The sequence below is a fragment of the Wolffia australiana genome, chromosome 3 (genome assembly GCF_029677425.1).
Source record: "Wolffia australiana isolate 7733 chromosome 3, ASM2967742v1".
Lineage (NCBI taxonomy): Eukaryota > Viridiplantae > Streptophyta > Magnoliopsida > Alismatales > Araceae > Wolffia > Wolffia australiana.
The window spans coordinates 3,210,251-3,261,675 of record NC_135837.1 but is presented as its reverse complement, the minus strand read 5'-3'; the positions used below and the strand labels follow the sequence as shown (position 1 = coordinate 3,261,675).

The 51,425-nt window shown below is 38.6% G+C and overlaps 2 protein-coding genes and 1 long non-coding RNA gene across 4 annotated transcripts; 2 read left to right on the top strand and 1 right to left on the bottom strand.

Moving 5' to 3' along the window:
• The first annotated feature begins 24,775 nt into the window (after window positions 1-24,775).
• On the top strand, window positions 24,776-27,066 carry LOC144700643 (uncharacterized). Of its 2 annotated transcripts, none has more exons than XM_078572091.1 (2): window positions 24,776-25,109; window positions 25,605-27,066. In XM_078572091.1, the coding sequence occupies exon 2, from the start codon at window positions 25,642-25,644 to the stop codon at window positions 26,992-26,994; it is 1,353 nt and encodes a 450-aa protein (XP_078428217.1). In that variant the 5' UTR covers window positions 24,776-25,109; window positions 25,605-25,641; the 3' UTR covers window positions 26,995-27,066. The 2 variants fall into 2 exon arrangements, with proteins under 2 accessions (XP_078428217.1, XP_078428216.1); XM_078572090.1 differs by having other exon boundaries at window positions 24,777-25,109; window positions 25,561-27,066.
• HVA22K (HVA22-like protein K) lies at window positions 26,992-29,156 on the bottom strand. Its single transcript, XM_078572092.1, has 8 exons — window positions 29,031-29,156; window positions 28,435-28,493; window positions 27,999-28,096; window positions 27,797-27,848; window positions 27,640-27,703; window positions 27,462-27,557; window positions 27,257-27,317; window positions 26,992-27,165 (listed from the first exon to the last, which is right to left on the bottom strand). Exons 1-8 carry the CDS (start codon window positions 29,061-29,063, stop codon window positions 27,074-27,076), a joined length of 555 nt encoding a protein of 184 aa, XP_078428218.1. The 5' UTR covers window positions 29,064-29,156; the 3' UTR covers window positions 26,992-27,073.
• A 1,058-nt stretch (window positions 29,157-30,214) lies between these two features.
• Window positions 30,215-33,161, top strand: LOC144700642 (uncharacterized). Its single transcript, XR_013580811.1, has 2 exons — window positions 30,215-31,412; window positions 31,822-33,161. It is a non-coding gene; the product is annotated as an uncharacterized LOC144700642 (long non-coding RNA).
• The last annotated feature ends 18,264 nt before the right edge of the window (window positions 33,162-51,425 follow it).

Genomic DNA, 51,425 nt, shown 5'->3' with positions numbered 1-51,425 from the left:
TCTAAGTCATGTGCAATATCTGGTCTCCTTACTGTTAAGGAGTGAGCACCCAGTGCGTCAACTGAATTATAGGGACTGGAGTGAGGAAAAGATCCAAGTATTCCATTTTCTTTGAAACTAGAATGCAAATGTGCAAAAGGAAAAGAGTTCTCAAAGAATACAACATGGCGAGAGACGAAAAGTTTACCTGTATGGAGAGATAGACATCTGTACCTGGTGTGCAGGGCGCTGTTACCAAGAAACACACACCGTTCTGCCGGGGTTCCAGCTTGTTTTTGGCATATGGACGAAGATAGGGGTAGCACAAACAGCCAAAGGTTTTAAGGACATTATAATCGGGTTTGCATTGAAACATAACCTCATAGGGAGATTTATTATTTAAGATAGGAGTGTTGAGCCTATTTATGAGATATGCTGCAGTTACAACTGCTTCATCCCAAAATTTTGGAGGCATGTTGGCTTGATGAAGCAGGGAAAGTGCAGTTTCGACTAAATGTCGGTGTTTGCGTTCTGCTGTGCCGTTTTGTTCAGGGGTGTGTGGGCATGACACCCTGTGAACAATCCCATGAGCTTGGAGATAAGAGTGGAGGGACTGATATTCCCCTCCCCAATCGGATTGAACATACTTTATGTTTGTAGAAAATTGATTTTCTACTTGTTTTTGAAAAGTTTCAAAAACGTTTAGAAGATCATTTTTCCGTTTTAAAGGATAAAGCCAAGTATATTTGCTGTAGTCATCAACAAAAATAACATAATACGAATGACCAGAATGGGATAACACAAAAGATGGTCCCCATAAATCTGAATGGACTAATTCAAGAGGATGATTGGATCGATGATACGTTGGCATGAAAGGTAATTTATGAGATTTAGAAATCTGACAAGAGTCACAAATAAAAGTTTGGTTGGAATGAAAGACAGGTAGAACATATTTGAGTATCAAAAACTTGAGAATTTTGAGCTGGGGATGTCCCAGACGCGAATGCCACATTTCTTCAAAAGCTCGTTCTCCAAGATAGGCTGATTTCTAGTGCAGACCGTCCAAGTAATATAGCCCATTTCTAGTTGTGCCTTGGAGAAGAATTCTGTTGGTGGTTTTGTCCTTCACAAGGCAAAAGGAGTCATGAAATTCAACAAATACGTTGTTGTCTGAAGAAAATTTTTGAATAGATGGTAAGTTTTTGGTTATAGATGGAACGTGTAAAATGCTATTTAGAGAAAGGAATGCATCAGATGTACTAATTTTAGAATCGCCAATGGCTAGGATGTTCAAACCTGTTCCATTATCGATTTGCAGTTGATCATTTCCTTGGTAGTGTTGAGGCTGTTGTATGTTATGTAGATCAGCAGTGATGTGATGAGTGGCTCCGCTGTCGGGATACCATCCTTATGCTTCAGCATTAAAGGCTTGTGGGTGTCCACTGGATCTAGTTGGCCTTGTTCTTGAGGATAGTTGGAGGAATTCTTGGCATTCTCTAGCTCGGTGCCCATACTGGGTGCAGAGTTGGCAACGAGGCTGATAATTTTGGTTTCTCCCTCGCCCTTTGTTGAATGTTTGTTGCCGCCCACGCCAGCTGAATGAATCCTGCTGTCGATGGTTCACGTCGGGTTCACCACGCCAGTTGTCTGATCTCAGGCTGCGCCCCTGTTCGGATGAGTGCCCTTATCGATTTGACCAATTATCCGAACGTGAGCTGCGTTGCTGGTCTGATGAGTATCTCTGAGAATATGCCCTGTTCTCATCCCTAGATCCTCTTCCATAATCACTGTTTCTATAAGGTTGTTTCTGAACTGAGTTGGCCATCAATGGAAATCCGTTTCCAGGGCCTCGGTGATGATGAGCCAAGTAATCTTCATGTGCTTTCAAATTCGTGATGATCTGCTCAAAGCTCATATGATTAAGATTGACATTGACATTGATCACAAAGGATGAATATTCAGGAGGTAGCCCTCTTAGGAAGGTATAGATTTTTGTGGGCTCATTAACAGGATGTCCCACGATCTCCAAATCATCAACAACTGACCTGAAATATTTGATGTATTCTTCAATGGTCATTGTAACTTTGCCGATGTTTGCGAATTGTCTGGTCAGCTCTATTATCTGAGACTGAATTCTTCCAGCGAACACATTTTCCAGAGTTTCCCAAGCCTCCCGTGCAGATTTAGTTTTGGCGACATTGGGAAGGATCGACTCGGAGATAGTTGATTGGAGGAAGCCGAGTGTTTGCTGGTCAATCCTCCACCAGCTTTCATATTCTGGATTCTCTATGGTATTCCTCTGTTGGTCTGTGACGAAGACAGGGGGAGATGCATTATTGACAATGAATCGGTTCAGACCATACCCGTTGAGGAGAGGCTGAACGACATTCCTCCACATTTGGTAGTTATGTGACTCGAGCTTGATCGGAATGGAGATTCCGGGAGGTATGACAATGGGCACCTGCCGGATTGTGGTTGCGCTTGACGAGACGGTGATGATGGTAGCATGTCCTTATTCTCCCGTTCTGAGGACGCCTTACTCTGATACCATGATAAAGACTCTTGACAAAGATTGATAAGAAGACAGAGGAATTGAAGAGAGAAGAAGAATGAAGAAGAGAGAAACAATTGAGGAGTTCGAGTAATTTTCATCTTACATGAGTTTGGTATATATAGTGCGTTGTTGTAGCCGTTAATCAAAAGGTTCCCGTACTAATGTAACCGTTGTATTTGCTACAACGGTTATATGTTTGAAGGATGGTTTATTCCCGGCCATCATAACTGATATGAGAGTATTGATTGCAGTCGTCGATCAGGACGACCGTTGGAGTGGGGCCTGACTAAATCTTGGCCGTTATAATGGAGAGGCGCATTGATCGGACGGTGTCGCTTGATGGAGTCGTGAGCGAGTTGACGCACTGGGTGCTCACTCCTTAACACCCCCCCTCAAGCGCAACGCCGAGAGACGGAGAGCCGGCCGAGATGTTGAGCTTGTTTCGAAGGAGAGTGAAGTGTGGAGAGGGAAGGGGCTTCGTCAGAATATCAGCAAGCTGCCCGTCACTGGCAACGAACCGAATAAGCAAAGACTTGGCTGTAACACGTTCTCTGACGAAGTGGAAGTCAATTTCAATGTGCTCTGTGGGAGATTTCAATGGATCGGAGAACAGTTCACTTGTGGGAGATTTCTTTGTTAGGCTGCACGAGGTTAAGGAAGGTTTGCAATGTTCCATGTTGAAAGTTCGGAGAACTGAATGTAAATACATAGATTGGGATAAGAGATAACCATCTTGATGTTTGATTAACTCAATTCCAAGGAAATATTGAGCTGGTCCGAGATCTTTAATGGCAAAATTTTGTTGTAGTTGCTGGAAAAGGGAGCGGATGGCAGAGGAGCTAGGAGAGAGGATCAGAATGTCATCGACATAGATAAGAATAAAAATGGGGTTTGGAAAGGAGAGTTGAAAAAAGAGGACGTGTTGCGGCCAAGTCTTTGCTTATTCGGTTCATTGCCAGTGAAGGGCAGCTTGCTGATATTCTGACAAAGCCCCTTCCCTCTCCACACTTCACTCTCCTTCGAAACAAGCTCAACGTCTCGGCCGGCTCTCCGTCTCTCGGCATTGCGCTTGAGGGGGGGTGTTAAGGAGTGAGCACCCAGTGCGTCAACTCGCTCACGACTCCATCAAGTGACACCGTCTGATCAATGCGCCTCTCCATTATAACGGCCAAGATTTAGTCAGGCGCGACTCCAACGGTCGTCCTGATCGATGGCTGCAATCAATACTCTCATATCAGTTATGACGGCCGAGATTAAACCGTCCTTCAAACATATAACCGTTGTAGCAAATACAACAGTTACATTAGTACGGGAACCTTTTGATTAACGGCTACAACAACTCACTATATATACCAAACTCATGTAAGATGAAAATTACTCGAACTCCTCAATTGTTTCTCTCTTCTTCATTCTTCTTCTCTCTTCGATTCCTTTGTCTTCTTCTCAATCTTTGTCAAGAGTCTTTATCACTTACTACGGTTCCTCCAATTTTTATTTTCACCTGTCAAGACTTCAAATGGACATACTTATTTTTATTGAAGAACGGCCGAGTGTACAAATATCTTAATGAAATGGGTTGATAAATTTAACCCTTAATTTCCTTCTCTTTGAGGACATTAATTGCATTTTCATATTATTAATGATCGACAGAGATTTTAATATCCTTTTACAAAACTTCTTTCTTGAAATTGCAAGACCAACCGGGGAAATATAATGTAACCATTTCTTGGGTCACTTCAATATGTAAGTTATTAAGAAACAAAGGGAAAGGTTTGATTGGGGGTTTATCTAAGTTTGATACTGGCTTCCTATGCATTTACCTAAAATAAATAACAATGCAAATTATGAGGAAGCTTAGGGACTTGCTCCATCTTTGCGACAAAGTATAAATACAAAGCATGCACATCCAATGCAAGGAAGAACACTACATGGGGCTATTTTTCAATCTAAAAATAAGATTTGGATGAGGACCCTAGTCCTGTCCATAGATTGGGAATAAATTCCTGATAATTTTTATGTCAACTTGCAAAACATACAAACTAATGAGAAAATAACAAACATCAACTCTCACAGCCTAGCGAACTCTCAGGGAGAATATGTGGCAATCTGAGATACATAAGATGTCTCCAATGGAGTTAGAGTGATTGACAGAAAAAAGAGTGGTAAAGATGTTGATTCTTTCACCAATGACTTGATAAGAATCTATCCCAGCTTCTGATTTCTTTTGTTTGATGTTTTTTATAATCACATACTTGTTGACTTGACCCTGCCCTTAACATGAAATTTAAATTTAGAGGATGCCCTTGACTCTAGTTTATGTGTCACATTAGAAAGGAATTATTTGGATGATGTCCGTGACTGTTGTTTACATATTACATTATGAAATAATTAATTGGATGATGCCCTTGACTCTAGTGTATGTATCACATCAGCAAGGAATTATTTGGATGATGCTCTGACTGTAGTTTACATATTACATCAGGAAAGAATTATTTGGATGATGCCCTTGACTCTAGTTTATGTTTCACATTATGAAGGAATGGTGTCATCTTATCATTAAAGCTAAAACTAGCCAAGAAATAGATTCTAATTGAGTTTATTTATTATATTATATCTATAAAAAAATAAAGTTATGAATAGGTCAAATTTTGAAAATAAAAACTGGAAAGAGCATTATATTGGAGCAACATTTGGGTTTGATTTCATAGGTATTATTCAAGAATAATTAATGTTCGATGATATAAAAGATATTAACTTCTACTCATCGAATGACAGTATTTTAAATAGAGAATGAGGTAACAATCCATGTAAGATCTCTTCAAAGATGTTCAGATGTGTTGTTAGGTCTGATGAGAAGGGTATCTAGAAATAGTACCCGGGCAATGCCATTTGAGCTAACTGTATTGTAACACGTGGCTTTCTATGATGAGGCTGTTTAGTATTTTGAGTACATTTTTCCTATATCACTAATGCAAAAAAATCTAATGTTTCCATTTTTTCATAGAGACCAACTCAATTATGGCACACTTTGGATGGCCCTAATTTTTGGGAACCACAAAATCTCAACTCGAAATAGATAAAAATCACAAATCACAAAGATAATATTTATCACTGATAAATAAATACACAGAGTGTATCCTCTTCATAACCGAATTCATCCATAAAAGTAATATAAGTGAATTCACACATCTATTGTTTTCCATAGTGTAAACAAACCTTTCAGGAATAATTTTAGTAGTTAATTATTATTTACTTAATAATAAGATAAATATTGAATAAATAACGATCTATCTCGGTTATCAAGATGGACACATATCTCCTCAAGAAATATTTTTGTACTGGGGAATAGCTCCTCAAGAAAGCACAAAAGACATATCTAGATCTTGACCTTCATGTATCTAAACATGTATCAGACTTCCTGATGATCTCATTGCCAATATGTAAGCTGCAAATCCTTGATTTCTAGTGATAAGTCCCAATTTGAGGTTTTAGTCATTGCTTTAATTTAGACTTAGCCTAGACTATTTATATGATTTATTGCTTTAATATATGAAAAACTAGATATTTTATTTTGTAATTTTTATAGGCTAAGAAATAGTAGAAGTGCTATATATTGATTTTTATAGAATTTTTTAGTTTTATAGATTTTTCTTGAATTTATTTTGCTTAAGAAATAGAATAATATTATTTACCATATTTGATAATTTTCTTCCAAAATTTATTTACCTCACAACCAGACCTCACAGGTGACACATGTGGTGGCATGTGTGAGGAGTTCAATGGTGGGGGGATAGGGCATCAAGTTAATACTATTAGTGGGCTGATCAGTCCCTTTGATCCAGTGCAGAACTTAAAAAAAATTTCCAAAGCTTTTGCTATATATGGAGAGCGGGGTCTATGTGGACCAGAGGGCCAACGACTGTATAGTGTATGGATGTGCTTGCAGTGTTTGGTTGTGTGAGATTGCATGCACACTGTTGGGGGGTGAAAGTAGCAGCCAGAAGTGAAAATTCAGTTTGTTAGGGAAAACATTGTAAATTTAATAATTTTTTAAGACCAAGTGGAGATTGAATGTAGGTGATATGAAAAGAGGGAACAATTCTTCTGAGAGAATGTGGTAGATTCTGGCGGATAGTGTTGAAGGATAATAGGGAAAACATGTGTAGATGAATTAGGGGGAGAAAATAATGATCATTTTTCATTAAATTTTATAAATATAATCTAGATATTGTGGCCAAAACCCATAGAGAGAAAGTGGCATGTTTTTGAGAGATAAATTTGTTAAATTGAGATAGAGTATAGGAATATTAGGGGAAAATGGTAAAAATAGTTGAGAAAAGAATGTGAAATGACCACATACCATTCATAAAGATGATGATAGAATCAAATCCATGGTATTTAACTCAAAGTTGTTTCATTATGCGTTTATTAAATTCATAAGATACTCTATATATTCTCAAGGTGATACAACCCAATAGAACACCGCTATTACCCTATAAAAACCATTTCCCCACATATTAGATGACATTTCCTCGTACTGGGGCCCAAAGATGTCAAATTTTAGGGATTTTTGGTTTCTGTTTGATATAGACCACAAAAAATATCTATAAATTTTAACATAAATAATACAACAGATATGGGGTAATAAATGGTCCCTCCATAGGGAGGCAGAAACTGATCTGATTATCATTAGAGGAGGGAAATGTATATAGGGATGAGTCAATCTAAATGAAAACAAAAAATCTGAAAATAAGATTAGGTTGGTCCTTAATAGATGAATTCTTAGAGTTTTTAATGTACATCCTCATATAATTGAAATAGATAAAATGGGTTTAGAGAATGACCACGATGGTAAGACTGGTGAATGGTATGCCATATGAGCATATATGGGTTGAGGAAAAAAGGGAGAAAGGAGAAATGAATGAGATGAATGCTGTTAGATGGGAATGCCTACATATTAAGTATAAATGGTTGTCCTCTTTTCTCTCCACATCTCCTGATCTCTTTAGGATTAGGTATGGATTCTTGTCTTTTATCCTCTCCTCCTGTCTTGGGTCTAAAGATTCCATCCAGATGAAGAATTTTTCAAGGCTGAATCAGAGTATGACAAGAATAAATCTAAAAAAAAAACTAAAAATCACTAGGAACCTGTATCCTGAAGAATGTTTTCCGTCTGGGTATCCTCTACTAGATATTTAATAGAAATATATAAGGAGAGAAATTGAGAGAGAGAGAGAGAGAGAAATAGAGAGCAAGAGATGCCCTTTTGTTTTATTAGCTAGAAAAGCCCAAAATACCCTCTATCATCAACACATATTCCCCATTGGTGGAGCGGCATCCATATTGACTCACGACTTAAATAAAGAATGTGAAAGGGGGCACCATAAGGGTTTAGCACCCATTTTAGATCTTCTATTTTTTGTAACCAGTTGATTGGCTCTTGGGATTATTATTGGGTTACCCATCTGACTAGGCTCGTGATGGAAATATATACGTGATTGTCAAGCCAATCACACAACCATATCTCGTTCCATGTTCATCGATAGAATGTATTCATTATGGTGCACATGTGATGGTTACACTGAACTCCATGAATACATGATTAGACTTAGTGAATTACAATGATATTGTAACATATAGATCACTAGTCCTTAAGCATTTGTTCTAATATTTCTATTTTAAAGATATTCAATAAGAACATCGAAGTATCCTGATAGAATAACACTATTTAGCCTCACTTATATGATGAGTATAGCTGGTCCCATATCCAATAGTGTGGATATAGTAAGAGTAGATTGTGGGTGCTCTTTACTAGAAAGAGTTCATTGAATTGCTCTGTACAAATTCCTGAATGGTATTATACCAAACTCTTAATCAGGTTGATTCATTTCACAAGTGTGTAAGTGGTCCTTAGATCTGATACACCAAACATGTCTTGTAGGCGGACGATTGTACTTTGACTATGATCTAAGAGTTTTGAATTATGGAATTTTAAGCAGTCTTAGTTTGGGTGCTTCAAGAAGTTCACGAAAATAATTAAGCGGTCAAGACATGATGATCCACCCTTGGAATAAGGGGAGATAACTCAAGGAAGATGATGTGATGAAGGCATTGGCCAAGTTGGTGAAATACTGGAAAAGAGTTTTTTAATAATTTTCAAATGTATCAGTACTAATTCGGATGCCCAACTAGGGTTTGATAGTTGACAGTACCCTAAGTCATCCTTGGAGTGTCAAGTGGATGAGGGATTATACGTAGATGGTAACCATTGGAGAACAGGCTCAATGAGTGAGTCAATACACACTATAAGTCATCGTAGGAGGGAGTTGATACACACTCCTTTTTATCTTGTAGAGCATGAGGTGTAACTTGGCACCATATAGGTTGGTGACTCAACCTATCAACTGGGTTGAATTGATCTTATATAAATTAATCTACATGATAATATAGTAATTAATTTGGAAGGCCAATAAAGGTTATTGGGCTGCTAGAGTCGTTAACTAGACCAATACATGGGCCTAAAGGGTCACACGCAATGATATTTTGAACATCGTAAAATATAATTTAGTTTGGCGGGCTCTTATGAAAAATATCAGCGTAGTATAAATAGAAGAAAGTCCAAAAATTTTGAGGGGCCTTCCTCTTCTTCTCCCTTCTCCCATATCTCCTCTCCATTAACAATGTGATTGGGACAGAGGGTGAACGGATGTCCTCACGAAGGAGTTTGACATGCCATGGACTGCGTGGATACATCTATATGCTGCACACATGAGCAACTTGACTCGTCTCGCTTGAGGATCAAAGAAATCAGAGATGTGATCCTTGCACATGTGATTCATCTCATGTTTTAACGATGTCATTATGAGTTCATTCAAGTCTTCCGCTGTGAATCATTTTGAGTTCTTCACCCAGATCCAGGCCTCTAGAACCCAAAAGCTCATTCATGGAATTCTTTTAATTGTATGAAATGAATTAGGGTTATTCAAATTATTTAAGTAAAATACAATATCATATTACTCACTTGATCTAATATTATATGGTTGCGACATGAATATTATTTAATTAATTTAATTGGAATCAGATTTACGTTAGTAAATGATAATGGCATGATAGCATATACATTATGTGAAATAATTGGAGAAATTGGCGCACTATTAACCCTAAAAGCATTCTAGGAGGATTTCAAATTCTTCTTAATATCTAAGCTAAATTATATGATAGCGTTTTTAAAGTTATAATGGGACCTCTTGCAAAATATACTCCAATATCAAATTCTTTACCAATGACTCACTTGAATTTCACTCATTTTATATCAATAACATTATAAAATTTGTTAAAGATAAACCCAATATTCACAAATTTTAATTAAATACCATCAAATTCAAAGTGAATACAAATTTATTCAATAAATAAAATCCAATACCCAAATAGGTCCATGATAAATTTTGAAATATAACATCCATTCAAGGATCACTTGTAAATGATTTAGAAGCCTAATATTGTACAAAATTCATTTAAATGACTAATATTAGAGTACATATATAATACTATAATATCATATAGACTTATTCAAACCAATGAATTCCATTTGTTTGTGTATATCTCTTATTTTAGGGATAACATTTTTCTCAAATCAATGTATACCAAATAAATTTATTACATCTTTTACCTATGTTCTTATTTTTATCTTACTCTATATATTTTCCCTTAAAATTTCAAAATTATATATATATATATTAAAAATTATATATATATATTGACATTGATAAATTATTGCTTTAATCTTAGTAAAATAATGTAACATTATAAATTCATTTAAATTTATATTAAATTTACCTTTTTCAGTATAAAATATTTTTATTTTACTTTTATTATTAGTAATCTAGCTACTATTTTGGTATGTTATTCTTTTTTCATTTTACAGATAGTAGCGCTTGAGTTCCTTTCTGAAAGCCTATTCTCAAAAACCAAGGTAAGAAAGGAGTAATCAGATTAATATTTTTATCAAATTTTCATAAAAATTTTTCAATTTTATCTTTCATTCATGATACAATTAAAATATTAATAGAGTCTTAATATTTAATAAGTATTTGAGTTATCAAATCATATTTTGATCTGTTTTATTTCTTAATTTTAAAAATGGTTTTGTAGATCCACATGGAATCTCTTTAAAGAAGTGTAACAAATATAATAAAATCTCTAATGAAAGGGATCCTGTTTTAATATAAAATTTTTCTCATATTTATGATGAATATTATAATTTTTAATAAAATAAATATTAGTATTTTATGTTGTTGCATGCCAAAAAAAGGTAAAATAAGGAAAGGAGTCAAATGATGAGTGAAGATGAGATATTTTAAGGGGAAGGATACCTCATCATAAGGGGAAAAGTCATGAGAAATGATGAGTGAAGATGCCATGACTTATCACCGGAAGTGCACGAACATGAGACAGAAAAGGAAATATCAAAGAGAAGGCAGGATGGAATATTAAAATAATAAATATTTTTAATATATTATTAACGAATAATTTAATTTTTTTAAAATAATAAAGATGTCTGGATATAGATAGCTGTAAATGAACTTTAAACATGTGTTTCATAAATTTCTTGGAAAGATTCTTTGGTTATATATGAAAATGATAATTTCAACAAATAGATACTACAAGTTGAGAGGAAAATTTACCATTAGTAATAGTTTTGAAAATAATAATTAGTTTTTATTTAAGTCATAATAGAAATATCAATATCATTTACTTGGTAAGAATTGATATAACACCCATATAACTATGTCTTAAATGATGAAAGGAGTTTTATAATTAAGTAAAAAACATATAAATGTAAAATGAATACAATATTAGAGATACAATTGGAAATAGTAGAGCTGTAAGGAATATGGAGGTGAGAGCACTGAGAAGCATAAATAGAAAAACATATGTGGATGTGTATGTGTAGCATGAACATGTATAGTATTTAACTAAATAATTATTTCTTAAGAGAGATTAAAGGGTGGAATAGATGTGGACGAGTAAGATGGATATGATAAGGCAAAAACACGGTGGCCGTACCCAGCACCGTATTTTTGCCAATCAAAAAAAAAAAAAAGGATATGAAAGTAAGTACATGGAGCTAGGTGATGAAAAAATGAGTTGTGTAAGGGGGAAATGAGTGAGATGACGAAGATAGGTCGACGTGAAAGGTGTAAGATATGATCAAATGATATAAAGACATAATGTGATGATAGAATGGGATGGTGAAATTAATCTAAGCTAATGATAATGGTTAGAAGAACCAAAGTAAGACAATGATACTGACCATAGATCCTCATGTTCTTCTAGGGTCAAGGCAATTTTTGTGAGCAGGTAAGCTCCCCCGCTCTTATTTTTCCTCTTCTCACATATCCAACACACCAAGAACAAGCTTGATGGTTCTTTGACAGACACTAGTTTTGTATGAATCCACAGATGTGGGAAGAAATTTAAGGATTAATTTGACAATAATCCATGCATCTATTTATATAAAAGGCGATCTGGTTAAAAGGTTCTATACATCTGTTGTTTCTCAACGCATTTCTTTAGACAAAGAGTCTGTTTTTTCCTCTTTCCTCGTGGTAAATATTTCTCAGACCATGGAGTGTGAAACAAACCCATGTTTGAATTTAAACTGAGATACTGATGCGTGTTCTCCCCTTCTGAATCAAATAGATTCATATATGTCTAGCCTATCCCAAAAGAGAAGCTAGAAACAGGCGCAATGGAAGGAAAAGCTAACCAGAATCGCTTAAAGAAAGAAGAGACTGGCCAACTCATTCTTCTTCCAAACAAGATTAAACAGCAAACTCCAAGATCATACCCGTACGAAGCCACCGTCAATCGCTTGCCTTAGCTTTTCCAAAAACCATCCTTTCTCAACAGGAATAGGAAAAAGTTGAGAAAATGTAGGGAACGTACCATAACCCCGTAGGGTTTGGGTGTCATCCTTTTACAAATCTCGATATCAGCCTTCTTGTATTGCTATTAGGTGCAATAAGGTAACCATATTTTTCATTCTCTTGTGAATCAAACCTCACTCAGAATAACTAAATTATAATCAACAATGAATCTAGCGTACTGGACAAGGGTGAGTTGACTAGACTCTGGAGCTCTAGATAACTGGACATGAAATTTCAAGCTCAGCTCAATTCCCCTAAACGTAGTGTTTGAAAACCATTAAACAGCAAGGTTCATTTATTACCTACATCAAATTGAAAAATTTTATTCGTGAATTCTGTTTCTTGGTTATAGTCTGTAGGACCATTAAAATTTCAGCTAATTCGGCCTTGTGGTTCATCAGATATGAAGCTTTGAAATTGGACCAATCTTGGCCATCCATTTTTCTCTCTCCTCATCATTGTTGATGTCACTTCCTCATTTCCCGTTGGCAGTTAGAATGATAAACATCCATTCATTTAATGATTGGTCAGATCCAACTTATCTTTGATGATCTGCCGCTCTAAGAATGATGTGTGTCCTTGTGTAGAAAAAGAAGGCACTTTTATTACTTGATTAATTATTGTAATGTGATGGAGTGTCGCTGCACACCATGTTACAACCATTTTTATTCTTGTATATTTATATTGAATAACTTACTGATGCATGACATTTACATCACAAATATCTAAGAGATTGCTAATGATTGTGTGATGTGGCAAAATGCTTCCTAGAGCCATGTTGATAAACTCAAAATTAGGGTTTAAAATTATGTGGTCATGAAATTGAGTTTAATCAACAAATTTATAAATTTTAGTAGTAAAATAATTTAATTAGTTAGTGATGAGTAAGGGTCGTCTCCACAAGGAATGAATATTAGGAAAAGAACTCTCTCTTTTGGGTGAATTTGAGAAGGTGAGAAGGATTATGTATAATGTTCAAGGTAGTGAATGGGTGAGGATAGTAATCACAATAGAGGTTGTAGTAATTTAAGAAGATGGGACAAGTAAAGTACTGGTGGTGGATTGTTATCAAGTGAGAAGGACTGGAGGGTAAAGGTAGACATCAACGGTGGCGTGAGACAATATTAGAATTAATGATATGAAAAAGTTGATTTAGTGTTGAATGATTTAGGGTTTACTATAAGAGAGTGGGAATACGAGCAGGGAATATGACAACAATAGTGGTACATGACGTGGACGGTAGGAAATGACAGGCTGGGATGATGATGGATGAGGATGGGTGTTGACAATGGATGGAAGAGCTAGATGTTGATGATAGATGACCTACCTAAATTTGTTGAAGAGAAATCAATATAAGGTAAGAGGTGAACCTAAGATACCTACATACTTCTAGGATTAAGGCACCTTCCTCGTGCATATCAACCACCCCACTTCACTATTGATCCTCTCCCAGTACTAGAGACACCAAGAACAACCTTATTGGACCTTCAAAACTTCACTTTCTTTCACTCAGCCTCTATAGGAGGAAGTGAGCTTAAAGATATTTTTTTACAAAGACTGAGAGCTCAATTTATATATCTAGCCATATGGATGGATGGAGGTGATAACTTGAAAATTATAATATTTAATTGATGAATATTTCAGTACATTTATTTTTTTTAATGGCCATATTTGCGTGTTATCATATATAAATGGAGATAAATGACTTACACTTTGATTTTATTATTACTTCTAATTTTTTAGTATTTTTTGACATGGTATTTGACCTCTTTTTATTGAACAAATAAATTTTACATGGTATTAAATACTTGGCCAGAGATTGGTAAGGGTTTTCCTGTTTTTCTAGAATTTTCCCCATATTTGTTTATAATTTTCTGACAATTATGTAGCCAAGAAATGATTTTAGAATTTTTCTATATTTAAATTTGATTACACATATATTAAAATTGGAGGCGACCATGCCCAAAAATTTGGGCGAATGATTAAAAGGAAAAAAATTAATCAATTATTGCCTCATTATGGCATCGCGCATAGCGATGCCATAATGAGCAAATCATGGTACAATGACAGTACAAGGTGCGGGCGACAAGAAAAAAAGGTATATTTTGTTTTTTTGTTTTTAAATTTTTGTGTATTAAATGCATGCGGAGAATCAAACTCCGTGTGCATTTATAACGTACGTTTATTTCTCGTACGTTTAGTTGGTTAGTCGCTTGCGTTTAATGCACGCGCTAACCAACGCATGTGCATTAATAAAAACAACATCATTGTGATTTTATTAATATACGCAGCAGTCGATTTGCCGCGTGCATTAAATGCACGCATAAATTGACTCTGCGTGCTATATATGCTAATGAAAAACTGTTTTGTCTTTTTCTGTTTTTTTTAATACAAGGGGACATGGCACTTTTCTAGCCATTTAAACACAGCAATCATGTCGCGATGATTGCGCCCTATTGAAGCGCACAAACACATGTTGGGATGCCATCGGAGGGTGGCAAAAACAAGGAAAAAGGGCGTCAGTCAATCAGAAAAAACCATTTTCTTTAAATAATCAAATGATCGAACGACCTAGATTAATCCTCAGTAAAATGATGATATCTTGAGATCTAGACGTTTGATCGAGCTGAAATTTTGAGGGCATGTTTGTCTTTTACCCCTCTACAATCCATATGGTTGGAGCTTCAAATAGAGGTTTGGAAAAAGGCAAAATTGACTTTTTGAAGTTCTCCCCAAGGATTTGGCCAGGAAGGACACAGGAGTTGCTTTGGAAGTCAATAGATCTGGATTCATCATTGAAAATTTTAAGGTTCTAATTTGTGTTTTGTACTTCTTCTTCAACGATTCTAAAATGCCAAGGCATGGGCAAAATGTTGATGCCCTTGAAGTTGTTTTGAAATGAAATTAGGATTACATTTTGATTTTGATTCGAGATCTAGCTTTTAATCTTTAGTTTTAAATAGATTTGGAACAATTCTGCAATATTAAAATCAAAATTAAGTTTCTACTTAATTTTGATTAATTATAAACATAATTAAAGTCTATTAAGTGCAAAATTAATTCATTGTCGAATTAAATTATTGAAAATCGGATAAAAATTCTTGCTTAGTGCCTCCTTGTGGTTCGACCCCTTGCTTGCTCTATATATATTATTTAGTGATTAACGGTTATTATAAATTTTATTGCATAAGTATAAAAGCCCAAAACAACGACGTAATGACACATCATTTTTAGGCTTATCAGGAGGACATAAGGAAAAAGCTACCCTTAAAATTTCAGCTCAATAAAAGATCTGGATTGTCAGATATCAAGCCTCAAAGTTGGACTATTCCTAGATATTTATTTAATCAAATGATTTCTCTCACCTCATTCTCGCCAGTGCCGTCATGCTGTTCTGTTAGGGTTTTTTCTTGTCATGGAATTTAATGTGATGATCAGATCATATTTTTCCTCGTCATATGTGTCTGAGGACGCTCATCACGCCATGTGTCGCCCCTAGGAAAAAAACAAAATGGTAGGGAATAACAGAATATTTATTATAATAATATTTTATAGGTTTAGAATATGTCCTAGTCTCAACTCATTCCATCATTTTTCTCATTTTCCAGCCATGTCTTGGTATTTGAAATATATGTGTACTTCAAGTTGCTTCAAGTTATCTCAGTAAGGTATTACAGAGAGTTTCTCATCTAATGATATTTTTTTATCACAGTGAAAGAATTTTTGTTTGCCTTTTTTATCTTTTGTTGGTTAAGCTACCTTAACCATATTGAGCATTAAGGTGTACCAACAAAGATGCCTACGGATTTTATTTCGAAATGTTCTCTTTAATGATATTGATCATGTTACGTAGATTAGTTAAATTTACCTCGATCTTCTTCATGTCAATATTTACAATGAACTATGAATATGGAATTAAATCATAAGTTTAGATTTAATTTCGAGGAAGAAAACATTTCTAAGCACATGCAAAATTCAGTCCTTCCATCATACTCAATATTTTAGATTTTGATAAAAATCTCTCTACCATATGACCATTGAATAGATTCTTTGATATTTTCTATCCCCCAAGTCGTGATCTGCTCATGAATCCATCATAAAGTGTCTCATGGCCTAGGGTTTTTATGTCTTCACACTACCTCAATAGCTCATTTCTTGTCGAGGATGCATAATATCAGACTTTATCATATTGAAATTTTCACTTTTAATATGTTATCATATCCCATCAGTGGCATCCAATGCCTGCTCTTTAGAAGCATCACTATCAAGGACATAAGCTAACTTCTAGGACCTAAAGACCGTCTTCAGGATCTTGAGCTGATCATAATGTTTTTATATGACTAGGTATACCTATGAGGGGGTTAATTAGTTATTTAATTTTTTTCCTTTTTAATTTTATAAATTAATTCCTAGATGATTGTTTGCCTATATAGGGGAATAAAGATTAAGGATTTATACAGGTAAGGGCTAGTCTCTTACTCCTGTCCCTGAGATACCCTTAACAAGAGTTCAATAAAGACATATCCCAAGTTCAAATGCTCAGAAATAGGGTTATATGAGGATAAACTTTCTCAAGATGATATAAATAAAGCAATATGAATCAAGATAAAATAAATAATATTAATATGAAGTAATTTCTCGATTCTCGAATTTTATCCTAAAGTCAAGTGCTGACTTTAAATTCTCTTTGATGATTTTCTGATTTACTATTTAATATGTTTGAATATCCACATTAACATCTTCATCAAATTTTTACAAGTCCTAGTTCTCTTTCTAAAAGATTTATCTTGACTTCACACTGGACCTAATAACACTCCTTTAAATGGGTTAATAACTCCGTACTATGTTGATCACATCAAATATGTAATAATAAATATGTATTTATATGATTTATTTTAATAATTACATCCAGAATATGCACAAATTTTATCAATTACTTATCTTGAAGATAAAGTTCTCGTGATTTCCTGAAATTTTGGCTGTATTACAAGACTTAGATAATAAGAATATAGATATTATATCAATGATGGAGTAGTGAGAAGCCAAAACGCAATAAAGCCCACTATGGAGCAGGCCCAATCCAGACCCCGAATGTAACCCAATGAAAGGAGGTTTATACGATAAATTTAAGCGAGTGGTTGTTATTTCTTTCATATAAATGGGGGCATGAAGTTGAATGGCCAGATTTCCAAATACTGGTCACACATTCTAGATTTTTCATATCGAGAATTTGTCGTACCAATATGCATACCCCTTTCCTTCCTCATTATAATCATCCCTATTTCTGTCCCAAAATATGTTTCAGCATCCTTGATTGCAACAGAGTTTCTTGGAGCAAGAAACCTCCACTCTTTTTGAGTCTCAAGTTAAGAGAATAAGGGAGTCAGATCATCAGATTTGGAGCAAACTGAAGAAGAGTGCATCCCTGGTCTGAAAGGGAGTGAAACAAGAGGTTTGTGCATTCTTGGAGGTTGCCGCCTTCCACATTCAATTTTTCAAGCTTGGTAATTTTTCAAAGTAGCCAAGATCTAGGGCATTCCAACATCACAAATGGTACTTAAGAATGAATCCTAAAACTAAGTGATTGCATTTTTACTGAGCCCAATAATCGGAGAGCCCCACACATTTTCTATTGCTGCAAAGCCAAGTTCAGCGGTGTTCCTACAGGCAAACCATGGATGCATCTACCAAAAACTACTGAGTACTTTTAAGTATTTATTCTTTGACACTCAGAACTCAAAAAATTTCTCAAAAAAAACTTCAAAATTCTTCTCAAAATAATTTAGGATTTTCCCCACTCATGTTCTTTAAAAAATACTACTACTACTCTCAAAGTTGGTTTTTTTATCTACAAAAAATAAGAAACTATATAAATCTATAATCCCATGGGAAAATTGATAAACTCAATTTTAGGGTGTTTTTTACTGGTTATTTATCAGTTGAATTCGTGTGAGGATTGAGCTTATGCAATGAAATTTATAACCTCACAGCCTTTGGCAAGCAAGGGTCGATCCACAGGAAGCAAAGAAAACAGCGGAAAATTCTTTTCTATTAAATCAGTCTATTCAGTTCTCTAATTCCAAGTGTTAATCTCTGTAGAAATTTTCTTCAGAATAAGTTGCAGAGAATTCCTTAAAAGTATGGATTCAGCTAATTCTTCAGTCAAATTATCTTCAGTTAAGTTTTACGGAGATATCTTGGCAAACTCAATTGAGCAGAACCGTCAGCAGAGAAATTTTCTTTGTTGACGGTTCGCTTATGCCCTGTGAGGCAATTGAGCAAACACCCTGCGGGTGTTTGTGCACGCGCGAACGCCTGCGCGCGGGTGAGCCTGCTCGCGGCGCTGCTGCGCACGGCGAGCCTCTTGTGGCGCGCTGCTCGCGGCGAGCCTCGCCATGGTGCTGATTCGCGCGAGCAGCTTGCTCGCTGCTTGGATTGCTGGCAACCTAGGCTGAGGCCTGGGTTGCTAGCAGTTGGAAGTTCTGCAGGGAAGGAGTTCACGATCGGATGTGAGAACAATGAAATTTTTGCTAGACAGAATGGAAAACGATTCAATCAACTATGGGATTCGAAATCAAACGTAACCAAAGGAACAACAGAAATTGGAAATGCTGAAGACACAGCTTGTGATCTTCAGTCCAACCCTGATTGTCTTAGAAGGGAGAAGAAGATTGTACCAAACAAACGCTCACGCCTCCTTGTGTCACTCCTTCCGGGCAAGGCGACGATCGTCGTGCTCCAGCTACTCCTCGGCTTGCTTCTCTCCCAGCTCCAATGCTCATCAGCCTTGGAGGGTCTGCAGAAATCCTTTTTCTCCAAGCCCTAGCTTCCTTGAGAGAAATTCTGGACAACCTAAAATCAACTCTCAAGAGAGTATTTATAGGTTTCTCTTAAGTCATGCCCAGGGGCATTTTCGTAATTTCTGCTTCTTTGAATTTTTGCCCGCTCCTCTTGATCCTCGTCTCTTTCCTTGATCTTCTTAACCTGTCTCTGAATGTTTACTAACCATAAAATGTTAAATATATTCCACTTGATTCAAAGGATCAAGTGGGGTTAGTGATTTTATAAAATGATGCACATGCATGATATTAGCATGAATTAACATTATAATTTTGATGAATGAAAACTAAAAAGTTTAATTATTTGATGACATATTTGAGAGTCATCAAAAATCCTCTAATTGATTTATGGCTCGTTGCGGTTCAACCTTAATCAAGCCTATAATTAATAAGGAAAAATTATAAATTTTTTGTTTAGTTCAGGAATTAACACCAACTTATATCCTCTTTTCTAGCTTATCATATGCCCACTATCTTAATCCAATAAACTCACATTAACTATATTAGATCTTGAGAAAAAATCCCTCACAATTTAATATGGTAAGGTCTTGAAATCTCTTCATTGAATCTTCTTCAAAGTATATATTCTCAATTCCTCAATTTCAATCAAAAGAGCTTCCTCTCTCTAGGATCAATATGAGTGCTCAAAGTGTCATTTCCAAAGTCTCCTAAATGTTGAATCAATCAGCAAGAATCTCACACTAGATTTATTTTAGAGTTTATTCCTTTTGAAACAACTTATCAAATAATTTTCCTAAAATAAACCCACATATTTCTTATTTCTCACCATCAATGTTGTACTCTTTGAACGATAAATATTTCTCAAGTGGACTCTTCTGTCCAATGATTTTTCTTTCTTGTCTTTTGTTAATGCTAGTGACCATAATTTCTCTTAAATGATCGCTCAATCAAGATTATTTAATGATGGTTCCAACCCTTTTCAAATCCACCAAATTTATTTTCTAGTCTATTGGTATTTTGAGTAGACGATTTAGGAATCATCCACCTTGTAAATGTGTTCCTTGAATGCTTGCATCCTCTTCTCCTTGTAGTCTTGTTCTTCTTATTTTATGACTTCTCACATCCAACCTCCTCCTTTGACTTCATTTAGATAAAACACACAAAAACAAGGATCAAATGGGCATTCCAAGAAGAAAGAACCTCCTCATTTATTTCTTCTCTTGACACCCTTGCACAACGGAAGCAGTGAGCAGCCATCTGCGATGAGGGATTTTTTCTTCACTTCTATCTTCTCCTTTCAGGTTTTGATGTGTCAGGCTCAAATAATGATTTTAGAATAATCCTATTTCGTTCAAGGTTGGGGCATTTTTTCAAAAAAAGTTTTTACTTCTTAAAAAGTGGGTGAGAGTATTAAATGCAAATATTTTTTAATTAATTAACCACTCCATGACCTTCTTTGCTTTTTTCATTTTCTTACCAGGCTCAAACTTTTTGAGGGCATTCATGGAACTTTTGGAAGCCCTATGATGATGGTGATGTCACACCATCGACATCTGCATTGGAAAAACAATAACAGAAATAAATCACCATAAACAAGATCGTACGGTTGTAGACCTTTGTCTGATGTAAAAGATCTACCTGCCATAATGCTTATCAAAATTTTTGAAATAAAAAATATGGAAAGGTAATAAATATAGAAAAAATTTATTTATAATGTAAGCACTAACTCGATCTGTGGTTTTCTGTAAAAACTATTCATTTGAATAATCTATTGTTGACCCAAAACGGGACTCCAAGGTCAACTGACTCTTTCAGGATTGCTAGCTGTCAAATTATGGGTCATATAATTTTGAGATAATTTTTTCATATACTTTACTAAAATATAAAAATTTTAACTTAGTATCAGAGATTAATTTGCTTACATGTTCTTATAAAAAAATGTTTAATTAAATCAAGTAAAATCTGTTTCACTAGTCAATCAAGTAAAACAGATTCGACTTGATCTAAAATGGTGAGCTTTGACAAAATATCCATTCTATAGTTTACCATACAAATATTGGATCAAAATATTTATCATTGGGTCATTGACCTTACTTTCTAAGTTTAGTATGTCAAGACATTTCATGAGTGTAAGTGATGCGTGCATGTATGAGATGGTTTTGAGTTTCCAACTCATCCTAAAACTCTCTAGATATGATTTTTATTTTTATGTCATGTTGATAAGTTGACCAAGGAATGGTCATCGGTGGAGCAAGTTGCATGAGTTGACCAAATAACATGTACACTTAAAAAGGTAAATTCATTAAATCCATACATTGACGTAAAGCCAGTGGCATTCAATCTTCAAACAAATTTTTGAGCGTTTCAAAAAAATGCATCTGATTCATCTGACTGCACTTTACTACATGACAAATTTTTATCGTACGAGATTATGCCTCATCAGACGTATAGTATTCTTGAAGATGCTCTATTCATCAATATGGGGCTCCTACTAAACTTCAGAGGGATAAATTGATAGTCTTTCATCGGGATCAGAATCTTAAAAATGTGTCCTAAAACTTTGTGATATAAAAATAAACCATAATATAATTTATAAGGACCTATATCATAGGAATCATCACACTTTGCAGTATATCATCATAATTTTGTCCCAAAAACTTTAATGCCCTAAAGGTGGCACACCAAACCACTATGTTTTCTCTCATTACTTGATGGGAATATATTTAGATACAACCTTTGTGGTATAAACAAAGGTACACCACTCTTCTATCCTATCCTAACATTGTGAAACTTATGCATTAGCCTTAGTTCCAAATCACAAATAAGTAGGTCTTGTGATAGCACAACAAACCCAATTTAATATAATTTAAATCTTAACATTATAAATATGGAGGACCATGGCTTAGTTTGTTAATCAATGTATGATGCCTCAGTTTATTTAATATTTTTAGTGTTTTACTTTTGTTTCTACTAAAAAAGGGAAGACCTCCGGTAATATCATTTATCAACATATTCCTTAACCTAATACATGAATCTTGTGCATAACGCATGTGTGACATATGGATGTGAGTGAAGATTTAATGTAGTCCATAATAAAACTAGAAAACCAATATGATTCTATTGGGTCAACCACACCTTGCTGCCCCAACATTGCCCATAGAGATCTTTTTAGGTTTCCACGTAATCCAAAATGCAAAAAAAAAAAAAAAAAAAAAGTTTTTTGACAAAACAATATTACGCAATCTTATAATGATTGTAATAAAACACAAACTCAAATCATACAAAAATTTGTGCCAAAAGCAATCATAACAATCATGCTTTAAAATTACAAAATATAAAAGCATTTTAGCATTATTATATTTTTTTATTAAAATTTGAATAATTTACCTTGTGAATGATTTAATTCAATAAGTCTAAAATATTCATCGCCTAACTTATTAGGTTTCATTTACATTAAATAGTCTAGTTTATTTTTTTAAATTGAGTGAATAAGAAATGTAATTTAACAAATCTGAAAGCTGTATTTCTTGATTTTATTTAGGTTTTAAATGACATTATTTAATTTATATAATTAGTTGTTTTTATAACTTGACTAAATATTTTTGAATGTTTTCTATTGGATTTGATTGGCCAATTCATTTCTAAATTCACAAAGTTATTTAAATCTCCACCTTCACTTAATACTTAGATGAATTATGTATCATATCAAATGCAAGTGTGGCCCAGCGGTTCGATAGCCCACTCCCATGGCCCAATATTACAGGGTTCAAACACCAATGAGCACAAAATGAATCGAATTGAGTTTGTGCATCAAGGCCACAGGGCCCACTTTTGTACCTAGGCCAAAGAGCGGCCTTGGATCCAGCACTAGTCCACCAGCTCATCTCAGACAGAAATTAAGCTCAAGTCATACCCAGTGTGAGTCACATGAGGCCTTGTGAATTGCAGATTGGATATGAACGCATCTTTTAAAGGCAAGCCACCATTCTAGCTCGCCTTGACCATGGTCGCTGGGCATCTACCAATCAGGTCAAACCTGATCCGCACAAGGTGGAAAACATTTCAAGTTGAAAGACATCCATACAGCGCTCATCACTATATTAGGTCAATCCAACCACTCCAGCTTCCCCACATGGTGCCACAGATTTTGGGAAGCCATGGGGCACGCACAATATGTGTCTGATCCCCATGTTCTACGGACAGACATTTACTGCTTGTGTTGCATGCCCGGTGCTTGCACCTTGCAAACTTCCCTTGGCTGCATATGTTGATGCAGGGGCCTACCTCTGATATCCAACATTGGGAGACCTAAGTCCAACTTGCATGGTGTAGGTGGTGATAAACCTAAAAATGGGTGAGATTAATATAACTTAATCATGTGATTATGTTTCAGACATGTAATACTACTTGTGAGTTTTCCCTTCCTAAAATATACAGATTATAGGATAAAGGGAAATAGTCCACGGGAAGGAAGACCTGTAAAATCTGAAATGAATTTTATGAATTGTGATTGAGAGAAATTTGGAAAGGGCAGATAATGCTTGAGAATGAGGTAGAGAGTGTATGATGAGATAGGGTATACAAACTGACCTAAACCTCCTCTCGAATATTTGGACCACTTGATTAAGAAGGAGAATGATGAGAGGAACCTAGAGCTTGACTCTCCTTAAAAGATCAAGGCCTGAGAGATTAACTAAAAGGGATGAAGGAGTTAGACCTTCTTGATCTTGCTCCTTGAGGAGCAAGATCCTGAAGATCAAATAAACAGGAATTTGAAATAAGAGGTCAATCTCAACAGTTAAATGTCTAAATAATGATCCTACTGATGTAAGTAATCTTACCCAATTTTTTGAAGAATTATCATATGCACTCTGAAATGATAGGATGCTCCCCCTAACTAACCTCTACTAGACCATGTATATTCCACACATGCTTGGAGTTTTTGAAAAAATAAAAAAGTGAATCAACAAAAAGCTCACAACTCTGATGAATGGGATATGACATGTTTAGATAACAAATTAGCTTCTTAATTAGGTATAAAATTAAGTAACTGATAACCCATTAGTCTTATCATATATTTTGAATAATATGATGGATATGGGGAAAATCTATCTCTATGATCGACAACATAAATCAACTTCCAAACCCTCAAAATAAGGCGGACGCCAATATCCGATAAATATAATAACATCATCATCTAATATCAGAATCCAGAAGTTTGGGAATGTAAACTGCAAGTAGATGCAGGTCATATAGAGAGACAATAAAATACATCGAAAATTACAAAGAACAGCATCATAAATTTTATGTTTTAATCATTGCCCATTTTCTTGGCTGGTGGATTTGCTTTAAGTCAACTGATAATTAATCTCAGGGGACCAGAGTTAAAAAAAAGAAAAAGAAAAAACTGCAAAAAAAAGGCCCATTTATCAGTACTCTGGTCCTAGCCGAGGTAGCTTGTAGAAGTGACGTCCATGTCAAACGAGTTCAAGCATCTCCGTCGATTCCGGGCTAGACCCAGTTCCGAGAAGAAATCCGACATCGTTTCTCCCGCCTAAGTTGATTATCAGAGAACGAATTTCGAGACGTTTTTTTAGTTTCCGAAAATATTCCGTGAATCGAGCCGTAAAAAGGAATCAAGAGTCAAGTGTTGGATGCGGGGCCTGCCAAAGGAAGATGACAAATTTTGGCTTGGATTGCTCTAACGTGCACAAGCGGCGGAGCTTTTCTGTTCTTTAATTTCCACTAACCCTTTCGCCAGTTCATCCTCATCACCCCCTTGATCTCTTTGGGCGAGGTCATCTGGGTCACTGGCTATCGTCAGATTCATCTAAGGCGGATTACGAGGTGATAATCTTTGATTCCGATACCCTTTTCTAACGTTTTTCACCTGCAGAAGTTGGGATGTTTCTACCGATGCTCGAATGTTTGAGTTTATGATTTCGAATATTTTCGTCTTATGGTTTGGCGCTTTCTTTGGATTTCGTCCGTCTTTTTTTCGATTCACTTGGATTTCTCTGGGATTCAAGAACCGATTTCTTGTCTTCCTATTTGGATTCCGGGTTTAACTGCATGTAAGCCTCCGACGATTTGAATAGTTTTGGATCGCAGACTTTGTGCTTTCTCTGAAAAGAAGAGTCTTGTTTTGTTTCATCATGTCTGTCAGATTCATCAAATCTCTGATGAAGGTTTACAATTCTCTTTGTTTATCCTTTGCATAATTAAACTTTTAACATTGTAATTCTATCAACAGACAAACCGAAGATTTCCCTTTTTGTTAACTTTGTTTTCTCTCCAGACTCTAAAAAGGGGGAAAAGAATTGAGACAAATCAAAATTACAGATGAAAATTCCAGAAATCTGTGTTTGAAGGAGCCTCTATGGAGAACAGCTTCCCTGCCCACCTTCTAATAAAGACACAGCCTGAATCAGTTGGTTCAGATGCTCCCTCTGCGAAGACGCATAACTGGCTGCCACTCTCTCCCGAGAAGGGGACTAAGAGAAAATGGAGTGCCAGGGAAGAGCCAGAGAATTACGCAGTCCCAACAGTGGTGTGGGATTCCTCAGACAACAGCAAGTGGAGCTCGTCGGGCACGAGCATGTGCACCACGTCCAGCGCCAGAGAGACGGAGGACGAATCATCCACTGACCTTGGGCTCGCCTCGCGCCTCCAGCTGAGCCTGTCCACGGGCCTGTCTGCCGTCACCAGCGCCGGGGCGGCTGCGTCTTCGTCCTCGTCAGGGCCACACGCTGGGACAGGACCAAAGATGTGCCTAACCGCGGGCTGCGGGAAGGGCGCACGGGGCGCCTCGGGGCTGTGCATTGCGCACGGCGGGGGGCGGCGGTGCCAGCGGGTGGGCTGCTCCAAGGGGGCTGAGGGCCGGACAGTGTACTGCAAGGCCCACGGCGGGGGGCGGCGCTGCCAGAGCCTCGGCTGTGTGAAGAGTGCCGAGGGCAGGACCGAGTTCTGCATCGCGCATGGCGGTGGCCGGCGCTGCACCCATGCAGAGGGCTGCTCCCGGGCCGCCCGTGGTCGGTCTGGGCTCTGCATTCGGCACGGCGGCGGGAAGCGGTGCCAGCGGGAGGGCTGCACGAAGAGCGCCGAGGGCCTGACTGGGCTCTGCATCGCCCATGGTGGCGGGCGGCGCTGCCAGTTCCCAGGTGGCTGCCCGAAGGGCGCCCAAGGCAGCACCCTCTTCTGCAAGGCCCACGGCGGCGGCAGGCGGTGTACGTACCCGCTCTGCACGAAGGGCGCCGAGGGGAGCACTGCCCTGTGCAAGGCCCACGGCGGTGGAAGGCGGTGCGCGAGCCCGGACTGCCCCAAGAGTGTTCACGGGGGGACGCTCTTCTGTGTGGCGCACGGCGGGGGAAAGCGCTGCGTAGGCCCGGACTGCACCCGCTCGGCCCGTGGTCGGACGGACTTCTGCGTGCGCCACGGTGGAGGGAGGCGATGCGCCCATGATGGCTGTGGGAAGAGCGCGCAGGGGAGCATGAGCTTCTGCAAGGCCCATGGCGGTGGCAGGCCCTGCTCCTGGCCCGGGCTCGAGGGATGCACCCGGCCAGCCCGGGGCAAGTCTGGTCGCTGCCGGCTCCATGCCGCTGACCCCCGGGTCCATGGTGGCTCCACCCTTCCCACCGCTGCCGATCCTGAGCGGCGTGTCCACGGGGGGACCTTGCTCTCCCTCCTCTCCGCAGAGGACACCGAGTGCGAGCTTCCCCTCAAGTGGGTCTGATCTGATAGTCAAACACCTTCTCCCAATGTGATTATATTATAAACTCTCAAGCATGAAATTTAATATCGGCAAGAGGAAGTTATCTCTCAGGTGGAGCTTCGTCTGTTTGCTCTGGTGGGGCCTCTGCCTGATGACGCCCTGGATGGGTGATCGCCTTTAGTGCACTGGCGGCTGGTCAAGGAGGAATGAAATAGGGAGAAGATGAGAGAGCTGGGAACGAATTGTGGATCACCATTATGAAAGAAATCTGAATGTAACTCACACTTCATGATCACGCCTTCCAAGAAGGAAATCTCCTGCTGGTGGCGCGAAACAAGCTTTTCCTGAAAGTCACATGAAAAAAGGAAATATTGACTAGTAATTCTCATCCCGTTAATGAAGAATTTGCCCATAATTTACTTTTTAATTCCGCTCATCTTTGATGTTTTCTGGCAAGCAACGAGATCATTTAGTTAGTGGGTACTCACCAGCTCGCGAGAAACAAGCTTCAGAAGCCTGTCAAGGCTGGCTTGATGCCTCAGAAGGAAAGGACGTAAATGCCCCTCATACAGCCGCCTCGCCCCCTAAAAAACAGAAGCAAACATATAGCCTTTGTTAGTATTATTCCATAACCTTTGTCGTTGGACTGTGTTTAAAGTTGCTTACACAATGGGATGGAAGCTGAAGCCAGACAAGGAACGCAAACTTCACATGGTAGTAGAACGGAACCCTGTGAAGAACATCAATGCACCAACCTCATTCATACATGATAATAGAAAATTTTAAGATAACTGTGAAAAAAGTAAGAGACATCAAGATGTACCATGAAATAAGTTTGTCTGAGAATGATTCAACGAGGCTGAATGACCCGTATGCTACATCAAACAAGAGGAAGAGGAAGTCAAGGAAAGAAGTCAACCAAACGTAGACATATTTGAATCACCAAATTCGACCAGTCAAGTCCCAAAAAAAAGGGGAAAACAAAGATAAAAAGAAAAATCGGAAAAGGAGAGCTGCCTTTTGACCTGCCCAATAAATAAGCCACTTCTCCTGATCATTTGAATCTTTTTTCTCGATAGCCTTGAAAGTGGAGAACACAGGAAGAACGATTCCCACAGCGCAGCTAAAAAAATGTCACAACGCAGATAATTAAACAATGTCCATCCATGGAAGTAGTACAAATCGATTTAGTACCATCAGAAATATCAGTATTATGATCACAACGAATTTTTTATTACCAGGTGAGAAAAGTTCACAATTTCATCAGTTCTTCTTTAGCAGTTAATCGTAAAAGAGGTGAAGATAAAGAGAAGGGTGGTGAATCGCTAGATGCACATGAGTGGTGAGATAAAAGGATGAAATCCAAAACTTTGAGGTAGCACATAGAATTAGCATTCTTCAGATTCTCGGATTTCCTTTACCGATACACTGGTAAGAAGACTAAGGTTAGAAAAAAATTACCAGGCAGTCCTCACAACAATGTTGGAACCAGCCGGACTTAGCAACATCCTCAATCCCACCTGCCAAAAATACGAAGAAAAATTCAGCGTTTGTATTTGAAATTCAGGGTAGAAAATTTTAGTATTAAAAATCTGATGATATCTCACCAGGACGAACACAGAGTTGTAGAAAGAATCATCAAAACAGAAACGAATAAAAGAGATGCGCGAACTAATATACATCACGATGAATGAAATCGTTACGTCATCAGCATTTAGATCACTGATCGGACAAGAACGAAGCATCTAAGAGCCTGTCAAAAAGTGCTTTTTAAAAAACACAATCCTTTCTGCTGGATACGCTAAGCAGTGTAATCTTTTCAACTAATTGAGATCTTCACCTCAATATAAAATCATGCTATGAATGCAAAAGATGGTAAAAACCAATATTATGAAACAAAGACAGAAAGGAAATTTGAACCCTAACAGGCGATCGACGTATTAAAGCCAATGGATGAACGAAAACATAAAAATCCAGCAAAAAAACCATTTAACTATGGTTTTGAGCGCAGATTGCGGCAAGATAATAAGATTGTCAACATGAAAATCCAGAATTACCTCTCCGGAGATGGCCGATCCCATGAGAGCCATGTTCCCTTAACGAGAAACGACTCGATTCCCCAAAAGATCCTACTCTTCTGCAGAAATCTCTGAGAATCTCGCGCCTCTGTTGCCACGGCCGCTTATGACAAAAGGGCACATCACTACGACTATTGTTTTGGTCCGTCCGGATGACGGTGACGTTGACGATTAAATCACCAAGGAGACGGATGGGTCTAATTATAGTTCCGGATTGTCTGAGACGTGGATGATGGACGAGACAGGATGAAGATCGTCCCGTCCGACGTCCGGAATCAGTGCAGGGGCATGGACGGGAAGGTTTTTCCGTCCTAGTGGACGAAAACCGCCCCGCCCGAAGGTCTCGGGACAAATTTCACTCCCGATTTTCGTCCAACCTCGCGGATGGGATGATTTTTTTTGTCCTGGGATGAAAGGGTAAATAGCACGGTACATCCCAAACCATGTCGAAAATCTGCGAGTTAACCTAAACTTTTTTTTTGGCACGGTATATCCCAAACTCGCTAAGCCGACGTCGACATATCCCGGTGATGACGTGGAATCCATCGTGGCTGCTAGTTGGATCTCCAGCCAGATGGATCTCTAGCACGTCTCTCTCTCCCCTTCTCTCTCTCTCTAGAATGCCTCTCTCTCTTATCGGAAAACCCTTGGCAGGTCGACATATCCCCGTTATGACGTGGAATCCAGCGTGGCTGCCAGGTGGGTTCCGCCAGGTCAAAATCTAGCCAGAGATCCACCTGGCAGCCACGATGGATTCCACGTCATCGTCGGGATATGTCGACGTCGACTTAGCGAGTTTGGGATATACTGATGGCGCAACCCCGGACACGCCGTCAGAGTCCTCACCGTCGTCCCCGACAACACCTGCTCCAGCGCCGGATACGTCTTCGAAGACGTCACCGCCGCCCTTGACAGCGCCGGCCGTCCGCGTTCAGCCCGCCCGACAAGTCAAAGCGTCGGTACGCACGCCCGGATTCAAGTATTATGGGTAATGGACACCGTATCATTATCTTTACGTCTTTGTTTTACTCACCGTTTTGCTTTGAGTCATCGCCGTTCATTGTTTTGCTAAACCGCAAGGTCGCGTGTAAGGAGGGAGGTTCATCCTATAAGGATCTCCCTTCCCCCTGCTATCGCTCCGCAGTTTCCCCCTAGTTGTTTTCGTCTCCTAGAAGTCCTCGGTTATTTGCTTTTAGGTTCTCTTATTTTATCTTGTGTTTTGTGCTTAATGGGCCAAACCACTTCCCCCCCTATATAATGGAAGCGGGGTGCCCTAAAACATTTAGATGATGTTTTTTCTATGAAAATTTGAACTTGTTCTTTTGAAAGAGCAGTCCTCCCTGTTGAGCTAGGGTTCGATCAAGGAAGCAGAAGAAGCAGAAGTCGAAGGTGTGGAAGAAGGAGAAGAGGGGAAACCAGAGCTAGGAGAAGAAGAGGTGCCGGAGGAAGAGAAAGGGGCCGCCGGCGCGGAGCCCGCCCCGTCGCGCCGCCGCGCGTTGTTGCGCCGCGCGTGCGCACCGTTTGCGCGCGCCGAGAGGCCGCGCGACTCCCGCGCCGTCTCGCGCGTCCGCGCTGCCGACGCGCGCCCGTGTCGCCGAACCCACTTGCACCATCCCTGCGAGCTTCCCCCCGTTGAGGTTGCTCCGCAGGTCCTCTCCCAGCCCGCCGTCCGACGGTACCTCCTGCGTTCCGTCTTCAACGGACCCCACCACTCCCTCACCGTAGCCCGGGGGTCATTCCTCTGATCGGACTGACGGCCGGCATCGTCCTACTTCCTCGCAAGCAGTGACCGTCCTCGCTGCCGACGTCTGCTGTTGCCCGGAGCCTCCCTAGGGACTGGGTGTTCCGCTGCCAACCGCCCCGGACTGGTTTGATCTTCGGTGCACCCTGCGCATGTGTGAAGGATCCAGGTTCGCGGGGCAACGTTGCTTATCTGCTGCTCGCCAGACGTAGCGGCTTCGTCCCTCCCTCTGCGCCCGTGCGGAACTTGCACCACGTCGCGCCCCCGCCTTCTCGCTGCAGCCCGTATCGCACCCCTAGATCTGCACCCCGCTGGACCGGGCGATCCCGCGCGAACCTGAGCGGCGACCACAGTGCGTCATGGCCTCGCGGAGCTGCCGTCAACCACCTATCGCCTCGCGGCTGCTGCCGGAACGGATAGCCAACACCAGCGTGATTGTCCACCCCTGACCGCCGGCGCGCCCCCGCGCGCCGTGCCTCGACCCTCAGCGCGCCGCTCCCGCCGTTGCGCGATCCCGCGCAGCACCTCTGTCGTACCCGTGAGGCTTCCGGGTGCCGTCAGCCAGCGTCGCCCCTGGGCTCCCCTGTGAATCGTCTGGACGAGGCCGCGTCGACGACGAGGTACGCCGCCCCGCCCTCGTCTCTTGCTTCCTGCAGTACGTTTTCGATTGCCTCCACCGCGCTCGGGTTAGATGTCAGCAAGACAGGCGAGTGAAAACTTACGTCGACAATTTGAGCGTCTCTCCTGGTTCTTGTACGAGTCGGTTCGCCCGTCGCGTGCGGGCAACCTCCGGCAGGAAATTCTCCTGGTTCTTGTACGAGTCGGTTCGCCCGTCGCGTGCGGGCAACCTCCGGCAGGAAATTCCTGTTCGATGACCTAGCAACCTCGTCCCTCTGGACGAGGATCGGAAGGTCCCCTCCCGTCTCCGGGCGACCCCGTCGACCCCGGTCATCGACAACTCTTTGTTCGTCGGCAGCTGCGTGTACTACACCCCTACCCGATCATCGTCATTCTAGCTCGTCATCGCAGGACTCCTGTGCCCGACGAATCCCGGCTTTTGTCGCGCGCCAGCGCGCCATCGACACCGAGTACGAATCCTCGATGACGGCAGGACTTCGTCTCGGACGTGGTCCTGCATCATATACCGTGCCAAAAAAAAGTTCAGGTTAACTCGCAGATTTTCGACATGGTTTGGGATGTACCGTGCTATTAATCCGGGATAAAAAAACTGTCCAATCCATGTCCCTGCACTAGTATAGCTCCGGATCGTCCGGGACATGGACAATAGATAGGACGGGACTAAGATCGTCCCGTCCCACGTCCAGAATCAGTGCAAGGACGCGGACGGGATGGTTTTTTCGTCTAAGAGCCTCGGTGCGGACGGGTTTTCCATCCAAGTGGATGAAAACCGTCCCCTCTGGGGGTCTCGGGACAAATTTCCATCCCGATTTTCGTCCAACCTTGCAGATGGGACGATTTTTCTGTCCTGGGATGAAAAAACTGTCCGGTCTGTGTCCCTGCACTATACTGATGAGTGTTCTCCCGTCGTAAGCCCGGACATCGGGATGGATGCTGAAATGGATCTCAGCAATGGGCTTATCCAATATCCGTGTATACTGACATCCGGATATTGGATGACGATTTCGCATGTAGGTTGCTACGGTACCAATATCCGACACTGTTATCCAGCCTGATATCAGCATATGTCCTCGTCTCAGGGGCTGCATGATGATATCGAAAAATTTAAATTATGCTTTCTTTACTGTTTGAATAGAATCCATAACTTACGAGAAATCCCCGATATTTTTGAATGCTACAAGATCAGTAAAACCATAACCTTGGACTTCTATTGCTGACTTATGTTGGTGCCAGATATTTTTATTAATATCTGACATGTAGATAGAAATATAATTTAAATAATTTGTTGTTTTACAATGTAACATGTACAAGCATAATTAAGGTAAATGAGGTATATTTATTATCTCTGTGAGTATAATTATTATTTTTTAATCAATATACAATTAAGTTAGACTGGTTGAAATCGTGGGAGGTATGACGAACTTCAAATATGTTAAAAATTACTCTGGCTAAACCCTAAATGGGCCCAGTTCTGAGAACATCAAAGCCCGGTAAAAATAGGTTGACATTGTCTAGCACATGATGTATAGTGCACAGTGTTTTGTGTATGCAAGTTTTATTTGAAACAATTTAAATTGGTTTCTACTTTTTCCTTTTTCCATATGGGACAATGGGTGCTTATTTGTCAAACAGATCTCAGGTAACTAGATCTACTAACTAGTTGATATCCTGTATCTGGTGGATATTCTATATTCGTTCGATATCCAATATCCGGAATCTGAAATTGCCTCGATGTCATCCTGGTATCGGATCCTGATTGTCCGACATCGAAAGGCCCAATGTGTGGCAAAAAGCACACAACCCACCTTAGAGCCAACTGTGTGTGACGTAACCTATAGGCTGATGCTCATGGTATGCATGGCTCAAGCACGATGCACAGCACGATGAAATGAAGACTGCATGGTGACCAAATGAATGCTCTTCTTCGGAAGAAAAGGAACTCAATTATTTGACATTTATCCTAAATGTGATTAATGTACTAAAAAAAAATTTAAAACTCTAAATAAACTCTGGGAAGAAGTTTAAATTACTCAGGTAAGGAAAAAAAGAAAATCAGGATATATCAGAAAGTTGGATGGAAATGAATTCATTCAACTGAATGAAAATTTGACAAAGTCTTGTCCGAAAACCATTCGATCACCAAAAAGACCAGTCTAGACAAAGGCAACACAAAAACACATGATTTCAACCATCTATCTTCAGTCTTAACCTCTGTTGTGAATTCCACATTGCATTCCCTTACAACTCTCAAAGTCAGCTGGTCATAGGCATCATCAACACATCAATTTTATTGCCCTTTAAGAACCATGTTGAATGTAATGATGGATCTTCCAACTAAGAGTACCTGCTTTGAAGGAGCGCTAATGGTTAAAATACAAAAATACTCTTTGATGCAAGAAAAAGCCTACCAAATCAGTATTGGCCTCTCTTCTTCCACCATGTTTGGCATTGATGATGATTTAATCCTCACTGAAATATTTCGGTACTTCATCCAATGTAATAGCTTTCACTCTCTTTCAAGATTTCCCCATCAGCCTGCTATGATGGAAAGGATAGAGACAATTAAGCAATTCAGACATAGTAGACAGGGTTAAAAACATTGTGTTCTTCTTGAAGTTAGTATTGGTGATCATTTCTTGCACTTTTGTTGGCAGGCACTTTCCTAGTTCCGTTTGTGATATATTTTCCTAGCTCCGCACATATGAGTGATTAGACTTCATGGATGATTCACAGATGGATCAAGGGTTGTAACTATCACACGAGAAAATTTATCTTTGATAATTACATTGTACTTTTTTCAACATTTTAATCATCTTTTTGTATGCAAGCATCAAGGAATCCAACTAGGTGTGCACAAATGAGAGTCTATCATTGTTCCCCTTCCTCTCCATATATGTGATGTTCCCTTCCACATGATGATGGATATAGCATCTGAAATAGAAAAAAGATAGACAAAGTTACATCAGGAAATGAAAATGAAAGTGACCTGAAATGGAGAAAAATGCTGACACACTAAGTAGGTTTGTAGCATTTCAAAAGGGCCACAATTCCTGTGCAAAGATATCCACTAGCGCCAATGAGTAGCTTATCTCATTCTTTTCTAAAAAATCTATAGCATCCCGTCCAATACCCCCTTGTACACAATTGTTCCAATCAAGATTTTTATTCTATTTCTGTTGGGTAGCTCAAGACATTTATACACATTCTGACATAACTCAAGTTTTTGGAGAGATCACCGTATCACGTCAATGACGTTTATACACATTCTGACATAACTCAAGTTTATGGAGAGATCACTGTATCACGTCGATTATTTTTCTAAAATAAGTAAGAAAATCATATAATGTTATCTTAGTTATAACATATCCCACCTCAATTCCACCCTCATTTACTATGAGAGTTGTAAGGACACTCAACATATAAATTTAGGACATGTACAATGTAAGGCATGCAGTATGCTTGATGCATTGTTATCTTACTTTTATCTTAGTTTAGTATGCCTAATAATCTGGACAAATTTTCAGTGGTCACTCTATGTACTTTAATATAATTAAAAATATAATTAAGACTATATAACAAATGGCATCCAGGTCTATGAAATTAAAATTTAGAGTGGCTTAACTTATCCACAATTTCAAAGGCATTTGAAACTTTTACTAAAATATTTCCATCATCGCTCATGAGTAGCATCCTACAAGCTCTTCTAAGTTCCCTTGAAGAGCATCGACTGTGATCTCTTGAAGAGGGGTCGTGTTTTCAGACGGCCAACCATCAATGGTTAGAGAAACCTTGTGTACATGCTCCAGCTTATTATGGAGTTTTAGATTATTTTAAAGTTGAAATCCTTGGTATAACGTCTAGTTTGTGGTCTTAACACTTGAAATGTATTTTGAACTTATGGAAAAATAGTAAATATAAAAATTCAAAATTAAAATGATTACTATTTTATATTTTCTAATCATAATCAATACATATGAATGTTGGAATGTTAAAAAATTACCATTATGCTATTTTGGATTTCTAAGTCCATATATACAGTTTTGAGCTCTAATTCAAACTCCCTTCTCCTTGCCCTTTGAAAATCGTAGTCCAAAAGTAATTTTCAATCAGTTTTTTAACAGTATTTGAAGAAAAAATTTGTTGCTAAAATAAATCTAAGTCCATAGAACTTGGAATCATGGTAATTGGTGCAAGGTGATTCAAAATTTAAAGGAAAGAAGGGTGGCCTCTTAAGTTCGCACATCCTCGACCTTGTGATAAGTTTGACATATTTAACATACTTTTTATATTTATTTTGAGATTTTTTTGAACTTTTGAATAGTTTCTAACATCCATACAAATCCAAATAACTTGAAGTTGCATCTTTCTGTTGAGATTTGAAAGAATTACATTGGTTTGAACATGAACGAGGAGGAATTGGGCAGTCAACTAAGAATATGGAAAGATTGATTTCTAGAGATTTATCTGATTCAACTTTGAACACTTTGTGAGATAAAAGTTTTTAAAAGTTGTGTTTCGAAAACCATTCCAGGTGGAATCATCTAATTTGGTGAAGGAATGAAAAAGATATTTGAGTTTCAAGTACCAAAGGTCAAGTATGAATCAAGAAATTTCATCTAAAGAAAACATGCAGGAGATGACTTGAGGAGAGATCGACCACAAACAGGGAGATATTTCTGTTGGAAGTAATAGGTACATTCATGAACCTTTTTCTCCGAATTAATAACCTTTTGATATAAAAATATTCCCGTTGAAATACATGAGATTAGGCCTCATATTGAATACTACTTGAATTATGAGACTAAGTGTTGTTGAGGAGAGGATATTGTTCAAAAATATATTGTTCTTGGGAGATCTATGTGGTCAATCAAGTAAAGGCTTTGGGGACATAAGAAGAAGGCTTTGGGGACTAAGTTGAAGTAGGTCAAGCGACGCCGTCCCATTGAAAACCTTGGGGGTTGAGGACATCAGAGTTTCGTATGAAATTTTCCCTTTTTAATATCCTTGTTCAGCCCTATTTCCAAATGATTTGCTTGAGGGGCATTCACACTAACACGGTTAAGGCAATCATTACATTGGAACGGATACCCTCAAACATCATTAAGGATTAGCCTAGGCTGTCTAAACAAAGTAATTGTGTCAACCATTTCCTCTACATCATTTCCTACATTGAAAAATCCTTAATTAAAAATAATAATAATAATTTTTAGCTAGATAACCTAATTCACCCACCCCCGCTCTTAGGTTATTTGTTAGCCACTTAAACTAACAAAAGATATATATGGTGGGTAGATTCATATGCCACTACTCACATAAGTCTATCAATGCAGTGTTGGCTGATAACATGATAAATGAACCTATATTTGCATACATTTTAGATGTTTTTAGTATTATTAATTTATAATTTATCATGTTATTGTTTGAATTAACGAAATATTTATGCATTAGCTAATAATTCCAACTTTTGCACATTATGATTATTTTTCACTAACTTCATTGACTTCTATGAAGTCAATCAGTTTTATTTCTGATGAGTATTTTATAGTTCCAAATGTGCAGAAATTTACAGGAATTAGAAGATATCATTATGAGAAAAATTGAAGGATTTTGGGAGCTTAATGATTATCAAAATGGGCTGCAAATGATGAAACAAAATTGTGGGCTTTTAAAGGAGAGACCAGAGGGGCTTGGACCACGACCTGACCTACATATTGGGCCTGCAAACACATTACAAAATAAACAAACTGGAAATTACAAGGCAAAGCTCTCAAACCATGGAGAAAAAGATGCAAAATGGCAAGAAAAGAGAATAGATAATGCCCAAAGGGGTATTTTAGTAATTCTCACAATGTATAAATAGAATTTTTCTCCCTCATTTTCCCTCATTCTGGACGTGCTCTAGCAAGTGGCTGGCCAGCAGGACAAGGCATTTTTCAGAATCCAGGTTGTTCAACTTGCTTAATGTAAGTTTATTGAAGTTTTATCTTAATCTCGTCTCTTGTTTGCATTGAAAAATGCCTGATCCTGGCAAAATATAAGGATCCATACTTGAGAGGAAGCATTGAGGGATCAGTAAACTTGTATTGAGGCTTTAGGATCTTAGATTTCTACCTTCTCCATCATTTCCCATCCATTTACCCTTAAAATCCATCACTTTCTCACTCTAAACACTAATTTTCTCCACCTTCTCTCTCTAAAATAGGTTTTTTCTCTCACTAGACCTTCATCTATATCCATAGTTACTCCCCTAAATTTTTCATAAAAAATCTTCTTCATTTGCTCATCCAAATTCTATCTCAAACTCCTTCTACACTCTCTCTTAATTTTCTCTCTCTATCTCCTCCTTTCGGCCCTTTCTCTCTCTAGAATCTGTTATTTCTCTCTCTAGACGTCCATCCATATCCGCAGTTCATCACCACAAAATTTCAAAAAAATCTCCTTCATCTACACCTTCAAATTCCCTCTCAAACTCTCTCTACACTATCTCTTCATTTTCTCTCTCTATCCTCTTATTTCGACCTTTTATCTCTCTAGAAACATTTCTCTCTCACTATAAAATTTCTCCCTTTATCTCTCTAGATCCTCCTGCATTCCCTACTTCGAATCCCAAAATAATTGCATTGAAATATCATTTCTTATCCTCTCAAAGCACTTATTTTTTGTCTTCTAGCCGCCATCGTGCGGTGCCGTGCGGCGCCATGCAGTGCCTGTGCGGCAGAGACCGCCCTCTGCCCGCCGGTCCGCGCGCAGCCAGCGCACAAGACCGCAGGGCACAGGGTTGTCCTGTGCAGGTGATAACTTGCAAATTAACATGATTAATTAATGAATTTTTATATTATATTTATGTGTTTTAATGACTATATTTCCATGTTATCATAAAGATAGATCATTTAACCTTTCATTTTATTATTAGAAATGATTTTTACATATTTAAATAACATATATTATTATAATATATTTAAATATTTAATAAATGGATATATTTATTTAAATAAGAATAAAGAGAGAGAGAATGAGTATTATATAATAATCAACATAAGCGGATATGATTTAAAATATATAAAAGAGAGAGAGAGAGAAGAATAGTCAACATAAGTGGCTATGATTTAAAATATTTAAAGAGAGAAGAGAGAGAAGAATATGATTTAAAAAGAATGGTCAAAGATTACAGCTAAGAGAAAAAAATATATATTTTTTAAAAGACCTTCTTTTGTTTTTATTATTTCAGGTGACGTGGAGAATTCCTAGCCGTTCAAATGACGAAATCACTTGCCAATGATTGCAGCGGACGACGCGCACAACAATGTGTCAGGCGTGATCCGAAAGCGGAAAACGAGAAATAATCATGCTAGCCAATCAAAACGCGCCATTTCCAAGCTTATTGGAGGAGAGATAAATAAATCCAACGGCTCAGATTTTTCTCACTAAAACCTTGATATCTTGAGATCTACATGTCCGATTGGGCTGAAATTTTGAGGGTAGGTTCGTCTTTTCCCCTCTACAATCCAGACGGTTGGATCTTTAAATGGAGGTCTGGAAACCGAAAATCACTTTGGAGGCTCTCCCCAAGCAATTGGCCAGGAAGGACACAGGAGGCATTCTGGAAGTCGTCAGATCTGGATCTCTTTATCAAATTTGTAAGTTTCTGAATTGTATTTGATCATCTTCTAGAAAACGATTAAGCGCTTGGCATGGGCGAAATGTACATGCCCTAGATTCATGTTTTGAATGCATCAGCACTTCTTTTGGATTCAAGATCTGACTTTTTAATCATTTTAGGACATTTCTGGAACTCCAATTCAAAAATCACTTTCTTGATTATTAAATTCCCAATTTTAATTCTGAAAATTATTATAAATTTTATTAAATTGGAAATTAATAATTATATTTTATGAGCTTAAAATAATAATAATATTCTTATCTGGAATTATCTGACAAAAAAAAAAAATTTTTTTTTACTTAATGATGATTTTAAGAATATTATTTAATATTAATTGAATTAAATATTGCTTGCTCTATATTCTTATTTAGTAATTAAGGGAATTATAAATTTATTGCATAAGTCTAAAAAGCGCAACGACCACGTAATTTTATGTGATTTTTCAGCTTATCAATTGCCGCTCCGCCACCGCCGCTCCTCCGCTGCCGCTCCACCTCCGCCGCCACCGCCGCCGCCGCCGCCGCTCTGGCGATCGCCAGAGTAGGTAAATTTCATATTTTTTATATTTAAAATTAATTAAAAAATTGAAAAAAAATCAGAAAAATCGGAAAAAATTGTTTTCTACGTTAAAAAAATCCGAAAAAATTTGGAAAAAATCTAGAAAATTAATATAAGCTATTTAAAGTCATTTTAACACCTAAAAGATTTCAAAAAAATCTCTATTTCTCATTTTTAATGCTTATAGTTGTGTTTTTTATGAGAATTAATCCCAGAAAATTCTTAAAATATTTATTTCTGATTAATTTGCTAGGATAAAATAGAAAAATTAGTTTAGAAATTTGAACTTTTGTGTTTCTCCTTGTATTTTGGCTATTTAAAAACATAGGGAATTCTGAAAATTACCAACAAATCTAGAAACATCTCTTAATCTAAAAAAATATATAGTATTTTTCATGTTTAAAATCATTTTCTTCATCCCAAGCTTGAGAAAGAATTCTGAAATTAAATTTCTGCCTCTCCGTGTATCGACCCCTTACTTGCCCTATATTAATTATAGAGTATTTAAGTGGAAATTTTCATAAATATTGTTGATTAAGTCTGAATCAAAACAACGACATAAAACCCCTTAAATTTGGACTTATCACTAGCTCAACCATCTCAAGCCAAATGAAGATGTTTGATTTTATATCAAGGTGATGGTAAAGCGATGGACCTCCATGCCGTTAGTGACTTAAAATTTATGTTAGAGATTGGCTATCATCTATATTGGAATCTGCTTTTTTTAGTGTACCACATGTTCAACGCAACTTAATGTCTATTCCTATCTTGGACAAATCCAGTTATCAATTTTCAATTGGAGATACACATGTTTAATCTGTTTTAAATTTCACTTACTCATAGGTACCAGATATTTAGTTGTTTATGATTGATGGATATTATGTGGCCATCAAGCCAATCACACCACCATGTTTATTTAAGTTCATTGAGTAAAAATATTTACGTTCATTATTATTCTGGTGTGATGTTTGTAATGAAGTCCATGAATACGGGCAATGACATAGTGAATTATGATTATATCATAATACAGTGATCACTAGTCTTTAAACATGTATTTTAAATATTCCTATTCGATGGATAGTCGAGATGACCATCAAATTATCCTGATAGAATATCACTAGATGATCCTACTTATATGATAAGTAAAGCTGATCATGTGGTTATTAGTGTGGCGACACTATGGAGAGATAGTGGGTTCTCTTTGGAGTAAGAGTTCACTGAATAGTATTATACATAAAATTCAATCAGATTGATTAATGTCATGGTTGTATAAGTGATCCATTGACCTAAGACACCAAGGGCATCTAGTGAATGGACGACTATATTTTGACTATGACGTACAAGCCTCTAATCATGAGATTTAAACAAGTCATAGCTCGGATGTAGTAAGAAGCTTACATAGATGATTGAGTGGTCAATACAGGATCATATGCCCTCAGTATAAGAGGATATTGACTCTAGGAAGACGATGCATAAAAATTCTGGCCAGGGTAGTAAGGATATTGGAGAAGGCATTCTCCAATAATCCCCGTTACGCATCAGTACTAATCGAATGACGGATTAGGGTTTGACGATAAACCATACCCTAAGTGGTTCGAGAAACTTGCGCAGATGATGGATTATATATATGCAGTAAGAAATGACGATAAAGGTTCCATGAGAGACTTCAACACTAATCAGTATCTTCTAGAGCACGAGGTGTAGCTTGGCACCCCACGGGCTGGAAACTTAAGCTATCAATGGGGTTAAATTGATTCTTATCTAACTAATCTATATGTTGATATAGTTAATTAAAAAGGTTGGTCAATAATTATTATTGGGCCACTAAAGTTATTAACTATAATGATACATGGGCCTAGAGGGTCACACGCATATGGTCATAAGGGCATTGGTAAATATATTTTACTTTTAGGGTTTTTGAGAAAACCTTTAAGTGAAATATAAAGAGAGAAAGGGCTCACATTTCACCCAAGCCAGCCAAATTTTTGAGCCCCTCTCTTTCTTCACTCTCTTCTCCACTCATCCAAGGTGAGTGCCTTCATGGTGAGAAGATCTTCAAGATTTTCAAGAAGAGTAGAAGAAGAAGACGTGAAGATCCAACCACCGAGTGATCGTGTGGATACTTCTAGAGACCAAACGCATGAACAGATTCATGATGATTTCGGAGTGGAAAAGTCAAGGGTGGAACTAGTTCCCCAAAAGCTACACTAAATGTTTGATTTTAACGATCGATTATGAATTGATCACATGCTTCCGCATCTATGGAAACGTGGTTTTTCCATGGACATACCAAGGCACCATACCCAACAATGATAACATGTACTTGTTTAACATTATCACATCTTCATTAGATCAATCCTTATAAACCTGATCTTTTAGTTCAACCCACAAGTTAGGTAATAATAATTCATCATCTTTGTGCCATAAAGGTTCAACCACATTTCTCAAAAGATAATTGCAAGGCGTGTGTTAATAGGAATTCATTATTCCCTAGATTTAAAATACTTTGATATGCGTAAAATGTATTTTTTGGGTTATACAAGCTTTGATATGGATGAACAACTCAAAATGATCTGTAGTAGAAGACTTATATGAATCACCTCGGCACAGATTACATCCACGATTCCTTCGATCCTCTAATGAGTCGCGTGGAGCTGCTCATTTATGTAGTTTCTAGAAATATCCATGCGGTCATCAACACGTCAAAACTCCTCCTTCACGTTGAGGAGTGATAAGTCCAAATTTAGGAGTTTATGTCGTCGTTTTGATTCAGACTTGAACAACAATATTTATGAAGTTTTTCCACTTAAATACTCTATATTTAATATAGGAAAAGTAGGGGGTCGATCCATAGGAGGCAGAAATTAAATTTCAGAATTTTTTCTCAAGCTTAGGGTGAAGACAATGATTTCAAAAGTAAAGCATACAATTTTGGGATTTTTATAGATTTCTAGGTAATTTTCATAATTCCCAATGATTTAAGTTGAAGCCAAAATACAAAGAAAAACACAAAATAGTACACTAATTTTTCTATTTTCTCTTAAAAAAATAAATCATAAATAAATATTTTTATAATTTTCTGGAATTAAATTTACACCAAAAACCACTATAAATATTAAAAACGAGAGTTAGAGATTTTTTCAGAATTTTTAGGTGTTAAAATGACTCTAAATTGATTATATGAATTTTCTGGGTTTTCCTAATTTTTTTCCAAATTTGTAAATGCAGAAAATAATTTTTCTGATTGTTTCTGATTTTTTTCTATTTTTTAATCATTTTTAAATACTAAAAATATGGTATTTATCTACTTCGGCGATCGACGGAGCAGCGACAGCAGCGGCGGCAGTGGCGGCGGAGCGGTGGCGGCGGTGGAGCGATGGCAGCGGCAGAGCGGCGGTGGCGGCGGCAGGCCCAATGGGCAGGCGGGCTTGCTGTGGCCCGTAAAGGGCTGGCCTTAGTGGGTCAGGCCACTAAGGTTAGCCCAATTTGGCTAAGTGAAGACTTAGCCAAATGGGCTTAAGGCTTATTGGGCTTAACGCAATGGTCAGGACTTAGCCAATTTGGCTAAGTCCTACACAGGGCTACGCTGTGCCCTGCGATCGTGTGCGCTGGCTGTGCGCGGACCGGTGGGCAGAGGCCTGTCCCTGTCGCACGGGCACCACATAGTGGCAGCTAGAGGACAGAAAATTTGAGTTTTGAAAGGATAAAAATGATATTTTAATGCATTTTTTTTTGGAATTCGAAGTAGGGAATGCTTGATGATCTAGAGAGAGATAGGGGATATTTTAGAGGGGGGAAAAATGTTTTGAGAGAGATAAAATGTCAAAATGAGAGGATAGAGAGAGACAATGAAGAGATGGTGTAGAGAGAGTTTGAGTGGGAATTTGAAGGTATAGATGAAGGAGACTTTTTATGAAATTTTGAGGTAATGAACTGCGGATATGGATGAAGGTCTAGAGAGATAAAGAACAGATTATAGAGAGATAAAGGGCCGAATGAGGAGATAGAGAGAGAAAATGAAGAGAGAGTGTAGAAGGAGTTTGAGATAGAATTTGAACGTGCAAATGAAGAAGCTTTTTTATGAAATTATTAGGGGAGTAACTAGGGATATAGATGAAGGTCTAGTAAGAGAAAAAACCTATTTTAGAGAGAGAAAGTAGAGAAATTAAGTGTTTAGAGTGGGAAAGTGATAGATTTTAAGGGTAAATGGATGGAAAATGATGGAGAAAGTAGAAATCTAAGATCCTAAAGCCTCCAAGCAAGTTTACTGAGACCTCAATAATTCCTTTTAAGTATGGATCCTTATATTTTGCCAGGATCAGACATTTTTTGATGCAAACAAGAGACGAGATTAAAGAAAACTTCAATAAACTTACATTGAACAGGTTGAATAACCTGGATTCTGAAAAATGCCTTGTCCTGCAGGCCAGCCACTTGCTAGAGCACTTCCAGAAATGAGGGAAAATGAGGGAGAAAAATTCTATTGATACATTGGGAGAATTACTAAAATACCCCTTTGGGCATTATCTATTCTCTTTTCTTGCCATTTTGCCTCTTTTTCTCCATTGGTTGAGAGCCTTGCCTTGTAATTTCCAGTTTGTTTCTTTTGTAAGGTGTTTGAAGGCCCAATAGGTAGGTCAGGTTGTGGCCCAAGCCCCTCTGATCTCTCCTTTAAAAGCACACAACACTTTTTCATCATTTGCAGCCCATTTTGATAATCACTAAGCTCCCAAAAATCCTCCAATTTCCTAAGAATTGTATCTTCTAATTCCTATAAATTTGTTCACATTTGGAACTATAAAAATACTCATCAGTAATCAAACTGATTGACTTCATAGAAATCAATGAAGTTAGTGAAAAGTAATGGTAATGTGCAAGAGTTGGAATTTCTAGCTAATGCATAAATATTGGTCAATTCAAATAATAACATGATAAATTATAAATTAATAATACTAAAAACATCTAAAATGTATGAAAATATATGTTCATTTATCATGTTATCAACGAGCTCCATTTAACCTCCATCATTGTCGTTGCACCATCCTCATGGCATCAGGAATGGAAAGGAGCCATGGGGAGAAGGTAGAAGAAGGTTGAATTTCATTCAGGGCCTTCCCTTATTTATATAAAGGATAGTTTTCATAAAAGGGAGTGTGTATCGACTAACTTATGAAACTTGTTCGTCATCAGTTAGCATGTACGTATAGTCCTCATCCACTTGATGTTCCGAGGATGACTCAAGGTATGGTAAATTGTCAAACCCTAATCAACCATCTGAGTTAGTACTCATGCGTTCAAAAATCATTGGAGAACTCTTATATGATATTCACTACTGTTGGAAGCCAAGAGGGGGGGTGAATTAGCTTATCTATTTTTTGTTTACCTAATTAGCTTTTAAGATTCCTTGATTTGACTCTCACCTTCTTTCTCTCAAACACTTAGATTTACTTGGTTCCTCAATCTGCTTAGTGATCGAGTCAATCCAAGGCCCTCTTTCTTGTCCAAATTAGGACTCAAGATAACCTTACTAAGGATCCTCCCCTGTAAGGTACCCTAACCCAACTTACAGAGTTGCTTCTGTAGAGGAGTCTTCTGATGGCACGTCAAGTTCTTTGGTGCACGAGCTTCAAACCCGAACCGCCTTCGGGTAGACCGTCATGAACTCTTCCTCGTACGTCCACTTCCCTCATCACCGTCACGTCCCTGGTGCCACCAACATCACCTCCCTGCCTTCTGGATCTTCGTCACCTGCTCAGATTAGTGAAACAGAAGCTATGCCGCTCCCCGTGATTGATCAAAGGTCAATCACCGCTCTCAATGATGTATGAAGGATAATCAACACTAAAATTCAAGATATGATGTCAAGATCAATATGTCAGCCTTTTGCTTTCCAAAATGTCTACTCAGATCACAAATTCAATCCCACTAAAAACTTCTTTCAAGAATTCAAGATCAATCCTTCACACTCTTTCAAGAAATCACACAAATTCACCACTAATAACGAGAATGTGAAGGAAACTATCACTCTATTCACTAAATGGATGAATGATGAAAATGAAAAACTTCCCTTATCAATGGAGAAGCACAACCACGCTGATTGCAGGGGAGAAACTTCACAAGGAGTACTTTCTTCTTCAAGAGTAGTATAAGATAGATGGTTTTCAAAAGGGATGCCTCAACCCTTGCTCTGAAGGGGTATTTATAGGACCAGAGCGGTAGGTTGTAATTTTCTGAGAATTTCAAAAAAAAATTTGAGCTCAAAAGGAACTGTATTTAATTTTTATGAATTTTCAAAGATTTTTGGAAGGTTTCATTAATGACGTAATTAATGACATTAATTACCCATTAACGAAATTAATAATGGAATGTCAAAAGTCGGAACAAATTTGAATTTTGGCATTTAATAAAAACCTTTTCGGAAGGTCAACCGTCGGACCCACCCTTTGACCCTTTAAATTCCTTCTTTAATTAAGTTTAACTTAATTAGTTATTATAAATAAAAAAATCTTTCTATAAATAAAACCTTCATGGCGCACTGGTAAGGCGCTCCATTTCTGGGGCAGAGGTTGTGGGTTCAACTCCCGCCCTCCCCATATATATGTATATATATATATATTATTATTCAAACTTTAGTAGCGGACCGGGGATTTAACTGGTTAAATCTGCCCGTCGGGTCCGCCACTAAGGCTAATGGGCTCCGCCCATTTAGGCCTTATTGGGCCCTTTTTAAATGAACTAAAATACCAAAAATTTATTTAAAAGTCAATTTTGCACCATTTAAAAGGCTTTTAATTGTTTAAAAAATTCAGAAAAATATTTGTAATATTTTCTAAAGTAGTTAACAATATTTCTAAGGCTTCTGAAAATAATTTCAACATACCTTAAATATAAAATGACCTTTTAAATATTTTAAAGTATTAAAATAATATTTTAATACTTTTAAAAATATTTTCAGAAAGTTTAAAAAACATTTTTCATCCTCCCAAGTACTTTAAGATTATTTTAGTTTATTTTATAGTTTTAAAACAGTTTAAAAACATAATCTTAAAATATTTTTAAGCTCTAATTATAAATTAGTTTCTTAATTATAAATTCATGATATTAATGTAATAGTGTACATTAAAACACAAAAACGTCAACAACTACCTTGGCCAAAGACTTCATCATATTCTCTTCATTAAGTTGTCGCATCTTATACCAAGAGTGGACGATCCCATATTGACCATTAAATCATCTTCGTGAATTTCTAGATGCACTTGAAATATATTACATCATCTCCCTTAAGTGGTCCTTAGACTATTTGGAATCCCATGATTAGGAACTCGTAGGTCATAGTCAAAGTACCACTATCCGTCCATAAGACGTCTTTGGTGTCTCAGGTCTAAGGACCACTTACACAACTATGACCTGAATTAGCCTAATTTAAACTATGGTATAATAACATTCAGGATTCATACGATTCAATTTAGTGAATTCTTTCCACTAAAGAGCACCCACTATTTATCCTTAGTATATCTACATTAACGGTTACGGGAACAACCATATTCATCATATAAGTGAGGCTGGATAGTGCTATTCTACTTGGATACTTATATGCCCTTCTCAAGTATCCTTCGAATAAGAAAGTTTATAACGCATGTTTAAGGACTAATGATCTGCGTATTATGATCTCATCATGATTCACTAAGTCGAATAATGTATTCATGGACTTCATTATTAGCATCACACATGCACTATAATGAATATCTTTTATGAATGAGATATGAAATGTGTAATTGGCTTGCTGGCCACAGATATTTCCATTAGTATAGAGGAGAAACAAAGAAGCGCAAGGAAAAAAAAATTGCAATAGAGCTTTATGTGTCCTAAAATTGTTAAGTATGGATATTTGTGGACCTTTCCTAGAGCATCTTGGAGTGGTCAACAATATTTTATCACATTTATTGAAGAGTACTATTGATATGAACACTTTCTCTTATCCATGAGAAATCTCAAGAAATAGAAGTGTTCAAAATTTATAAGGCTAAGTTAAGAATCACCTTGGCAAAAAAATTAAAACCATTTTTCAAACCATGGACAATACAATGAAACATACATAGAATGAATTGAATTAAATAATAGTACATCACACCGATAAGTTAAACTAAATTAAGATGCATAATGTATAATATAAAAACTGAAAAATGAGAAATGTGACTAAACTTGAATCTTAAATTTGAATTAAACTACACTATTGTAAATTAATATTTTATAGGTAAATAAAAATATATATTTGAAATTTAAAAGACATGGCATCAGAAATGTGAATATAAACCAAATTAAAATAACAAAGACATCATAATAAGTTGAAAAATATTAAAACATAAAAATAAAAAAAGAAATGAGGAGAAATACAAGACATAACTAAAAACTAATAGATGTTAAACTTTGTAATCAAGGGAAACAAAAAATAATGATCTTCGGTTTCGAGGGTCTTAAGTTCTGTCTCATGCAGGGATGACAACCGTTTGAATAGACCCAGCATGGGGCTCCCACATACAAAACTACCATTCATAGTTTTAATAAATGACCTAATTTGTATTCATTTTTTCAGCCATAACCATTGCAAAAAGAGCATTAATTAGATGTTTAGCAATTTAATTACTATCGGTGTATGTTTATATGTGTTCTAGCCCACATTAAATGTAACTAGTGTTCGCCCATCTTAATACCAATATCTGATTGCAATATGAAGACTAATTCTGATCCCGGTATTGAAACCATGAAGTCTAATACTTGCCTTCACCAATTGCCACAGATCTGATATATCAGTATGTGTTCCCATATTAACATCTGCCATCGTCTTTGGGGTTGGACGGCAATGTCAAATATCGGTCACATATATCAGTTTTTTATGATATGGAACATATAATTTGAAATATATTTTAAAAATATTTTTCATTTGTAGGAAAAATGCAAATAATATTCACTTAATCTTAATGACATTAGAGCTGCGTTTGGACTAAGTTGTCTCCCGTTAACTAATGCCATGTTGATTAACCATCATCTTATTTTGTGTGTGAAGGGGTGAGTCGGTGAGGGCAGTGTTCACCTGTCCTGATACCGGCATCGGATTACGGTATCAGGACGACTGCTATACCGGATACCGAAAATCAAATTTTAGGTATCTGTTTTTTCCGATATCCGTCTCAATGTAGTCATCCGCCTCCGTCTCAAGGGGGAGGATGACGATATCGGATATCGATGTTGGATATCGGATTCCAATATCCAACTTAGAAGGGTTGTATAAAATTTTAATTTAATCATTATCAAGCAGCCGTTAGGCAAGTCAACATGTGGAAGAGGTTCGATGGGAGTATTTTATTTTAATGAGGGGGACGTTTAATATATACAGCTTGAACTTTTTTTTCTTCCATATGGGATAACAACAAGATTCCGAGTTCAACATCAAACTCTGAATCCTTTATCCCATATGGAAGAAAACAGAAATGTTAGTGAGATAGGCCTTATATGGTTAATGGGCCTTGTGCTATTAGCCCATTACCCTCATATTCTCGTTTTCTCTCTCCTAGGGTATATAGACCCTTCCCTTGTAACCTATCTTGTATTAGAGTATTCTTCTTCTTGTTCTCATCATCCTTCTCCCTCTCCTAACCCAACCTATGTTAGGATTCCACATGGTATCAGAGCGTTGCTCTTGATCCTCCTCTTCTTCTTGTCCCTGGCCCTTGCTGCCACTGTCTGCTAGCCAGACTCACCAGCCAGCCAGCGGCGTTCCTTCCTCCCCGCCTATCCGGGATCTGTTTGCCGAGTACAAGGATCGTCCCGTTATCGCCCATGTTGGTCGTTCGATCAATTTTCTGACGGTCAAGGGGAAGGCTCTCCGCCTCGAATTGCGACCTATCGGTAACTCGAGGTCCTAAGCGGATTACGTCCCCCGTTTGTGGGTACCCAAGAGAACACTACGCAGGTCCCGCACTCCAGGGATTTCGATCGTCGACATGGCTCCCAGCGTCGGGAAATTCGACCAGTCGCCGTGAACGAGAAATTCATCGGTCGGAAGCCCACTTGCTGCGGAATTCCTTGGTCGGGTTCACCTTGGCTGATAGTCCATTCGGACAGGACCCGCTGGGTTGGGAGTTTGCCCAGTCGTAGCCGCCTGGACGTGAAATTGGCCGTTCAGAATCTGCCCACGGCGATTTTACCTGTTTGGGCATCACCATGGTTGATCGTTCTCCCGGTCGAACTCGACATAGGTTAAGGGATCCGACCGACCAGGGGGTGCCCTGAAGGTGTCGCCCCTTGAACAAGGCGGCCAAGCCTTCGATCGGACCTTGTTGGTTCTCCCTGACTTTTTCGCTAAAGCAACGACGCGACTCCCGCTTCCGCCCTCTCGTGTTGGCCATACCGCTCGCAGCCCGCAGCCGCAGCCCGCAACCGCAGGCCGTCGGCCGCAGCCACAGCCCGCAGCCGCAGGCCGCCAACCGCAGTCGCCGCCCGCAACTGAGCGCCGCCGCAGGCCGTAGGCCGCCTGCCGTAGCCAATAGCCTACAACCGCAGCCCGCAACTGCAGGCCGCCAGCCGCAACTGCCGCCCACGCAGGCCGCAAGCCGTTGCCAGCCGTAGCCGGACCAGTCGCCGTGATCGCTGCTGCTCATCATGTCTACCGTCCACTCGGGGTCTTCTCCTCCTGAGAACCCCACGGCGCAGTCTCCCGTCTTCACAACGGCTGACTTCGGGAGAGACCTGCCCTCTCCGAAGATTGGTCTCCCTCTCCCGCCTGCTCCTGACTGTTGTCGGTTGAGTGCTCCGCAACTGTTGGCCTAGATTAAGTTTGTGGAGTCCACACTAAAGGGGCGTCTCCTCCACAAGCACTTGATCTGCCCGTCTCTGCCGCCGACCGACCCGCACTATGTTGCGTTCGACGTCGAGCAGAACTTTGTCCAATCCTGACTGCTGAACCACATGCTCTTTCCCTCGGTCTACGACAAGTTCCTTCACTTGACTACTCCGAAGGAGATTTGGGATCATGCCCACAAGTATTGTGGCCACGGTGCCGATCACTGGCGGATTTTCTCGCTAGTGGAGCGCGCAGGTGCCCTCCGCCAAGGGACGATGTCCATCATGGGCTATAGCTTGGCCCACACTGCACTCTGGCGGGAGGTCGACTACTACATGCCCGTTGGCGACCCCAATGGCGTTGACTGACGTCACACTCTTCACCTTCGGTTTCTCTCATTCCTTGACCGCCTCAACCCGGAGTATGCCGAGGTTCGACGCAGGACTTTGCGCACCAAAGGTACTCTCCCAGACTTTGACGCGGTGGTCAAGGAATTGATCGAGACGGAGAGCAGCCTCCGGCGTGCTCGCTCGGAAGTGGAGCCCTCGGCCAACTCCACTGCCTTGCTTTCCCCCCCTGGGGATTCCTCTGGTTTGCTGCCGCGTCCACCGGAGCAACCTAAATCTCTTGCCCCGGACCCGGCCTCCGACCCGCGGGACAAGATGGTCTGTACCTACTGCGACAAGCGCCGTCACACGGCGAAGCGGTGCAGGAAGAAGTAGTTTGATCTTCAAGCTGCCAGGGATGCCAAAGCTCATGTCGCCGCCGTGCCCGGCAGCCCTATGGTGACCATGGAGCAGTTGCAGACCGACCTTGCTCGCTTGAGTGCGCAATTTACCGCCTTGCAGACCCAGCTTATGGCCTCCTTTGGGATGTTCGGTGCGTCACCTGCCTCTCCTTCAGATTCGTGGTATTGTGGACATACGGCTCTCACAG

What these genes read in the sequence shown, in the direction of transcription:
- LOC144700643 (XM_078572091.1), top strand. Translation starts at nt 25,642, where the DNA reads ATGGAGAACAGCTTCCCTGCCCACCTTCTAATAAAGACACAGCCTGAA.
- HVA22K (XM_078572092.1), bottom strand. Translation starts at nt 29,063, where the DNA reads ATGGCTCTCATGGGATCGGCCATCTCCGGAGAG. An exon ending in GTGGCTTATTTATTGGGCAG is followed by an intron (nt 27,849 to 27,998) that starts GTCAAAAGGCAG and finishes TGTTTGATGTAG; the next exon opens with CATACGGGTCATTCAGCCTC. An exon ending in TTCAGCTTCCATCCCATTGT is followed by an intron (nt 27,558 to 27,639) that starts GTAAGCAACTTT and finishes TCTGTTTTTTAG; the next exon opens with GGGGCGAGGCGGCTGTATGA.